This window comes from Perissodus microlepis, chromosome 12 (assembly GCF_051167445.1).
Source record: "Perissodus microlepis isolate ML-2025 ecotype Zambia chromosome 12, ASM5116744v1, whole genome shotgun sequence".
Classification (NCBI taxonomy): Eukaryota; Metazoa; Chordata; class Actinopteri; order Cichliformes; family Cichlidae; genus Perissodus; species Perissodus microlepis.
The window spans coordinates 35536327-35607676 of record NC_140472.1 but is presented as its reverse complement, the minus strand read 5'-3'; the positions used below and the strand labels follow the sequence as shown (position 1 = coordinate 35607676).

At 41.3% G+C, this 71350-nt stretch overlaps 4 protein-coding genes and 1 pseudogene across 19 annotated transcripts in view; 3 read left to right on the top strand and 2 right to left on the bottom strand.

Moving 5' to 3' along the window:
- The first annotated feature begins 1940 nt into the window (after positions 1-1940).
- LOC146376789 (uncharacterized) lies at positions 1941-16856 on the top strand. 15 transcript variants are annotated; one of them, XM_084945389.1, is made up of 8 exons: positions 1941-2044; positions 2635-2693; positions 6772-6799; positions 9540-9590; positions 9774-10412; positions 10507-10569; positions 11040-12191; positions 12279-16856. In XM_084945389.1, the coding sequence occupies exons 3-8, from the start codon at positions 6781-6783 to the stop codon at positions 13928-13930; spliced, it is 3576 nt and encodes a 1191-aa protein (XP_084801515.1). In that variant the 5' UTR covers positions 1941-2044; positions 2635-2693; positions 6772-6780; the 3' UTR covers positions 13931-16856. The 15 variants fall into 15 exon arrangements, with proteins under 15 accessions (XP_084801515.1, XP_084801512.1, XP_084801508.1 ...); XM_084945386.1 differs by having other exon boundaries at positions 6740-6799; XM_084945382.1 differs by having other exon boundaries at positions 4447-6799.
- Positions 16857-21585: 4729 nt separating this feature from the next.
- LOC146376788 (GTPase IMAP family member 8-like) lies at positions 21586-28737 on the bottom strand (annotated as a pseudogene).
- An 8368-nt stretch (positions 28738-37105) lies between these two features.
- LOC146376787 (actin, cytoplasmic) lies at positions 37106-42152 on the top strand. Of its 2 annotated transcripts, XM_084945411.1 has the most exons (9): positions 37106-37214; positions 39204-39328; positions 39401-39529; positions 40077-40187; positions 40360-40444; positions 40653-40814; positions 40939-41130; positions 41261-41442; positions 41693-42152. In XM_084945411.1, the coding sequence occupies exons 2-9, from the start codon at positions 39206-39208 to the stop codon at positions 41834-41836; spliced, it is 1128 nt and encodes a 375-aa protein (XP_084801537.1). In that variant the 5' UTR covers positions 37106-37214; positions 39204-39205; the 3' UTR covers positions 41837-42152. The 2 variants fall into 2 exon arrangements, with proteins under 2 accessions (XP_084801537.1, XP_084801538.1); XM_084945412.1 differs by lacking the exon at positions 37106-37214 and having other exon boundaries at positions 39199-39328.
- A 7543-nt stretch (positions 42153-49695) lies between these two features.
- LOC146376786 (phospholipase A and acyltransferase 4-like) lies at positions 49696-55297 on the top strand. The gene is made up of 6 exons (XM_084945416.1): positions 49696-49785; positions 51441-51531; positions 52558-52610; positions 52748-52856; positions 53026-53273; positions 54755-55297. The coding sequence occupies exons 2-6, from the start codon at positions 51495-51497 to the stop codon at positions 54848-54850; spliced, it is 543 nt and encodes a 180-aa protein (XP_084801542.1). The 5' UTR covers positions 49696-49785; positions 51441-51494; the 3' UTR covers positions 54851-55297.
- Positions 55298-57475: 2178 nt separating this feature from the next.
- The window catches only part of LOC146376785 (GTPase IMAP family member 8-like), a 14506-nt gene continuing 631 nt past the window's right edge, over positions 57476-71350 (bottom strand). Inside the window, exons 2-4 of the mRNA XM_084945409.1 lie at positions 69866-69963; positions 65842-65895; positions 57476-65155 (exon numbers count right to left, since the gene is read on the bottom strand). Of these exons, the coding sequence (XP_084801535.1) occupies positions 63312-65155; positions 65842-65895; positions 69866-69884 (1917 nt within the window). The 5' untranslated portion in view covers positions 69885-69963 and the 3' untranslated portion in view covers positions 57476-63311. The remainder of the gene's footprint in view (positions 65156-65841; positions 65896-69865; positions 69964-71350) is intronic.

Sequence of the window (71350 nt, the reverse complement as noted above, 5' to 3'; positions counted from 1 at the left end):
TGACATAACAGCAGCAGAGACAGATTGGAGCTGTTTTTACAGACTTGGAGCTTTTTATTGTCATTGTGCAGTTTCTTGCACAGCGAAATTGGGTAGCTGGACCAAAAAGGTGCAGAAGTAAAGAAGAGAAAACAATATACAATGAGGGGAAAAAAGCAATATATGTATACAGATATGTGAATGAATTATATACATGGTGTATGTGTAAGAAACATTGAAACAGAAACATTGTGGGTCTGCATACAATGGCAGTTATATAATAAATAAATAAATAAGGGTCGAGGGGCAATGGTCATTTAGGGTGGGGATGGTGATTCCACTGAGACCAAAGTATTGCACATGAGCCAAAAATATTGCACAGAACATGGAAAGACTGAGATATTGCACATAGATGATCAATAGCAGCATCAGGATGGATGTGTTGGAGAAGTCTTTACACACTCTTAGTTTGGATTAACAGTTCTGACAGCCCAGGGGTTCAAGCTGTTCTTTAGTCTGTTGCTTTTGCACCTGATGGATCTGAACCTTTTCCAGAGGGCAGGATGTTGAAGAGGTGGAGGTTAGGATGGAGGTGGTCTTTTATAATTGCTCTGGCTCTGGAGAGACATCGAGAGCTGGCAATGGAGTCCAGGGAGGGGAGTGGACAGCTGGTCACCTTCTCTGCAGTTCTGATGACCCTCTGTAGTCTCTTCTTGCCAGCTGTTGTGCAGCCAGCGTACCACACAGGGATGGCGTGCACCAGCACACTCTCGATTGTGGCTCGATAGAAGGACACTAGGAGGTCAGTCTGCAGCCTGTTCCATCTCAGGACCCTCACGAAATGGAGGCGCTGCTGGGCTTTCTTCACCAGGGCTGATGTGTTTGTAGTCCAGCATAGGTTCTCAGATATGTGGGGCTGACGAACTTAAAGGAGGACACCCTCTCCATATTTCTGTAAAAAAAAAAAGAGAGAAGAAATGTTTCTGATTTTATGACTTGATTGTTTTATTTACCATCATCCAAAGTTGGTATTTTATGAGTCATCACAAAATCAGTTCTTGTGCTGGTAGATGCAAATTGACAACCAATAAAAAAATCACAACAATAAATTGACACGGTGATAAATATCTGATAAATTATTAGAACATGTTAGTTACAAATGTCATCTCAAAAATCTCTTCTATCACAACTAAATATAGATGTTATCTGAAGGTAATGTTTAAATTTCAATCTAACTCTCTTTGAGATCACATCACTCCTCCTCTGTCCTGTACTGTTTGTTTTTTCATTTACCTTATGTTTATAGTTTGCTGTACTAATGTGACCTTGAGGGTCTTCAAAGGTGCATGTAAATAAAATGTATTATTATCATCATCATTATTATTATTATTATTATAATAAACATGCATAAAGACAGTTATGTTTTCAGACAGTAGTCATCTTCTTTAATATTGATTCTAAATTGAAAACGTTTTCATGTACAGCCTTTTCAATTTGTTTTGACTCAAATATTTAATGGGAAATTAATCAACTAATTATTTTATATTTTCATTATTATTTGTCTGCCCATTACAGACAGACGATGTAAGAAAATGGTTTTGATAAAATTTCATGTCCTTTGTAGAGAGCAGCAGATAGAAAAGGCAGAAATTTGTCTCCAGTATATGTTTTATTATTGAATGTGAACATAATGTAAATATTCTCTGTAAACACCACATGGATACAGATTCACTCCGAGATTCAGTGTGCGGGGGGGCTGCTCACCAGGGCAGACCAGTGGCGGTTTTTGGAGCATCAGAGGGAGTGTTCGCCCAGAGCGCCAAACAGGCTAGGACCGCCTCTGGATCAGACTGCGAAGTCTCGACCAGTGATCACACTTAAATTTAATTAGATCACAAATTTAAGTAAAAAAAGTCACACAAGTTTCATTGTGAAATCGAAACTTCCTCATTCACACGGCTACGTCTTGGGGATGGGGGGGGGGGAGTCTCCACCTTTTTTTTTAACATTTTAAACACTTTCGTTTTCATTCGGATGGACGTTTTGCTGCAAAACGGTTAAACCGGTGAGTAACTCAACCGACAATGAAATACTTTAAGATCTTGTAATAATCTGCTGCTGAGCTGCTCATTAAACCAGACGAAGCTTCAGTGTTGATATTACTGACTGATCATCAATCACTAATCTATTCCTGTTAGGTTAGTCAGATTTATATCGACATAATGATATCTCGGCAATTTGTCTGACGACCTGGAAACAGCTTCCTGATCACTCAGACTGCACACACAGCGTCATTTTCAAATAACTCGGTCAAAGTATGTGTAAGTGTCACAGAAATGGCTTATGTATAAAGAAGTTTAATAGATGGTTCCAGCAGTTAAAATGTCCTTGCTTGTACATTTCTGTGGTGAATATTGTAAAGGTGTGTTTATCTTGTCACAAAGAACAAGTTTTGTTACACCGCTATTATCGTGAGGTTTGGGCGTGATAGTATAGGCTGTGAGCCCACGTTTAATAATCACGCTAAGGAGTTCAGCGAGCTATCTGCAAAGGCCTGGTTAGTCTACCAGCTGTACAAGGTATTTGCTATCTGTATTGTAATATTGTGAAAATTTGTAATGTATGGTGTTCTAATTATTTTATGTTTTAATTTAGAATGCGCAAGACTGTAAAGCTATTCTTCTAGGACCTCCGAAGTGGCAGGCGGTCACGAGGTAATTTTTTGTTGTTAAAGCACAAATGTTACTTTTGATAGACTGAAGCGCTTAAAGCCTTTGTGTTTTATGTTTGTAGTTTTCACGGCGTTCAATAAATGCAGCGAAGCGCCCGTCTTGAAGAAGCCGTGCCTGTGTTGTCATTTCGGAGTTACAGTACGAGCGTTTGAAACGGAAATACAGAAAAAAGCCCGAGAACAACGACGCGATTTGTACAGTTTAATGTGGAATTTGATCCTCTGATTGTCAGTTTGTGTTAAAATGAGACCCTCCGGTTTCTTTTCTGCAACACTAAGAAAGTTTTTTTTTTTAATTTCAAATGATCAAAATGCATGCAAATGGTAAATGCAGCGTTTTAGATTTCAAATGTGAAACACAACCAGGAAGAAAAACGTACATAACAGAAAGTTACATTTATATGGTTTTGTCTTATTATCAATAAAGGCCCCAAAATCTTTGTACGTTATACTGTGGATGCATTATAGATCATACATTCTTATATATTTTATTTCAATGAAAAAATTTATTTATCTGACTTGTTGCCATTTAGGCCACAATATATGCTTTAGCAAAAAGGAAAGTTTGAAGCCTAATCTTGAAAGTAGAGATAGTGTCTGTCTCCTGAATCCAAACTGGAAGCTGGTTCCACAGAAGAGGGGCCTGAAAACTGAAGGCTCTGCCTCCCATTCTACTTTTAAATACTCTAGGAACAACAAGTAGGCCTGCAGAGAGAGCGAAGTGCTCTAATAGGCTGATATGGTACTACAAGGTCATTAAGATAAGATGGGGCCTGATTATTGATAATGCATTTAAATAATAACATGTACAGTGAAAGAACTTACAGTAAGAATTTATGCTAAAATTATTATTTAATTTTTTTTTAACTTAGTTAAGGTGTAAAATAGTTAGAAAATGGTTATTAGCAGCCGTACACTCACAGTTACTTACCACCTTTATTTTACTTTCTTAACAGGTACCAACTGAGGTACTAATGTGTTGTTGGCCCATGTGAAACTTAAAGTCTCTACACGGTCTGGTTTATCTGTTGGAACATGTCATAAATGTCCCCATTCTCCTAGACTACCTGAGTAATCCTTGACAACTTCAAAATATTTATTTGTTCTAACTGCACTCAGTTTCTACTTCTGGACATGAGCCAGTCAGACCTGAATATCCGGAACATGCTCAAACAGTTCCTAGTTGCAGATGTTTTTGCAGGTCTGAATAAAACAGTTCCAAGCAGAAACTCTATCTCACTGAGAGATGAAGGTTATAGTCACACCACAGGTCAAAGGTTACTGGAGTGTTAATGTCTTCATAAAGGTACCATAATAAGATTTTACTGGTTGTTTGTATTAAGGTCAAATAGCACTATCTAATTCAATGCATTTTTTAACCTTTCAGCCACTACTTCTTATTGCTTTAAGTTTGAAACTCTTCTTGTCTTTTGTGCAAACAAATCATGTCTGTTTATTAAGCTTCCATATTAATGGTTGAGGTGTGGTTTCTTTCTCAAATTTTAGGTAACTGAACATGTTAAATTATTAGCTCTACAATCACAATAACATAACTACTAAGTTTGTCCTAAACCAGGGCTCATCATTAGCCACTGTTGAGCCCTTCTGACATAAACCAAACTTTTACTGAGAAGAATCAGAATCCCTAATTATGTAGTTACAGTTGTTCCAAGATAATAAGAACAGTAACAGACTGTCCATCCATCTTCTTCCACTTATCTGGGGCTGGATCGCAGGGGCAGCAGCCAAAGCAGGGAAGCCCAGACCTCTCTCTCCCCAGCCACCTCCTCCAGCCTGTCCGGAGGAACACCAAGATGTTCCCAGGCCAGATATAATCTCTCCAGCGTGTCCTGGGTCTGCCCGGGAAACCTCGCCCAGGAAGCGCCCAGGAGTAGTGATGGGATTTTTGGCTCTTTTTAGAGAACCGGCTCTTTCGTCTCCCAACCGGCTCTTCAGGTTGTTTTGTTGCTTTAATTAATTTATTATTAACAATAATATAAAATTATGCACAAAAGGAATTACTAATGTAAAAGAAAAGTGGTTTTATGTATATATGTTTATATATAAATAAATGCGGTGGCCCCTTGAGACAAAACACGTACAAACTCCAAAACACATTTCTAGCATTAACTGAACTTCCAAAACAGAGCTACTAGATCACTTAAATTACACAATTGAAAGCATATGTGTATTGTTGTGTATTTATACACAAGCACTCATATATATTCAAATAATTTAAAAAAAGTTAATTTACCTGTTACTACCACACACCAAATCCGGTCGTTGGTACTTGCTGGCTTGTGTAGCCACTAAGTAAGCTCAACACTGCCCCCTAGCATCCTGGAGCACTTCTGTTGTGTTTTGTACGTGTTTGAGTTTTTACGTGTTTTGGAGTTTGTACGTGCTTTGTCTGTAGGGGCCACCATAAATATACTTTTACTTATTCACTCCACATAAAATATAATTAAAAAAAAATCATATAATACAAAAACCAACTATTCACATTTCAACTTTTAACTATTTAAATTTTCAGCTTTTTCCTTTTAAACAAATTTAAAGTGAAACAACACAAAACACTGCAAACCACAACACAATTAAATATAAATTAAAAAATGAAAACAAAAAGAAGATGCATATTCTCTGTCATATGGACCTGCATGAATAAACTTTCTGAATCCTTTATCATCTGCAACTGAAAATAGTTGTGGATGATTACTATACCTAATGTGACGTTGTTGTCCCTGGCTTTCTCTCTCTCTCTCTCCTGCTCTGTTCCTGTGCTACTGAGTGTAACTACCGCCCCTCCCCCCTCTGCCCAGTGCAAAGCACAAGGCTCGCGTGCGGAGTGAAGCGGGATAAAAAGTGCGAGAGAGAGAGAAAGAAAGGAAAAAAACCCCACGGCTCGCGATAAGGAGCCGGCTTGCGTCGTTCACGTCAAAGAGCCGTTTCGTTCGCGACAGACACATCACTACCCAGCAGGCATCCTTGTCAGATGCCCGAACCACCTCAACTGGCTCCTTTCAATGTGAAGGAGCAGCGGCTCGTCTGAGCCCCTCCTGAATGGCCATATTATTGTAGGGTCCGTGCCTTGGAAGCGTGGTGTTGTTGTGATTGCAGACCTCAGCAGACAGCAGGAGTTTATTTTTCCTGATATGATTGAGGTTAGAAATCCAACCAAGTCTGTTTACACATGTTTTCATGTGTTAGAGCCCTGACTTCAGTTCAGGAGATGAACCTTCAGGTCAGAAGGATGAGGATGAGGTTTTATTAAGATGCTGGTGGCATCTCTTTCCTTTGCATTTTCTGTTCTTTCATGAAGGAGTGATAAAATATAGACATGTTCCTTCATATCTTGAGTCTGAAGGTGCAGATGTGAATGAAAATTTGCTTCTATTGCCCACAAATGAATATAAATTCTTACAGATGTAATAGATATGCAGCTGGTCTCTAGTCGCATAAATGAAACGGAATTAGGCAGAACTGTGTTCTTCTTGGCTACCATATTTAAGACAGCAGTTGCAGAAACTTCCACAAATAACTGCCTGCTGTGTTTTTAATTTATAAATTGTACGATTATCAGTATTGGAAGACTTAATTGCACACTAATCAATATATATTTGTGAGTACAATATTATTTTTCTATCAAATAAACTGAAACATGAATGAATGTACCTTTCAAACTATGGGATAAAAATGACTATAACTTAGATTATGGAGCACGTTTTCATGTGCATTTTATTTTTACTAATTTTATTTATTTATTTATTTTGCAATAATTAAATGTCTTTCGCAGATGTTTACACAGTTGTCTGTTGACCAATTCTCCATTCAGCACTATGCACTAAAAGCACAATAAGTGAAGCATGTTGTAGCCTGCTCCCTAGAACAGTGAATTATCAATTAAAATCATCAGGAAGGCACAGTGATAATATTTTTTCTTCTGTTATTTTCTTTGTTCTACTGTACCAGCTGGTTTGCTACCTATATTATGAACTGGTGCATTATTTTCTCTGATTTTATCTTTTTTAGGTTGTTTGTCTAATAACTCATATTTCCCACAGTGTGACCTCATGGCAACTACAGTAACTGGTGAGTTCAATCAGATTTTATAACTAATGCTAAAAAATGACTGCATCTCCCTTTCTGTAGACAAAAGTGTGTGTTGTTGTAATAGCTTTCTGTTTTTGTGAAAGGAAATAATCTGCAGCATCATAATACGCCACTTATCCCTTTCATGCATGAATTATGACAACCTCAACCCAGAGATTTTTCTGAAATATTTTTATTCATCTTTAGGCAAGACATTTTTGAACTTCAGTTTTTTAAACATGTACTTTTCAAAGAGTTTTTTACATGTCCACTTAGGTGGACAAAACTGGCTGACCAGTGGGTGGCAGGGTATAGAGTGACACATCAATTCAATTCAATTCAATTCAATTCAATTCAATTCAATTCAATTCAATTCAATTCAATTCAATTCAATTCAATTCAATTTTATTTATATAGCGCCAAATCACAACAAAAGTCGCCTCAAGGCGCTTCATGGATACAGAGAAAAACCCAACAATCATATGACCTCCTATGAACAAGCACTTTGGCGACAGTGGGAAGGAAAAACTCCCTTTTAACAGGAAGAAACCTCCAACAGAACCAGGCTCAGGGAGGGGCGGGGCCATCTGCTGCGACCGGTTGGGGTGAGAGAAGGAAGACAGGATAAAAGACATGCTGTGGAAGAGAGACAGAGGTTAATAACAGATATGATTCAATGCAGAGAGGTCTGTTAACACATAGTGAGTGAGTGTTGGAACACTAGAATGGAACATCGGTGTCCATTGTAGTGGTTTATGTGCAAATATACCATCAACACTGACACAAATACAAGAAATCAGCCTTTGAATAGCTGTCCACTGTAGTGACCACTATGCGTGAAAGGGTTAATTTATCTTTTTATAGAATGAAGAGTACAACTTGTTTGTCAGGTAACATGATAGCTGATAGATTTTTTTTAATCTAGTTTATCCATCAATGGATAAAAACTGCATACGGTGTTGAAATTAAGTCTGTCTGTCGGCTTTTGATTTGATTTTTGATTTTTATTGATTAGCATTCAAATATCTCAGTGAAGACAGAACAAAGATTTACCACAAAGCAAGAAAGCATGAGACAAGGCTAATCAAAAGGTATTGGCTGAAGCATTTCTTTCTAGTTTGAGGTTTTCTTTCAGTTCCAGCCTCATTTTTCTGATTGGTGGGGCTCTCAGTGCACTCATTTCACTTCCTCTTCCTGTTGAAGTGCAACCTGGTGCATATTTGTATCTGTACTAGATTTCTAGATATCTTACCATTACCAAATTCCATGTATTTTGTCATGTTCAACTTGACTAATTTATTTATATAAAACTATTTGTTTCTATTTGTTTGATTCATCTCTCAACACAAAGTAATACAACACAGAACTAACTAAATCAAACCATAATGACTACTAAAATCTACAACAAATGAAGAGGCTACACAAAATGGAATGTATAAAAGATCACAAAAGATCAGAGTCTAATAACAAGTCTATACAATTAAGCAAAATAACCTATAAAACACTTGACAGTAACAAAATTTGAAAATGCAGGACACAAGTCAATAACCTATAAACTAAATGATGATTAGCAAAGAAATACAGAAACTCAACTGTAAGGATAACCTAAAAGGTAGGACTTCAATGAATAAGCAAACTCCAGCCTGAAAGGTTATATCTTACATAATAATACATAACAAAAGAGCTGCAAAGGAACAAAACCTGAACTTAAAACGTCTTGATGCATGCTTAATCATCTAGGAAATCCCAAAAAGGTTACAGTAAACCTACGGATACAGATCAGTATTTAAGGTTTGACTCTCATCATCCTCTGGGGTACAAACTGGGTGTCATCAGGATCCTACAACATAGAGCGAACATCATCCCCACAGACACAGCGGCCAGGGAAGCAGAAGAACATCACATCAAGAAGGCCCTGAGTAAATGTGGTTATCCCAGCTGGACTTTTGTCAAAGGCACCTAAGGAAAGCTCCAGCCGATCCAGGAGAGAAGGAAAACTGCTGCCTAAGGGAAAACCTGTAGTGATCCCGTATGTGTCAGGGGTATACATATACATATGTTCACCCTGACTGGGATAGGGTTACCGGGGCCCTGCTTTGGAGCCAGGCCTGGGGAGGGTGGCCAAGGGCGAGCGTCTGGTGGCCGGGCCCTAGTCCATGGGGCCCGGCCGGGCACACCCAGAAGAAGGGACATGGGCCCATCTTCCTGCAGGCCCACCACCCGCAAGAGGCACCATAGGTTAGGTGCATTGTGAGCTGGGCGGTGGCCAGGAGCGGAGGTCCTGGCAGACTGATCCCCGGCTACCAAGACTGACAATTGGGACACGGAATGTCACCTCTCTGGTAGGGAAGGAGCCTGAGTTAGTGCGTGAGGCTGAGAGGTCCCGGCTAGATATAGTCGGGCTCACCTCAACGCAAGGCTTGGGCTGGAGTTTCCCCTCGTGAGAGGTGGTGGGCTGGGGTGGGTATCCTGGTATCCCTGGTATTCTCATAATTGTTAAATTATTTTCATATTTCTTATATCTATTTTCAAATTTTTATTTTGATATCTTGGAAAGTTTCTATACAATCTATTTCCTTTTTACAGGCATTTTACAATCTTTTTTTTACATTCACAACACTTGTTTGGCCGGACAATTTTTGTCATTTTTTAAAAAATACTTAAAGAACTGCATCATGTGCTTTATTAACATTGTTTTTAGTCCTGTTCCAAAAATAATTTCAATCCATCCATTGCACAGAAGATCTGCGTCGCCAGACAGGAAGCAGCTTTGAAGTCCTACCACAAAACAGTGAGTCACACTGAACTGTGTCAGCCTGAACTTAAAATATATGTAAATTTACAATAGTATGTTTGTGCACTCTGTTAGAACTAAAACCTCTGGATTTAAACCTCACTGAAACAAAAGGAGTCAATCTTCAGTATGCTGCATGTCTGTGTTTCGCGGCCTTTTCTAAATCTGTGTTTCCCACAGTGTCTGAGCTGAGGGTTGTTCTGCTGGGGAGCAGCTGGACTGAGAAAAAAGAAGTAGGAAATCTCTTACTGGGACAGACTGTGTTTAGCAGTAAGCCTAAATGCTTTGTGAGAATTGGTGGACCACTGGGGGACAAAAAAATTGTTCTTATCAACACCCCCTACCTGCCTCCTCTCAACACCTCCCACCATGATCTGACAGAGTTTATAAAAGACTGTGCAAAACACTCTGCTCCTGGACCTCATGTGTTCCTGCTGCTTGTACAGCCTGAAAACTTTACAGAAGAGCACAAACTGAGACTCTGCAGAGTCCTTCAAGGTTACAGTGATCGATCATTTGATCATTCACTGATACTGATCTCAGCACCCAGAGAGGAGAGCTCAAGTTCTGTTGAAGACTTCATGAAAAGTCCAGCATTAAATGAAATGATCAAAAAATGTAAATGCAGATACTTGAAGAGGAGCAACGTTGAACTTCCAGAGCTGTTAACATATTTGGGGGAAATTACAAAGGACAACAATGGAGAGCATGTCAGCTATGAAGCTTTTGAGGACACAGAACAGAATTTATCAAAAGATCAACAACCCCCCCCAAAAAAGGAGACGAAGACTCCAATCACTGACGCTGTTAAAGCTGCAGGTAAGATGAGAAACTCTTCTGACAAGGATGAAATACACAGAATATATAACATCTATGATTCAATAATCAGCACAGCAATTTCTTATTTTCACAGGATTGCCCAATAAATTAAAACTAATCAATCCTCAAGTTTCTGGAAAAACACCTTTGACCAACAGTAAGTAAAATTTTCTCAGGGCTCATCCTGTTATCATTCTTTTGTCCTTTTTTGGTCTGAACATCCAACAGTTTTAATTATGCTAGGATAGGCTCCAGTGCCCCTGCGAGGCTGAAAAGGATAAGAAGAAGAAAATGGATGAATTATATATATTAGTAGGCTTGTGCAGAACTTCGGTGAGCTGAGGTTGTTTAAACTTAATAATTTAACATTAAACTTTGACATTAAACAAACAGTTGTGCAAATAGCTTAAATGTTTAACACATTCACACACAATGACGAACTGTGTTGGTGTTTGGATTTTAATCTTTAAGTGTGACTCACATCACATCACATTTGACCAAGTCAATCGATGAGTAATACTAAAGGTTCACTGAGCATACTGAGGACTGAAGAGATCTCCTCGTACAAGCCAAGTGTTGTGATTTTAGATTAATTTGTGTTATTGTGTTCTCTTTGTTGTATCACAGTGTCTGCATTCAGGATTGTGCTGCTGGGCAAAAGTGAAGATAAGAAGACAAAACTTGGTAACTTGATCATTGGGTACCAAGGATTTCACTGCCAAAGACAATCACCCATCATTCACTGTGTGGCCTCCTGTGGAGAGTGGAGAGGAAAACTACTGACAGTAGTCAAAACTCCAGACTTGTTCAGTCTGTCTGAGGAGGACATGAGAAGAGAAGTGAAGAGCTGTGTGAGTCTCTGTCATCCTGGACCAAATGTTCTGCTGCTGTTGGTGAAACCATCAAAATTCAGTGAGGAGAACAGAAAAACTCTGAAGTTCATCCTGAGTCTGTTTGGTCACAATGCCTTTAAACACTCGATAGTCGTCATCACACATGAGAATGAAATGAGTTTCTCTGTGAATGAAGTCCTTATAGAATGTGGAGGAAGGCACTACAACATGTTTGACGATAACTATAGATCGTTAATGGCGATGATTCAGGAAATGACAAATCAATATTATCACAGCATCAAACCATCTTTAAACCTGGTTCTGTTTGGGAGGAGAGCAGCAGAGAAGACTTTAGCAGCCAAGGCCATTTTAGGTCAGACTGAGCTTCATTCAGCCTCCAACTCATCAGAGTGTGTTAAACATCAGGGAGAGGTGTGTGGACGTTGGGTTTCCCTGGTGGAGCTGCCTGCCTTGTATGGAAAACCTCAGCAGGCAGTGATGGAGGAATCACTCAGGTGTATCTCCCTCTGTGATCCTGAGGGTGTCCATGCCTTCATCCTGGTCCTACCTGTGGCTCCCCTCACTGATGAAGACAAGGGAGAGTTAGAGACCATCCAGGACACATTCAGCTCTCGAGTCAATGACTTCACCATGATTCTGTTCACTGTGGACTCAGATCCTACAGATCCAGCTGTTGGTAACTTTGTAAAGAAAAACCAGGACATCCAGGAGCTCTGTGAGAGCTGTGGAGGAAGATATGTTGTTCTCAACATCAAAGACAAACAGCAGATCCCACAGCTGTTGGAAACTGTGGAAAAAATCAGTGTCCACAAAGACAAATCATACTGCTACACAATGTACACATTTGGACAAGCCCAACTAGAGAAGATGTTACAACAAGAGAAATTCATCACCCAACTTGCACAGAACAAAAGCACTGCTGCTTGTAAGTACTTTCTTCTTCTTCTTTTCCCCTCTAACCCATGTTTGATGTAGACTGGTAGACTGTACTGACTGTTGACATTGTATGCAGGTCATGAAGAGATGCAGAGCGTGGGGTGTCTCAGGATTGTGCTGATAGGTAAGACTGGCTGTGGAAAGAGCTCTTCAGGAAACACCATTCTAGGAAGAGCAGATACATTTTTATCTAAACCTTTCCAAAAGTCGGTCACCAAGCGCTGTCAGAAAGAACAGGGTGATGTCACCGGTCGTCCGGTTGTTGTGGTCGACACTCCTGGACTCTTTGACAACAGTTTATCACATGAAGAGATCAATGAGGAGATGGTGAAATGCATCAGCCTCCTGGCTCCAGGACCACATGTCTTCCTGTTGGTGTTACAGATTGGCAGATTCACCCCAGAGGAGAAGGAGACACTGGAACTGATCAGGAAAGGTTTTGGGAAGAATTCAGAAAAGTTCACCATCATTCTTTTAACAAAAGGAGACACACTGAAACATGAAAATGTGTCTATTGAAGAATACATTGAAAACTCTGAAGATTCCTTTAAGAAGCTGATCTCTGACTGTGGAAGAAGGGTGCATGTGTTTGACAACTATGATAAGCAAAACCGCTCACAGGTCAGTGAGTTGATAACAAAGATTGACACCATGGTGAAGGACAATGGAGGACGCTGCTACACCAATGAGATGCTGGAAGAGGCTGAAGCTGCGATACAGAATGAAGTAGAGAGAATCCTGAAGGAGAAGGAAGAAGAGATGAAGAGACAGAGAGAGGAGCTTGAAAGAAAACATGAGGAAGAAATGAAAGCAATGACAAAAAGAATGGAAGAAGAGAAGAAAAAACTTCAGCAGGAAAGAGACCAGAAACTCAAGGAGATGGAGGAAAATATAAAGAAGGAGCGTGAGGAGAGGAAGAAAGAACAGGAAATGAGAGAAGAAGAGAACAGGAAATGGAAAAATGAGGAAGAATTATACAGACAGAATTTGAAAACACAACTTGAAATGTTGGACAAACAAATTCACTCAGAAAAAGAGGAAAAGAAAAGTGTGGATCAAAAGCTGGAAGAGAACAGAGAAGAGATGAGGAGAAAACAAGAAGCCTGGGAGATAGAACGAAGTGAATGGTGGGAGAAACAAAGACAAGAAGATGAACAGAGACAAGAAAAACAGCAAATAAAACTTGAAAACCTTGAAGAAATGTACAAGCAGGAAATAGAAAAACATGAAAAGAAAAGAAAAGAAGAAGATCAAAAGAGGAGAGAAGAGGAGAAGAAAGAACGAAATCAGCTGGAAGAAAACTATAAAATACGTGTGGAAAATCTGAAGAAGATGCATGAAGATGAGGCCAGAAAGAAAGCTGAAGAGTTCAATGATTTCAAAGAGAAACACAACAAAGAGTTCGCAGCTCAGAAGGAGGAGCACGAGAAGAAGGTTAAAGACAAAGATGAGAAGTATGACCTGTTAAAGGCTCTGGCTGAGCACACTGAAAAACAAAAGAGAGAAAAGCATCAAGCAGAAATCAAAGATGTGATAAAATGTCTTTCCAAGAAGAGAGGGAACGTGAAAAAAATCAAAGAGTTGCTGATAAAACACGAGGCTCAAATGAAGATTACAAAAAACCAGGATGAAAAAGAAAACCTGCAGAAAATCCATGAAACAGAAATAAGTGAACTAATACAAAAACTTCTGGATGAAGTTGAAACATCTTCCTGCAGCATTTTATGAGGGGATTTTTTTGTGTTTTTGTGACAGAGCTCCATGAATAAAAGATTTTCTGTACATTTAGTTAAATGTTGAGATGAGAATGCCAGTGTGTGTGCTGATGCTTATAGATCTGAATGTACTTAATCGAGCGCAACAGAATCCAGATTAAACTGCTTATGATTTTCTAACTGATCAGATACAAATTCATAAATTTTATGGTCAATTTGTGAACATTTTACAGATCACAGACAGAATTCTTAATTTATCTTATAAATTCTTACTTTCAGGATTGCGTTCCATTTTGTTTCTTTTGAGAGTCATTGACATGTGCAGTATGAATTGCTGCCATGTAACTCTTCAGGTTATAGCACATTTTGAAGCAGTTTAATTTTTTGGTATATTTTATGTTGATTATTTTCATGTAGTACCATATTAAACAATAGAAGAAGCTTCAGCTGGTTATTAGATTTTTGGACATTTGTTGTAATTTTATAAATATTCAGTAGTAAATATATATGAATATCCTTTATGCTGTTCTTCTTGATGATTAAAAAAACTGTGGAAATTTATTTTTCCATGTGTTCCTGTTGTTTTACCTAGGCAATTGAAAATTATCATCCTTTCTATCCCCATTCATTATAAAAGAAGAAGTATTTGTCAGCCAAGAGAGGACGAGCCTGATGCTGGAGGAATAGAGTCTCATCAAATAAAATGAGCTTTAAAGACTGATAAACACTGAGTGTAATGACATAGTTATCTACCAGTTTGAGGTTGTCACAGCAGAGCATTTGTCTCGACACATGCAATGAAATGAAATGACCAAAAGCAACAAAAGATGTCCACTGTTTCAAATATGATTTAATATTTCTTTCATGTAAACAAACTCAGAGTTGACAAACTCCAAAATGATTCAATCCATAACACAGCAGGTGAAAAATCTTTGGCTCTTTCTCTCTACTGCCAGATTCTGTCTGCTGATGTCACTGATTAAATAAAAGCATAAACACTGGTATCACAGCTCCTACTAGTGGTGGGAGGTTCATGATTTCAAAAGTGCTTGTTCATATTGAATAAAACTCAAATGTGTGGAATGAGCCTTGAATTTTTAGAGTGAACCTTGAAAATATTGAATTAAAGTGTGAGTATACAGAATAAACCCCTTGAATATTAATGCTTAAACACAATCAGAGTGAGAAAGCTGGTTTAAAAAATATGTGATTTGATATGAGACTTGAAAGTGGAGAGTCAGCGTTCTTGGTGTTTGGGAGGGTATTGCATTGGAAGCTGAGCTGTTGAAGGACTTTTCCATAGAAAATGAAACAATTGAGAGTTAGATAGAAGACTTTGATGACTTTGTGAAGAAACTGCTACACAACTGTGGAGAGAGATATCAGGTCTTCAACAGCAAAAATCAGACAGATCGAGGTCAGAGAGCTGCTGACAAAAGCTGATAGCATGGTGAAGGAGAATGGAGGCAGCTGCTTCAACAGGGAGATGTGCCGAGGCCGAGGCAGCCATACAGAAGGTGTCAGGGAGCAGCTGTGTGCAGGCAGGAGTGGGCCCAAAGGCAGGACTAAACACATATGGGGAAAAACTTCGAAGAAGGCTTTATTCATGGAAAGGCAAAGGGGACAGCTTGTACAGCTGCTGTTATTGTGTATATATTTATTTATTTATTTATATTTCTTCATACATTCTTATATAGTTCTATACTGTGTATTGTGTATTTTGTTGTACAGTTATTTTATTTTCAACTTTAATTTATATATTTTATCTTATTCTTTCCCAGTTAAATGTACCCTTCATTCTAATTTGTGTTGTACAGTTATTTCATTTTTAACCTTAATTTATATTTTATTCCTTCCTAGTTAAATTTACCCTTTTTAATTTTTCATATTTATTTCCTATTTTATTCATAGCCTTTTCCTTTTTTTTTTTTTCTTTAGGTCACGAGCAGTTGTCTAAGCATTTCACTGCATATCGTACTGTGTATGACTGTGTACGTGACAAATAAAATTTGAATTTGAATTTGAATTTGGATACAAAAATTAAACTGGAAAAGCTAATCTCACAAAGAGACACAGGGAAAACACGGGGACGAGCACATAACACTGAGGTACGATGCAAATACAGAGAAGGTAATGAGAGAAGTGGACAAGAAGAAGAGATGAAGAGGAAGGAGGAAGAACAAGAAAGCACAAGGAAGAAATGGAAGTAATGAAAAGAAGAATTGAAAGAGAAAAAGAGGAAACTGAACAGGAGAGAAAACAGATTGAAAACACTAAAAAAAGTAAGGAAAACATTAAAAAGAACATAAGCAGAGAAAGAAAGAGCAGAAAATGAGAGAACAAGAAGAAGACAGGAAAAGGAAAAATGAAGGAGAATTCCAACAGCATGAGTGGGAAGAAAAACTGAAATCTCCTGAGAAAAAAAACAGAATCAAAGGAAAAGCAACAGAGAGCTGGAACAGAACAGAGAAGCAACGAGTGGAAATCTCTGATTGTCAGCAAGACCAAGGAGCTGGTGGTGGACTTCAGAAGGAGTCAGCACAGAGACTACAAGCCCATTATCATCAATGGAGCTCCAGTGGAGAGGGTGCAGTCCTTCAAGTATCTCGGTGTCCACATCTCCTCAGACCTGACAGGGTCTGCCCACATTCAGGTCCAGACTAAAAAGGCTAGGCAGCGCCTGTGCTGTCATCAATGAGACAGGACTCATTACCACATTCTCATGTCATCCTTCACTACAGCACAAGACACTTTGCCCAAATATTGCACAGAAAACAAATGGCAGATAGATAGACAGACAGACAGACAGACAGATAGATGGTTAGGATGGAGGTGGTCTTTTATAATTGCCCTGGTTCTGGAGAGACATCGGTGCTGGCAATTAAGTCCAGGGAGGACCAGCGTACCACACAGGGATGGCATGCTCCAGCACACTCTCGATAGTGGCATGATGGAAGGACTAGTGGGTCAGTCTGCAGTCTGTTCCATCTCAGAACCCTCAGAAAATGGAGGCGCTGCTGGGCTTTGATGTGTTTGTAGTCCAGGATAGGTCCTCGGAAATGTGGGTACAGTGATGTACAATGCAAATATAAATAAAATTAATAAAAATGTTAGTTACAGAGTTACAATAAAAATAGGTTTTTAATCTGGACTTAAAACTGGCACTGATGTAGCTTGTCTAATGTGGAGAGGAAGGTTATTCCAAATATGAGCCGCAATAGAGAACGCTCGGTCTCCTCTAAGCTTCAGCTGCGACTTAGGAACTGAAAGAAACAGATGCTCAGCTGACCGAAGCGAACAAATGGGGACATGGGGCTACAAGAAATCAGACAAATAAACAGGTGTCAGACCATTTAGAGATTTAAAAACCAATAAAAGGACCTTAAAACGGATCCTAAATTCAATTGGAAGCCAATTTAGAGAGGCCAAAACCAAAATTTCCTTCTACCAGTTAAAAATCGTGCCGCAGCATTTTGCACTAGTTGCAAGCGTGACAAGGTACTCTGCCCAACCCATATTAAAAGGGAATTGCAATAATCCAAAGGTGAAGTAATAAAGGTGTAAATAACAGTTTCCAAGTCACGCTTGGAAAGAAACAGGTTAACCTTCGATAAATGTCTGAGGTGATAGAATGCTGCTTTTTATTAATATTAATATTGATGTACTGTCTAAGTCGGCTGTCTCTCACCCTTTACCCCCCCCCCCCCCCCCCCCCCCCCCCCCCCCGTTGCTTGTCATGTGTTTCTTTGGTGTATTAAGAGTTTTTCATGTTCCTCATGTTGTGCTTTTCCATGTTATACCTCTCTGACCTGTCTTCCCCATGTGATGTTTGTGTAATGTATGTATGGTCGGAGGGTAAGATGGCGCCGCCATTGCGTGCAATAGGTCGGCAGCCTTAACATGAAATTTCCCCTTGTGGGACTAATAAAGGTATATCAATCAATCAAACCACCTGCGGCTACCATCCCGTCGCCTGCAGCGCCACTGCCAGTGGCATCTACTCTGTCGTCTGCAGTGCCACCACCTGCTCCACCACCTGCGGTTGCCATGCAACCGTCTGGTCCAGCTCCATCACCTGTGGTTGACATACCACTGTCTGGTCCAGCTTCGACCCAGCCAGAGGTCAATGCCATGCCAGGTTACGTCCACGTGCAGAGTACCTGGTGCCTGCCAGATCGCCTCCAGTTCCAGCACTCCCTGCGCCTGCCAGGTGACGTTCGCCGCCAACAAACATTGTTTTTTGTGATGGGTCTGTTCAGTGAGTCTCGTCTGTTATGTGTCCTGTCTGTCTAACTCATGTCACGTCTGCATCATATTTATGGTTTCTCTTTTACTTTGAAGGGTACTTGTGTTCAATGTTCACTGCTTTAGTTTAACTTCCACTGTGGTGTCATTTGGTTCATTCTAGTCAGCTTTTTCCCCATGTTCCCCACTTCCCCTAATCACCTCAAGTGTGTATTTAAGTTCTCTGTCTTCCTGTGTTCAGCGTTGTGTCTTCTGTGCTACTTACCCCACATCAAGTCACAGTATTTCTTGTTATTCTTACAGATCATTTATAGTGTCCTTAGTGTTCATAGTATTCGTAGTTGTCATAAGTCTACAGGGAGTGCAGAATTATTAGGCAAGTTGTATTTTTGAGGAATAATTTTATTATTGAACAACAACCATGTTCTCAATGAACCCAAAAAACTCATTAATATCAAAGCTGAATGTTTTTGGAAGTAGTTTTTAGTTTGTTTTTAGTTTGAGCTATTGAAGAAGGTGTCTTCCAGAAACTGGCAGTAGGACTGGGAGTTGAGCTTGACTCCATCCTCAACCCGAAAAGGCCCCACAAGCTCATCTTTGATGATACCAGCCCAAACCAGTACTCCACCTCCACCTTGCTGGCGTCTGAGTCGGACTGGAGCTCTCTGCCCTTTACCAATCCAGCCACGGGCCCATCCATCTGGCCCATCAAGACTCACTCTCATTTCATCAGTCCATAAAACCTTAGAAAAACCAGTCTTGAGATATTTCTTGGCCCAGTCTTGACGTTTCAGCTTGTGTGTCTTGTTCAGCGGTGGTCGTCTTTCAGCCTTTCTTACCTTGGCCATGTCTCTGAGTATTGCACACCTTGTGCTTTTGGGCACTCCAGTGATGTTGCAGCTCTGAAATATGGCCAAACTGGTGGCAAGTGGCATCTTGGCAGCTGCACGCTTGACTTTTCTCAGTTCATGGGCAGTTATTTTGCGCCTTGGTTTTTCCACACGCTTCTTGCGACCCTGTTGACTATTTTGAATGAAACGCTTGATTGTTCGATGATCACGCTTCAGAAGCTTTGCAATTTTGAGACTGCTGCATCCCTCTGCAAGATATCTCACTATTTTTGACTTTTCTGAGCCTGTCAAGTCCTTCTTTTGACCCATTTTGCCAAAGGAAAGGACGTTGCCTAATAATTATGCACACCTGATATAGGGTGTTGATGTCATTAGACCACACCCCTTCTCATTACAGAGATGCACATCACCTAATATGCTTAATTGGTAGTAGGCTTTCGAGCCTATACAGCTTGGAGTAAGACAACATGCATGAAGAGGATGATGTGGACAAAATACTCATTTGCCTAATAATTCTGCACTCCCTGTAGTCACAGTTCATTCATAGTTTTCTGTTTTACCATAGTCACCTCATTTTAGTGTCCCTAGTTCGTTTCTCCCCTTGGTTTATTTTCATGTGTATCAGTAATCCAGAAAAGGGGTGGTTTAATAAAAACAAGTTCACTGTGTAAAGCTGAAATCTACAACTTTAACATCTGTAATCCCAGCTTACAAGGAAAAAATAATTAAGAAAATAATTTGATTTATATTATTATGATTTATTTAATATACTGTTGAATAAAAAAGCCATACATAATACATAATGTAAAACACGAAAAAGGTCCTGAAATATGAAGACAAATGCACCACAGGCTTATCTCCCAACAAAAAAGTTGTAATAGTAAGTGATAATAAAAAGCAAATAGTTGATGGTTATAACCAATCCCCATAATTGATGAGTTTCAGAAAAATACCTAATATCACAGAACTAACTCTACATATTTCAGAAATGTAATACCACGTTTTCTGTCATGTTTTTATAAAAAATATTTTTGATCATAATGACAGTTGGTTCTTTTCAAATAAAGATAGTAATACAGGACAGAAATCCTCCAATGCAAACAAAATTCTGACATTGAAAAGTTTCCCTAATAAGAACAAGTGTTTAATTAAATATAACTTGATAAGGGAAAATGTGTCCTGGAACTAATACTAATGTAATGTATAACTACTGTGACTAACAATTCAATTCAATTTAATTTAAAACATCACCTCAAGGCGACTGATATTTTGTTGTTGTAATACCAATGCTATTTTACCTTAAAATAGTACATATTGTCAGCAGAAAACACGGTTCACTGAAACATACTGAAAACTTTGTTATTGGGAGAGAAGTCTAATTGTGTGCCGACTAGCTCCTTTTGATTAAGACAAATGTAACCCAGGTCCCACGTAGCTATGGTAAAGCTAGAGTATATAGTACAATGAGACTGGGCCTGGGTTCGTAGTGCTACTAATAATGATACCTGATACCCTCTAATTTAATTAATAAGGACCACCACAACTGGATTTTACACAAATTAAATCCCTCACCTGGTATTTATTTAGACAGCAAAGAAATGAATAAAATAAACAGTTACTTTTATAAAATGAATTGAATTAAAATAAACAAACAAAAATACTGTAAAAGTGACTACATAGGTTTTCAATAAAAGATTGTCAACACAAAATAACTCTTTCTTAGGTGCCAACTGTTATTTCAGTTAAAACAGCTCACACCTTTAAAAGGGATGAATTTCACCCTTTGATAATAACTTTGATTACTGAAATTTGTAACAGTGGGCCCACACACACACACACACTTTAACCTGTCCACACTACACCTGTGGCACAGTGCTTGTTGCAGGCCTGATTCGAAGTTCGGGTGCGGTGAGGCCTAAAAACTGTTGGCCGCTTCACTCAAGCTGAGCAATAAACAAAATACGTGCACTTTAGTTCCAGTTAGTACTCACGAGTCCAATGAGTTTGTTAGTGGGGCAATCAGAAACGGGCAGTTAGCAGTTAGTTCACCAGTAGTGAAGACAGTCAGGGGTGAGAAAACAGCAGGGTCCATCCGGGTAGAAACCTCTCTCTCCCTCTCCTTTCAGAGCGTCCCTCGGCTTCTAAACATATTAAAACACTTGAGCTACAATACCAAATGCTATCACATAACGATTTAGCATTAGCATGCTTTGACTGAAAATCACAGAGCTAAACATGCAGCATGGCATCACAGCACATAACGCGGTAAGCTGCCCTAATTAGCAAGCCGCTAGTTAGCATCACATATCACGCCATTTTACCACTATAACGAATAGTTACAGTACAAATGTCAAGGCACACAGTCTCATTTACCTCTTGCAGATCACAAATAAGTAATATCAGGACCACGGGTAGTCGACCTCAATGATTAGGGATGGGTATCGAAAACCGGTTCTTGTTGAGAACCGGTTCCCACTGTTTCAATTCCTTGGAATCGTTTGCCATTTTTGCAAACGATTCCCTTATCGATTCCAGTCGCCCCGAATGACGTCACCACGTTGCGGAGCGTCATTTACCTGGCAGGAAACACGACGCCTAAGCGGCTTAAACGCTCAAAAGTTTGGTTATACTTTACGAGAACGGATGACAACAGGGCAACTACAAGGTAAATAATCAACTAACAGTGCATATTATGTTAGCGCGATCTGCCTTATTACAAAACCTGCCATTACTGTGCATTTAGGTGACCATGATGAGAGAGACAGACAGAGTCTGGCTCAGATGCTGGCAGTTCTCGCTGCAGTCTACCGGTAGCGTCTCCTTTCAGGCCAGGATAGACGAATGTCACCGAGCAGTGACTCAGTTTGTGGTAAAAGGCTTGCACCCATTTGCCACAGCAGATGATTTTCGGTAAGTGAATGTGTTTAATTGTAGGCAGGGACATTACTGGATATTCTTTTTTAATTGCTACAGAATAATTTATGTTATACTTTGTTATTGCTACAGAAGAATATTTATTTTATTGTTTTACATTTACAATTTTTTCCCCAGGGACCCTGTGACACCCCATTGAAGAGCCGTAGGCTGGATCTCTTAAGATCTCACTGCTGGGTTTGTAAGGCCATGTTACTGCTAAATTTCTATCTTGTTCAAAGAGAAGATATAAAACAAAGTTCTAAGCTAATTGACCTTAGTGTTCTCCTTTTTTAAAAAGAATCGATAAGAGAATCGATAAAGAATCGAATCGTTAAACAGAATCGAAACTGGAATCGGAATCATGAAAATCTTATCAATACCCATCCCTATCAATGATACACTTAGATGCAAAATCCACACCACGTTTGCCTTACAACATCTCTCTCTTCGGACTTAGCTTCTGTGTCCGCTCCCACAGATTCACACAAACCATCTGGATTCTGGACCATTTAGTAGTTTTTAGTATTTTAATTCTGTAATACTTTGTACTAATAGGACTGATCTAAACTTATCTTCCTTCAACAGGACATAATGTGACAGTTGGCTGATGTCTATTATTGTGATGTTACAAAATGGAAAAAAGTTTTATAGGTTTCTTATCTATGGGTTGAGAATAGAAGTAGCAACCACAACAAATTGTGGACAACAGTAAAGATGATTAAAGTTACATTATTAATGTGTGTAGATGAAATATCTCTTTGTGACTTAACAGTTTTGTTCATGAGACAAAGCACGACTTTTCCTCCTCTGAAGTCCATAGTCTCTCTTTCAACTCACTCATCTCTTTAGCATGTTTTTTCTGTATTTCATCTAGTTCTTGCCTGGTACCGTCTTCCACTTGCATTCCAAGTTTCCGTTTCAATTCATTCATTCATTTCTTTTTCATGCTTCTTCTGCAGTTCATCAAGTTTTTCTCTCTCATTTGTTCCACTTTTTTCTAGAAGCTCTTCTTTGAATGCCTTCAGGTTTTGCTCATGTTGTTTTTGTAAGTTATCCAGTTCACCCTTCTGTTTTTGCTGATGTTGGTCTAAAAGTTTATATTTCAAATCTGACATTTCTTGTTCATGTTTGATGGACAGCCTGTTTCTTTCTGCTTTCTGTTCCTCTGTTTTTTTAGATCCTAGTTTCTCCTTTAAGTTTTTCATTTCCTCTTTTTGTTTCTTCTTTAATTTACCAATTTCTTCCTTTTCGTCTTCTTTGTTATCCTTTAAAAGTCTTTTTTCACACCTTTCCACCTTCGATCTATATGATTCCTGCATTGTTTTTATTTCAGTCTTGTTTTCTTTCTTCTGAGTTAGAAGCATGAGGATTAATTCCGTTATTTCTGATTTATGTTTATCCTGCAGTTCATCCATTTCTTTCTTCAGACTACTTTCTTTGTGGTCTGTGTTACGGCCCTAGCAGCTACCAGCTGAACACACTGAGCAGATTAGAGGCTGCAGAGGGACGTAACAGTCTGACAGATCCTCTAATCTTTCGTATTCTCCCTTCTTGTCTTGCATGTCTTTCTCATGTTGCTGCTTCAGTTTCTTTATCTCGTCAATGTGTTTTTGAATCAGTTCTGCAAAACCCTTCTCCTTTTTCTCTCTAAATTCATTGAATTCTTCAGCTTTTTTTCTGGCTTCTTCTTTAAACTTTCCCATGTCTTCCTGCATGTTCTCAGTTTGTTTCTGATAGTTCTCCTTTAACTCTTTCAGCTTCTCTTCCTGTTCTCTTTTTATTCTTTCCTCTTTTTCTTTTCTTTCATGTTCCAACTTTTCTTTTACTTGATTGTATTTTTCTTGAAGCTCCCTGATTTTCTGTTCTTTCTCTTTATCTTCTTGTTTTCGTTTTTCCTCCAATTCCTTTCTTTCCTTCTCCCAAGTCTTTTGCTGCTCTCTTATTCTTTCTCTGTAATGTTCACACTCTTTATCGATTATTCCCCTTGATTCTGACTCTGATCGTAGTTTTTCCTCAAGTTCTTGTATTGTTTGTTCCCATTCTTGTCTTTGAAGTTCTTCCTGTTCTCTCTTCCTCCTGTCTTCTTCTTCTCTGAGTTTTTGTTCTTTCTTCCTCTCTTCGGACTGAATGTGGATGTTGTCCTGAAGTTCTTTAAGTTGTTTCTCTCTCAGATTTCTTTCGTGATCAATTTCTGCTTTCTGTTGTTGCATTCTTTTTTTCATCAACTGGATTTTTTCCTCATATGTTCTTTCAAGCTCCTCCTTCTGTCTCTTCATTTCTTCTTCCTTCTCCTTCAGGATGCTCTGCATTTCTTTCTGTATCGCAGTTTCAGCCTCTTCCAGTATCTCATTGGTGAAGCAGTTTCCTCCATTTTCCTTCACCATGGTGTCAATCTTTGTTATCACCAGTGTTGGGTAAGTTACTTTAAATTAATAACTTAGTTACATCACTAGTTACTTCCATCAAAAGTAACTCAGTTACTTCAAGTTACTCGTTACTTTCAAAGTAACTAGTTACTAGGGAAAGTAACTTTGGTTTTACTCAGACTTCTCTTGTTAATGTGTTGCTAACTGGATACCCAGCAAGAGTGCCAGTCTTCTAGCTTGCTTACTTGCCATAAGTGCACTGTGCCACCTACCAAAGGAAAAAATGTGTATATTTCCACGAGAGAAATCCCACGCCTGGACCGTCGTTGACTACCGCCATAATTCTAGCCTACGTCACAGTGTCATGTGCGCTTTTTACATTCAACACAAAAACTGCAGTCGTGGTGCTTTCGATTGTACTCAGAACTCGGAAATTCTGCTTTCCGAATAGGAAGATGTAGGGAACACCAGACTGCAGATGAGCTGCATACAGGGCTGGACTGGGACAAAAAATCGTCCCGGGCATTTTGACTAGAGACCAGCCCACCATTGTAGCAAAAATCATAAAGCCTTTGAATGAAAACAAACGCTGTTGTGACAGTGATGTACACTGTTCTGATGGTATATATGTATCAATCTATCAATCGTTTGCTGTAAGATTCAGGTAATTATTTATTAAAAGTGAGACATTTTAAATGAGAATAAGAAAGTATTTCTTTGTGCCCCCCTCTCCCTGTTAATGCCCTACCTGCCCCCCTGGCAACACTTTGCTAGACCCGCCCCTGCACAGTTACCAGCTGTCAGCTACGTAGAAAAGGATCCTGGTGTTATTTGTCTCTCAGAAACAGTTCATAACTTCAACTCATTCATGTCACCTAAAAGGTAAACCTGTTTCTCCATCACAGCTCTGATGATTCAGTAAGGACATCTCCTGGTTTCATCTTCATGTTTCCCTCTCACCACATATCCAAACCCACATCATGACCAGCAGCTTTACAGCTGTGGCTCCAGCAAACATCAGCTGATACTAGAAATTAATATTAAATAAATTCTAACAACAGCTGATCAAGCTTAAACGTGCTGCTGTTGTTTAACGCGACATCCGCTGGTTTCCTCTTTCTGGCGCAAAGCGGACGATAAATAAACACAAGAGAAAAGCCGATCAGCTGATCATTGATCAGTTTCATGATTGAAGTAGAAACAGGAGAGGGAGGGGGGAGGATGAGAGGAGAAGAGGCAGCTGTGCAGCGTAAACACAGAATAACTCCAGCTTTGTGTCTTTTTCATTGTAGCTGAAGTCCGGGACAAACTGTTCCTTTTCACCTCAATACGAAACGCGTAATATTTTCTCTGAATACGAGACGATTCCGTTTTTCACGGGACGGTTGGCAACTCTAATAATTAACCTTATGAACAAAATAAAGTTCACTATCAGTAACATCATAGCACCACCCAGCTGTATAGAAACTCCGTCATGCTAGCTAGTACGCAGTACGAAAAAGTCAGCACAACGAAAATAAACTCCACCTAAACTTGGTTCATATCTGACCCAGATAGACTGCAGTCATAACGTCTTACCTGAAGTTCAGTTCACCTGATACTCGGACCGGCGGCTGCTTCGGGTCTCTCCTCTTGCCTCCCTTTTCCTTCATCCACCTGCTGGCCTCCACCACTTGCTAATGTTATTGAATCTGTGGAAGCTCCGCGATAGCCACCACACGAAGTAACGAATAACGAGCCTATTTAAATCCCAGTAACGAGTAACGCGTTCCTGGTTTTGGCATAATAACTAGTTACCGTGCTCGTTACCACAATAATAACGTAGTTACTGTAACGCGTTACTTAATAACGCGTTAGTCCCAACACTGGTTATCAGCTCAGTCACTTGTGTGCAGTTGTGCTTATAGTTATTGAACACATGGTATCTCCCTCCACAGTCGGAGATTAGCTTCTTAACCCTAGAACACTATCGCTATAAATAGTAACACAATCACTAATTCCGGGTGATTTTTACCCGATATAATATAACCAATAAAAAGTAATCAAATATATCAAAATATGACAACACATGACAAATTAGAGTGGTCTTCTTTTACTTTCAACTGTGCCATGTCTAACAAAATGAAAAAAAACCCTCCTAAAACAAAATAATGACTCTGGAAAGCTGGTCTTTGGTCCACCCATTCCTGGGACATTTGAGACTTCTCTGGTGAAGGCACAGGCTAAACAGCTGCAGGAGATAGAAATCATGTAAATGTATTTGCTCAGGTGTAAATCACCCAGTGATAGTGTTCTAGGGTTAAAGGAATCATCAGAGTTTTCAATGTATTCTTCAACAGACACCTTTGCATGTTCCAGTGTATCTCCTTTTGTGAAAAGAACAATGGTGAACTTCTCGGAGTTCTTCCCAAAGACTTTCTTGATCAGTTCCAGTGTCTCCTTCTCCTCTGCTGTGAGTCTGCCAATCTGTAACACCAGCAGGAAGACATGTGGTCCTGGAGCCAGGAGACTGACACATTTCACCATCTCCTCATTGATCTCTTCATGTGATAAACTGTTGTCAAAGAGTCCAGGAGTGTCGACCACAACAACAGGATAACCGTTCACATCGCCCTGTTCTTTTTGACAACATTTGGTGACTGACTTTTGGAAAGGGCTAGATAAAAATATATCTCGTCCTAGAATGGTGTTTCCTGAAGAGCTCTTTCCACAGCCAGTCTTTCCAATGAGCACAATCCTGAGACAGTCTGGGCTCTGCATCTCTTCATTACCTATAAAATGAGTTGGAATGAGTTAAATTGGATACTGACAGTTTGAATATTATTAATTAAAAGGGAAATGTTTACAACATAAACATAATGGCATTTATAAAAATGTGCATTACTTACAGCTGACTGTACCTTTTGTTTTCAGGTCCTTAAGTTCAGCCTGCAATTCAGTGATACATTTCTCTTTTTTTATTATCTTTTCTATTTGTGCAGTTGCAAAGGTTTCAGTTGTGTAGCTGCATAATTTGCTCTCTTTAGATTTTAGAGTAATTTTTTCCAAAATGATGAAAATCTTGAAGACCTCTTGTTTATCCTTGATGTTGACGACAACAGATCTTCCTCCACAGCTCTCACAGAGCTCCTGGATGTTCTTGTTTCCCTTTACAAAGTTACCAACAGCTGGATCTGTAGGATCTGAGTCCACAGTGAACAGAATCATGGTGAAGTCATTGACTCGAGAGCTGAATGTGTCCTGGATGGTCTTTTACTCTCCCTTGTCTTCATCAGTGAGGGGAGCCACAGGTAGGACCAGGATGAAGGCATGGACACCCTCAGGATCACAGAGGGAGATACACCTGAGTGATTCCTCCATCACTGCCTCCTGAGGTTTTCCATACAAGGCAGGCAGCTCCACCAGGGAAACCCAACGTCCACACACCTCTCCCTGATGTTTAACACACTCTGATGAGGTGCTAGGTGGATCAAACCTCTTTTGTCCCAGAATAGCATTAACTGCTGAGGTCTTCCCTGCTCCTCTTCTACCACACAACACCAGGTTCAGAAGAGGTTTTGATCTGTTAAACAGCAGCTTCTCCATTTAAAGTCAAATATCCTTCTTTAGTCTCACTCAGAATTTTTTTAATTTTCTCCATCAATTCTTGCTGGTCTTGTTTGAAATGTTTTTTTAATAATACTAAATCTATGCACCCTTTCTTGGCAGTCCTGGATGAGTTTTTCCACTGAGTTATCCCTTTTCTCATTGTATGTCATAGAAACCATGGAGTGTTTAAAAGCCTCTTGACCAAACAGACTCAAGATGAATTTCAGAATGTTCCTGTCCTCCTCAGTGAAATCAGAAGGTTTCACTAACAGCAGAACATTTGGTCCAGGATGACAGAGCTTCACACACCTCTTCAGCTCTTGTCTCACTCTTTGCACAGACAGATTGAACAAGTCTGGCATTCTCACTACTGTTATTGGGTTCTTGTTCCACTTGCCACTGGCTGCCACACAGTGTTTGGTTGAAGGTTTAAGACTAAAATTGCTCTCTCTTTTTCCAGTGATGATATTTTCCAGTGCTATTTTTTTGTCATCACTCTTTCCAAACAATACGATCCTCAGTGCACATCCTGTAAAAAAAAGATCAAATAAATCATATTGTAAATAAATAAAGATCTTAAATAAATCATTATACTTCCACTGGAATTTACACAACATACAATTTATAAATGTTCTTAAGTTTGGTATGAATCTGTAGTTAAGTCTGCTGGAATTGCTGCTACTAGAAAACATTTACTTTTGTAACTTCTTTTTTCTTCTTCTTTCTGCTCCTCTTTAAACACTTATACCCTCACTATCGCTACTCTTTGCAGCTTCACTGCTACACCTGTCTCCCTCTCATTCACACACATGTAACTAACCTCTTCCTTTGAATTCTTTCCTGTGCTTCCTCATTCTCCCACAAGGTCTCCTTGTCCTCTTTCTTCTGTCCAGAGGTTAAAACAAACATCTTGGCAATTTCCCTCAGCACTAAAGATGTGCTTTCTAAACCCAACAAACTCTAAACTGCTAAAATGGATTTAACTTGGAACTGGCTACAAACTAAAGCGATTCGCACATGACGATTATCGTGGTCAATAGTCATTGACCCAGAATTTTGTATTTGGATATTAAAGTTCTTTTTATTATTAAATATTTTCCTTTTTGATTATTAGTGTGCTTATTGTTTACATTTTACCTTTATTGTTATTGTATTTTGTTAGTATTTGGTTGTCTTCATTATTATCATCTGCATCTTGTTACCAATCCATTTCCACTTCCACCCTTTTGTGTCTCACATTATATAAAGCTTGGTCCACAAATGTTTAGACAGAGATGTTTTTCTAATTTTGGTTCTGTACATCACCACAATTAATTTTAAATGAAACAACTCAGATGCAGTTGAAGTGCAGACCTTCAGCTTTGAGTGGGTTAAACAAAAAGACTGTATAAAATGTGACAAACTAAAACTTTTTTAACACAGGCCCTTCATTTCAGGGGCTCTAAAGTAATTGGGCAATAAAATAAGTGAAAATAAAATGTTCATTTCAAATACATTGTTGAAACTCCTTTGTTGAAATGACAGCCTGAAGTCTTGCACTCATGGACATCACCAGATGCTGGGTTTAGTCCTTTTTAATGCTCTGCCAGACTTTTACTGCAGCAGCTTTCAGTTGCTGTTTGTTTGTGCGCCTTCCTGTCCCAAGTTTAGTCTTGGGGAGCCCCTTTGACTACATGTGTTCTGTACACTGTTCTGGGGCGACCGTGGCTCAGGGGGTTGGGAAGCGTATCTGTAACCGGAAGGTTGCCGGTTCGATCCCCGGGCTCTCTGTCCTGGTCGTTGTGTCCTTGGGCAAGACACTTTATCCTACCGCCCACTGGTGATGGCCAGAGGGGCCGATGGTGCGATATGGCAGCCTCGCTTCTGTCAGTCTGCCCCAGGGCAGCTGTGGCTACAACCGTAGTTTGCCTCCACCAGTGTGTGAATGCGAGAGTGAATGAATAGTGGCATTGTAAAGCGCTTTGGGTGCCTTGAAAAGCGCTATATAAATGCAATCCATTATTATTACACCGGAAAATCTTCCAAATGTAAGTACCACACTTTAAAGCAACTCCAGGCCTTTTATCTAATTGATAATGACATAATGAAAAAATTGCTCACACCTGCCATTAAATATGATCAACCTATCTCTAATAATCAGCTATGTACCACAGGCCTTCAAGCTGGCTGTAGTTAAACCTTTACTCAAAAAGCATCTCTAGACCCAGCAGTCTTAGCTAATTATAGGCCAATCTCCAACCTTCCTTTCATATCAAACATCCTTGAAAGAGTAGTTGTCAAACAGCTAACAGATCATCTGCAGAGGAATGGTTTATTTGAAGAGTTTCAAATAGCAGAAATTGATTTATTGTTTGTACAGTGCTTGTTTTTGTTTTCTGTGTGTTGTCCAGCTGTACTCTAGCCAGATCATCATTGGTCTCGTAGCCGAAAACTAGCTTTACTTTATTGTCTGGGTCAACTTTGCTAGCGAGAGACAGAGAGAGGCGTTGAAAGGCTCCAACGAAACTTATTGTTTCAGAGGAAAACACAAACACAGTGTACAGTCGAGTCTTAATAGCGTACTTACAACTGGGCTACACTGTCCCTGAGGCTACATTCGTCTGCCTATTGCCTTCATATTAAATCATTTTTTGAACAATAATTTTCATTATGCGGGTCGCAAGTAGAGGTGACATGGGCTGTGAGATTGAGACACAGACATTAGAGCCTCTTAATTTGTGTTTTGTTTGGGTTGAAATTGACATGAAATTACCAAAAAGTAGAGAGGGCATAGCCTAACATATGAAACAGGAAAGGACCACCATGTATTTATTTCAACAAAGTAACTGTATTCTGAACATCAGCTTTTTAAACAGTAACTGTAACGGAATAAGTTACTCATATTTTGTATTTTAAATACATAACGCCGGTACATGTAAACTGTTCTCCCCAACACTGTTCACCAGCCAGCATGTAAGAAAGGCTTGGAAATATTCAGTTTTGGGGTTTTTTGCATTTGAGACTTTAAAGGACCCTACATGTTTTTGTAGTGATAGTGAAGAAACTGCTACACGACTGTGGAGAGAGATATCAGCAATAATCAGACAGATCGCACAGAAGTCAGAGAGCTGCTGACAAAGGCTGATAACATGGTGAAGGAGAATGGAGGCTGCTTCAAAAGTGAGATGTTATCCAAGAGCCCAAGGCAGTGATACAGAAGGAAGTGCAGCACATTCTGAAGAAGGAAGAAGAGATGAAGAAGAAGGAGGAAGAACTTCAAAGAAAGTACAAAGAAGAATTGTAAGCAATGAAAAAGAGAATTGAAAGAGAGAGAGGGGAAACTGAACAGGAGATAAAAAAGAGAGCGAAACAACTCGATGAAATGGAGGAAATTATTCAAAAAGAGTGTGAGTGGAGAAAGAAAGAGCATGAAATTAGAGAAGAAGAACACAGGAAAAGGAGAGAACAGGAAGAACATAAGCGACAGCAGTGAGAACGAGAAGGTCTGGAGAAAAAAATCAAGTCAGAATCAAGAGAAAAGAAAATCCAGAACAAGAAAGAAATGAAAGAACAAGAAGAAGCCTGGTAGAAGCGAAAAAAGAAAAGTGGGACAAACACAGGAGTTAAATCCAACAGAAAGAGAAGATAAGATAGATCTTCATCACTGTTACTAAAACAATGAAACACATTTTGGCATCTCTCTTTTGGCAGCATGTAGGTTTTTACATTCAGATTCTGAAAGTAAAAGAGAAGTAAAGCAGCAAAAAATACAACCTGTTGCATGAAACCTCATGAAATAAAGAGAATGAGCTGAAAGACAACACAAGGAGAAAAAAGAAAAACTGCATTCACTGCTGGACTTAAAGAAGAAGAAATAAAGGCTTTAATGGAGAAATCCACAAAGAGATGCTCCATCTGCTGATGACCCGTCCCACTCATGGAACTCCCACAGAAATCTCTCTGTTAGTCCCTCATGAAATTAAAATATCTATTAATAATTGAATAAATTTTCACACATTGAGCTCACACATGCTGCACAGTGTAAATGCTCAGTTAATCCTGAATAACGAAACATTTAAATACTTCCAGTTACGTCCTGTTAAATATTTTTATATCTGAATTTTTTATAATCAGCATTCAGCATAAAACTTTTACGTCAGTTTTATGCTGAATGCTGATTTTTCAGGCTAACATGTGCAAAACTCTGATTTTCACTTTGCTGAGGTAAACGCTGTAAACATGTTTGCAGGTTTCTCTTTGTACTCAGCGTCTCTGATTTCATGGTTTTTTTTATTTGAGAAGAAATCATGAGAATATGTTTTGATGGCTGATGCAAAGACATCTCCTCAGTTTGCAGAAAACTGTGCGTTTGTACTATTTTCCAATATTAAAAACATAAATCAGTGAATATAACGATCTTCTGTACTTATTCACTGACAATGTTTTTAGATGCACTCTTGTCAATACTTGAGACTTAACTGCAATCAGCCTGCAGAGCCTTGAAGTAATAATCTGTGTCAGTCAGCAAGTCTTCGTTTCCTGACGGCTAATTCTTCGATGCACAGGACGGAGCTGCATCTCTGACAGACACACAGACACTGTGTGGAAAGATCTTCAAGTCTCTGCATGCCGAGTTTCATGAAAAGCAGTTTGGCTTCATGAAGAACACGCATGACTCTCAGGGAGACTGCGTTTTCCGACCAGTCCAGGAAGTTTCTGCTGCAGCTTTCAGGCCTTTTTTGGTCTCGGTGTGGTTCCATGTTAATCAGTTTGAGAGGGAGGAGCCTGCCTGGTTTCACAGACGGGCCGACACGCCTCCGTCTCCCTGAACAGGCCCGAACCAGCCGGAGAATGTGGACAATGTCGGCTCTGCCTGACTGCAGGGCGACAAACACAGATCTAAATCAGCGTGCCAAGGCAGACCAGTGCGTCGCCTCCCTGCAGACAGGTCGGTGCTCTGCAGCCAGGCGACACGATCCGAACAGTAACAGGGAGGAAGAACTCAACGTTTCCATTTATTTTAGTGCAACGTGGTTCACTTCCTTTTAGGTCTCCCCAAATCTCGTGCAGTCTCTTGACATTGGGTGATCTGGTTATGGTGTAACATCCACGGTGATAAAAAGAATGTGTTCATTTGATTTAAGTGTGACTGAATCTACAAACTAGCTACAGTCAGAATGATGTGTGTGAATATTTCTGGGCAGTTTGTGTGTGAAACAACAAAAACAGGTATTTCTGATTTTCACCACAGATGATCTTTCTGCTTCACAGGCTGTCAGCTTCACATTGATTTTCTCAGTGAAACTTAAACTCTGTCCCATGTTGCTGCACAGTGACGTACCTGACAGCAGAGTCGGGCTGCTCTGCTGTCAGGTACGTCCATATAAGGAAGCAGCAAACCTCAGAGTTAACAGATGTGTACAAAACGGTTCAATGATCAATAAAGCTTTGAAATCTGCTTCCATCTCTAAATATTTCAATATTTGAATCTCAGGTTCTGAATCTCTGCTGTGAGTCCTGCATGTGTATAATTTAAGTTTCTGCAGCGTTCAGATAAATCTGTGAAAGTATGAAACGCTACATGCTGTAAAACGTCCTCCCTCCTCTCTGCAGTAGGTGTGTCAGCTGGAGGATGCAGCTGTAGTGAAGTCCATACAAGGACAGACTGAGTGACAGATGGGGTGGGTTGGGGGGAGGGTGTCCCTGGGGGAGGACAGACTCTCAGGTATCACCCAGGAATCCTGTAAATCACATCCTGAAATGTAAAACAAGAAGAGTCTCAGAGTTTCTCACGTACATAAATAAATACATGAAGCCTTTTGATTGTTGTATTTTGCGGTTGAACGCACAAACACGTCTGTGCAGGTTCAGGGCGCGTCACAGAAGCAGGAACACGTCTGCGCAGCTAAAACATACAAATGTGCAGCAACTGTGAAGCAGGAAGGTTCATCCTTTGTTTTGACTCCATTAAAAAGGGATACAAGCACAGACGGGTGCTTCCTCACACAGTGAAAGACAATAAATGATCAACACAACACAACAGCAGTTTTACTGTGAAAATGAGTACAACACGAGGAAAACAGAAAAAAATCAAGATTGAAATCAAATGTAAAAAAATAACAGAGGCAAAAAAACAGTAATACGCTGACTTCAGTGGCGATGTTGACCCGTGTGCACCACGAGAGCACAGGTCCAGTACTGTGTGTCGTTCTAATGGACATGTCACTGATTCAGAGGACTGAGAGGAAGAGGATGAAGGCTGAACAAAACGTGTCTGAGAGGCATGAAGTCAACACTGAAACCACAAAAACTTCACCTTTCTGTGAAAAATCATCTGAAATCTGAATTTACAACCAACTAACAACAGCTGACAGTGTTCAGCGTCTCTGATGCAGCTGCAGAGACATTTCACCTCCGTACCAGGAAACTGACAGCGTGTCATATCAGAACAAAGGTTTTCTTCTACAGAAAGTTTGTCTAGTTAAAAAATGCGAGCATGTGAGGCTGTGAACACAGTTAAGGTCTGACTTTGACTCAGTGTGATTCTGCTGCTGGGCATCAGTCACAGATCCACCTTCACAGTTTGACTCATTGTGCTGCTGTGAAACTGGAAGCTGCAAATAAGGACAAATTCATCTGAAAGCTGTATGACTCTGTGTGATAATCAACTCAGTTCAGTGCAGGAAAGATGCACATCCATGCTTGTTTGTTTGATTTTTGAACCAGTGATCTGACTCAGCCGCATCAGCTGCTCTAAAACTGCTTCACTGCACTGTGAGGGTCTGTGAATCTGCACACATTCAAACAGAAAAGGACTCAGCATGATAAACCTGAGCGAGCAAAGCAGCTGAGTTAGTGGGATTTTATAGTCCATCACGTCACACAATCCTAGTGAAGTTTGGATTTCTGTTTCTGACTGAGATGATCTGAAAAAGTCAAACTTCAGTTTTGCACATTTTATTCTGTGATCATAAATCGAGCAAATAAATCTTTAGATTTGGTAACAACAGAAACCAATCAGCTTGTTCTCCATGTAAAAATGTCATGCTGTGGCTGAGAGAGGAAACAGTCAATACTTTGTTTACTAAACAACTTTTTATAATGCAAAGCATTTCAGTTCAGTTTTTGTCAAAATAACTTGACAAATTTTTGATGTTCAGTCAAACATTTTCAAGTGTTCGATCTGTGATAACTTTAAAAAAACACACTGCACCGTTTCATTATATTTACAAAGGGAAAGAAAGCGCAGCAGAAGAGGACGTAGATGACAGCGAGCGTGACTTTGTTCTTGTAAACTCACAGCCGCCTCTCGTTCAGCGGAGCTGCAGACTGAAACTAACGCAAAACCAAAACTCACTTTCTTTTACACCAGATCAGAAACTTTTAGAAATCTGCATCCGTATGAAATTCTCTCTCCACTCATCCTCTCTCACATGATGACTTTACACATGCATCAAAGGCAGAAAACCCCCAATAATCAGCTGCTCTTAATCGAGGCCGTGGTCTCAGGTGGAGAAGGTCCAGGTCCGGAGCTGGAGAGCCACTGTGGGACCACTGGCTCCCCAAGTGGAAGAGTTTCTCCAGTGTCTCGAGCTCGTCCTCATGATTGAGGGGAGGAGTGGATGCTGCACAGGTGTGTTGTGGTGAAGACAGAGCTGACCCTGAAGCTGTTCAGTTGTAGGTCAACCCCACAGGTTTACTCTCACCTGTGGTTATGACCTCTGTGGAGTGAATTATGGATACAAACAACAGATATGAGCTTCTTGTGTCCCGTGTCCGTCTCTTCCTTAGAGACAGGGTGGAGGAGCCGCTGAGGTGGGTCAGGCAGGAGCAGGACGCCCTCAGGAGTTTATTTACATTATGAATATGTAATTTTTTTTACATAGTCAATAACAAATGATGCTTTGAGAAGAAATACAGATTGTTGTGGTTTTTAATTTGCTGTTATGTTTGCTTACTGCAGTAAATGATTCTTGTAGTCTGCAGGGACCCCGGCCGGTCGCTCCACGGTAGGATGGACTTTCAGCATGAACGGCTTTTATCCGCGCAAAACAACGTCAAAGAAGCACGATTACAGAAACGTGCCGCCGCAGTGATTCATAGCCAGCATGGAGTGACACCAACTGCTGTGTGATAAAAATCTGCATGTCCTGGAGTCATCTGATAGAGTCCAGAGTGCAGCAGAAAACACTGAGCTGGAAACAGCTTATTTGTATCATCCAATATAGATTTCATATAGATTTCAAATATAAACCTTAGATGCTGCACAGCCGACATCCCAGAACAGCCACTGATCGTTAGTTTAGAGTCAGATTAATTCCTCACCCACAGTGATCTGACTCAGCTCACAGGCTTGTGAAACTCTGTTTTTTTCCCATGAATGTTAAAATACTAACCTTGAGTTTGGAAAGACCTTCTGTGTGTTAGAAGAGGAAAACTACATTCAGACCATGACCTGAGTGTTTCAGCCTGTTTCTCTCTGTGTCAGTCCGGCTCACAGAGGCAGGAACAGGACGCCAACACTTATTCTTGCCTCAGGTGGAGCGTTTATCTGTACCTGCACAGACCTGTGGATCATCAGGCTGATAGCAGCTCTGCAGAGCCACAAAGTCACACCGAGTTCCTCGACAGTTCCCTGGAGTTTTGGGAATCTGAGGTGTTTGTTTCATGAGCAGCTACAACTACTAAAACGTTTCCTTTCACGTTTCTGTCTCAGAGAGGAGAATGATGAAGGGATGTTTGCTTTCACCCCTCATGCTCTCGCTTCACTCCAGTCACAGTTTTCCAAGTCAGTGGTTCCTGATTGCAATCATGTGACCAAACATTTGAACTTGAATAAATAAATAAAGTTTTTTTGTATTATTATTTCCTCCTGTTTGACCTTCTGGGTGATTTGTGTGATGTATACTCAGCTATTTTTGGTTTACTGGGGCTTCTTTAATATTCATCAGCGCAGAGAATAAACTACATTTAATCCAGAGCGTACTTCCGGTGCTCCTGGCCAATCAGCGTCCTCGTTCTCAGGTGGACTCCATATTAGATTAAAACCTTTGCAGGATTTTTGTGGCAGAGGAGAAATCAGGATTCCGTCTCTGGTGCTGGCCCCTCCCCTTTGACGGATGCCTCCTACAGCCAATCAGCGCGCCAGCTGAGAGCACCTGCGAGGTCCTGGTCACCTGGACCAATTAGAGCGCGGCTGTCAGAACGTTACCTTTTATGGGAAACGCCAGCTGTCCCGCGAGCGCGGATAAAACCGGTTCGCTCGCGCTTATGTTGCTGCAGTAACCGCACAGCTGGGCCAGAGAAGCATCCGCGAGACTTCACCACAGACGCGCCTGACTCACCTGCACAGGTAACACTCAGAGTACAGTTTCTCATGTAGTTCGGAGGTCAAAGTGGAACAATTAGGCTGAAGCTCGGTTTAGTTAAAGAGCTCAGATTTAAAGTTAAAGCTGTCGCAGCTGAAACACGATGTTACTCTGAGCTGCGGTTTCATTAAAGAGGCGCTAAAGAACAAACCGGTTCTCAAACCGCTAACTCTGATCTGACTGAGCTCACAGAGGCCGGAGGAGACCCTCTGTGAGGCCGGAGGAGACCCTCTGTGAGGCCGGAGGAGACCCTCTGTGAGGCCGGAGGATGCTGGTTTAAACCAGCCTGCACGATAAAAGCTGAATTGATGCTGAGATCTTTAAGTAAAACTGGAGGAAAATATACAACAAACTGAGTGATGTTAAAGAGAAAAAATGCCAAAGTCAGCTAACATCTCACTGTTTTGTAAAATGTGCAGGTCATGTTTCTTCTGAAACTTAAAGTGAAAAATGTGATGATTTCTTTAATGTTCATGACTGCATGAGATTTATTCAAGTTTAAAAACTGTGTCAAAATCCATCTTCAGTGAATGAGTGATGACCCGAGGGAAGGGCTGCTCCTCTGTGCTTCCTGTTTCTAACTCTTACATAATCAGACCTCCTGAATCTCACTCAGACCTCCTGCTGTAGTTTTCTGTTCAGCCAACTTAAAAAGATGCGTGACTGTTAGTGTGACCTGGACACGTGCATAGAAACTACAAACCTTGTTCATAATGGACTGAGCCAGATGAGAATCTGGGTTTGCAGAGCAGAAGAGTTTGTTCTGTCTGAACTTGTTGAAATGTTCTCGATTGAAAAAGGTGACAAAACAACTCAGTTTAGCCAGAAGCCACACCCACCATCAATGTTCCCTCTAATGTTTCACGTGTCTGAGCGAACACACAAGCTCCCTGAGCATCCCTTGGATCACTGTGAGCAACAGCAGACGTGTGCACTGTGGTCACGCCGGCGTCGAATCCATCCAAGTCACATGGTTTATTAAAATAATCAAATTACAGCATTTATGTTAGACTACTTTAATTAACTGCTTCAGCCCACTTACAATGAAAATTTTAAAAAATCTCGTTCATGACCTGTGCAGTATGTTAACACTATTGGAAGTAAAAATAACTTTAACTCCAATTTTGAAAACAACTTATTTATATTTTGCTCTGACTTGAATTATGACAATGAGTCATAAGTAGAGTCCTGTAACTGAAATACAGTAAATAATGACCAATGTTGGGCAATTAATTATTTAGTTCTTCAAAAAAGTAACTTAGTTTTGCAAACAAAGTTTTTTTGCAGCTGTTTACCTAAAAATGCAGCCAAGGTGTTTTTGTTTGTTTTTGTTTTTTTTAATAAACATTTCAAACTATTTACAGAACAATCAGCTGTTCTGCATCAAATTTGATACAACACAAATGTTGTGCCACAACAATAAATGCCATGTTCCCATATAATTTTTTTTTTGATTGGTCCCCATAGTACATTTTCCCACCAATAGGAAAGGCTGGGGGCGGGTTTGCTCACAGGCAGAGAGCGCTTTCCTTATAAAACGCTGTTTTTAGTTTCTTCCTGCAGTAATATAAACGACGACAGTATTCAGGAAGAAAACCAAACATCGCAGATATTTTTATCAAACTTTTATAAAAACTGGTATAAAGTCCACACTTTCTCCGTCTGTCCTGCTCACATCTCCAATGGTTGTACACGTTGTCATTAACGTGGCTTCACTCCACATCAGCCGCTTTGCTCGCTAAAACACCGGTGTCGGCACATAAGGACGCTGTCATAGCCTGTCAACCACGTTGATTGGCTGCGTATATACGAATGTGAATCGCATCATTGGCTGGACTATGGGATAAGGTGGCATCGTTCTGATCCCATACGGGAGCAGCCAGTCACTGACTGACTAACACTGCAAAACGGGATTAACGTATTTACTTTAAGAGATTTACACTCTGATTATGTGAATGACTGTGTTCTTTCAGACATGGATGAAGAAATCTCTGCCCTCGTTGTTGATAATGGCTCCGGTATGTGCAAAGCGGGTTTCGCTGGAGACGACGCCCCCCGAGCTGTCTTCCCCTCTATCGTCGGTCGCCCGAGGCACCAGGTACGAACATCACTCTCAGGAATTTGACTGCAACCCTGTGCATAAGCCTGACGCGTGTAACTGTGTCTGCAGGGTGTGATGGTGGGAATGGGACAGAAGGACAGCTACGTGGGAGACGAGGCTCAGAGCAAGAGAGGCATCCTGACCCTGAAGTACCCTATCGAGCACGGCATCGTCACAAACTGGGACGACATGGAGAAGGTGAAGGACTTTATCAAAGCTGACATCTCTCACTACAGGTTTTCTTTAACCTCCTAGGACCTGGTGTCCATATGTGGACATCACATTTTGGGTTATTTAGACCAAAATACTCAATTGTGGCCTGATATCCAGTTATGAGGACATTATACTGCTACTGTTCTATCAAAATGTTTCCTCAGATGTGGCTCATTTTTCTTAGAAACAACAATTATTTGTTTTCACATTCATCGGGCCCCAATATGTCCAAATATCAAAGAAATTAAAAATGCATGTGGTGGAAGAGTTTGGGTCTTAGGAGGATAAACCCCTGAATGAAATCTGACCAGTTTCAACAGAAAACCACAACAAGCTAAACTGGTTTTATTTTATTTTTATTTTATTTTTTTTTGGGGGGGGGGTGTATTTGTTTGGTTTGCTCTTGTCTTGCTGCTGAAAGATGCCATTTTCAACTTTGATTTCATCACCTGAGAAGAATCAGAGTTCAGACTGAAAACCTTCTGATTTAATCGCACTTGTACTTAACTTGCAAGCTGCCTTTGTCGTGCAGATCTGGCATCACACCTTCTACAATGAGCTCCGTGTTGCTCCTGAGGAGCATCCAGTGCTGCTGACTGAGGCTCCTCTCAACCCCAAAGCCAACAGGGAGAAGATGACACAGGTGTGTGAAGGACCATCTCTGATTAAAGCAGCTGATGCGCTGAACCTGTTGATCCTGTACCTGTGAAGGTTTTCTAGCCTAGATGCATTTTGCACTTGTAGAAAAAAGTTAATTTCCAGGCTAATGGTGTAATTATAGTACTTGTACATTAAATAGTCTTTCTCTGGTGCAGATCATGTTCGAGACCTTCAACACTCCTGCCATGTACGTGGCCATCCAGGCCGTGCTGTCGCTGTATGCTTCTGGTCGTACCACAGGTGGGTTTCCAGCATTTCAGGATCTTGCTGTGCAGAGTTCTGCTTCAGATAAACTTCCTTGTTTAGCTTGGGGCTTGTTTCTTCAGTTGGGGGTTAGAGCAGCAGGCTCTGAGTATTCTCTGGCCCTGCTCAGAGCAGCAGCTAGTGACCATTAGAGGAAGCACAAAGCTCAGTGGTTCCAGAGTGACCTGAGTGTTCTGTCCTGCAGGTATTGTGATGGACTCGGGTGATGGTGTCAGCCACACTGTGCCCATCTACGAGGGCTACGCTCTGCCTCACGCCATCCTCCGTCTGGATCTGGCTGGCAGAGATCTAACAGACTACCTGATGAAGATCCTGACGGAGCGAGGCTACAGCTTCACCACCACTGGTCTGTGTGCAGTTTTACCTTCAAGCATGCTGACGTAAAGCCATAATCTGCAGCTACTGCATTTACAAACCATGAAGCGCACGTCCGTCTAAGTGTCCATTTAACTGTCAACTCTGACCTCCAGCCGAGCGTGAGATCGTGCGTGACATCAAGGAGAAGCTCTGTTACGTGGCTCTGGACTTTGAGCAGGAGATGCAGACAGCAGCTTCCTCTTCCTCCCTGGAAAAGAGCTACGAGCTTCCTGATGGACAAGTCATCACCATCGGCAATGAGCGGTTCCGCTGTCCCGAGGCGCTCTTCCAGCCTTCGTTCATTGGTTTGTAAATCATCAGTTACCCTCCAGAGACGCCTGTTGGAGTTTGAATTTTTCTGAAAAGGGCTGAAGCCTTGGTGCATCGAGTCTCTTGACGTCAGATCTCTCACTTCTGCACTAAAACTTCATTCAGGTATGGAGTCGGCTGGTATCCACGAGACGACCTACAACAGCATCATGAAGTGTGACGTGGACATCCGTAAGGACCTGTACGCCAACACTGTGCTGTCCGGTGGCACCACCATGTACCCCGGCATCGCCGACCGCATGCAGAAAGAGATCACTGCCCTGGCCCCGCCCACCATGAAAATTAAGGTTTGTTACTTGGATCTCTTAAACTGTAAACTTGTGCAGTGTTGCACTTTAACGGTGCCATTTACACCTGGTTATTTACACCCTCCTCCTCTGGCATTTGGCACCACTATATAAATCTATCTGAAGCTAGTTTTGCTGCCCTCTAGTGTACACCTTTTCAAACTTAACTACCTGCTGCTGTGCATCTCTAGACTGGCCTACAGATGTTAGGTACTTACCTGCCTCGTGTCTAATCTGTTCTCGTCTCCAGATTATCGCTCCCCCCGAGAGGAAGTACTCCGTCTGGATCGGTGGCTCCATCCTGGCCTCTCTCTCGACTTTCCAGCAGATGTGGATCAGCAAGCAGGAGTACGATGAGTCCGGCCCCGCCATTGTTCACCGCAAGTGCTTCTAAAATGCTTCCGTGCTCCTCCCCCTCCGCCCTTGCAGGAATCGCCGTACTTCCGCTGTCCCAGCTAGACGTGCATCTGGTTTGTCTTGCATGGACACGCCTGAAGATGCTGTGAATACGACGGATCAGGTTTAAGTTTTAGTGTTACAGTAAAAGTTTCACTTCAACCACATTTAAAACACACTTAGCAATTCTAGTCCAGTTTGAGCTGTTGCAAACTGTCAGACAAGAATTTCCACTGCATCTCTCTGGTCATACAACCTGTCATGAAACTCTACAAACTGTTAGTCTTTCAATAAAATATCATTTATTTACTTAATCACGGAGTGGTCGTTTGAGTTTATTGCTTTAAGCCTCAACTTTCCACCTCGTCTGAGTAATTTACACAAATCAACATTAAGTTCAAAGTTTATTCGCCACATGCAGTGGCAGGTTGCCCTGCAGTGGAATGAACCCGCCCCCCAACCTTACACATACAACACAGACATCACATGGGGATACAAGTCAGAACGGTTGCATTACAGAAAAAAACACTGAAATATACACTACAATGGGAAAAGTACAAGAGGAAAAAAAGAGACCTCTACTCACGCTGGGCTATAGGAGGACAGCATGAGAACAGGAAACAAAAAAAAACTCCCCTGCACAGAAAAGCACATAAATGTCCACAGTACAACATTATAGAACACGTGACCAGCAACAGGGTTGGGTAGGGGATAAGGAGTTCACCCAGGCAACACAGCAGCCATCCTGCCACCCAGACCCGCCTCGTGTTCCCAGGAGGCAACAAGCATCGAAGGCGTTGAACATGTACATTTCACAATATGGTCAATATTACGATCTGCTGACATGGGAACGGGATTGGGAATCCGTTTCATGGTGTACTGCAGAGCGTCTGATGCTGAGAGCTACTTTAGTCTCAGAAGAGGAAGGACATGTCTTCACCTCCCGTGCCCCCGTGTCCTCACAGGGTGACATTTAGGATTTCCTGCACTTTGTGCTTCAGGAAAGTGTTTTAAACTTTGTTAAACGACAGCAGCTTTATTGTTGCAGTGTTTGTTTCCTGCAAGCTGATCTCATAGATGGGAGAAATTAAAAAGGCCACAGACGAGTGCGCTGATGTCTGGACATTTGTCTAAAATTAGAAAAAAAATCACAAAATGATGACGTCTCACCACTGAAGCACAGACGTAACATTGGACAGTTAAAGGCTCACATTCAGTGGGAAGGTCACCTTCATGGCGATGCACCTGCATCCAAGCTGTCACTGACTCGTCACCTTTTGATTTTGTTTCTTCACCTCCTAAATACACTTGTTTCATTTTTATGCAAATACACCTGCATGTTTTAATACTTCACGTGTGTTTTTTGTTTCCTATGGTCTTTGCATCAGTGTTACATAAAAATAAAAGCAATAACAGCAGCACATTAATCCATGAATAGATGCAGTGTTTCATCCAGTGATGAGAGCAGATGTCTACTGCACAGTGCAAACACTGATGTTTGAGAAGAGGTTTGATTGTTATTTGACAGGTTGTCCAGGTTTACTTAGTGGCTTTCCAGTAAGTTATAACTGTATACATATAACGGTGAAATGTTGTTTTAGTTCCATTAATTCAAAAAGACAAAATCCTAACTTTTGTTCAGGAAAGAGATGAAGCTGGTGTTGGACACGTTTTGTGGACAGTGTCTTGTGTAACAGCTCTGTGTGTGCTGTGTGTTTCCAGTGAGAAACCTGGGTGTCACAGTGAAGGTGGTGCAGTTATTGGCACTGACTCGACATTTCCAAATGAAACCTTTATATTATTTACTAACTACAGAGCATGCTCAAAGTTTTAACAGCACTTCACTTCCACATTTTGTCATGTTACAGCTTTTTTTCCACAATTTATTAAAATCATTTTTCTACTCAAAATTCAACACAATGATCCATAATGACAATGTGAAAAACAGCTTGAAATTCCTGCAAATGTATTAAAATAAAAAATCTTGCAACCAATTTGAATATTCTTGTAAACGTAACCATAGAGCACAAAGTTAACAGGAGCTCCAGCTCTGTTTGGATGACAGATCACATGCCTCCCATCATTACGCTCTACACTTAGATCCATTTTTGTCTGCAACTCCTGAACTTGAAGAATTTCTGTCTCTGAGACTGAAATCTGATCAAGACCTGTAAAGGTCTCTACATCAGCTCTGGGTGTTGATGTCAGGACCAGTGAATGGTCAAAAGAATAATCACTGAAGATGTTCAGAATTTCACAGAGCCTCAGTTTGTGTTGCTGTGTCAAGTCCTCAGACTGTATGACCAGCAGGAACACATGAGAGCCAGGATCAGAGAGTCTCACACAGGTTTCCACGAGTCCTCTTAGTTTGTCTTCAGAGATGCTGGAATGAAGCAGATCTGGTGTGTTGATGAGAACTGTTTCTTTGCTTTGAATGAGTCCACTTTTCGTCCACTCTGTTAAATTTGTCTCTCCCAGTAAGAAGTTTCCCACTCAGACCAGCTGCTCCCCAGCAGAACAGCCCTCGTCTCAGACACTGAAATGGTAACAAAAATGTTAAACGTTAGCACAGAATCTACAAATGTAATCTTTTATTGCAACATGTGTTTTTAAATAATACATTTTTTATAATACAAAAACAACACAATGTCATAAATTTTGTTTGTGCATCAGGACAGTTTCCACATTTAGAAATGAAAAATTTAATGTTTATTCTTAAAACTGTGTTCATTTGCATAATTGGGGAGTAAAACAGGGGGCTGTGTGTAAAGGTGGCAGTAGTTTTTTTTTTCATGGTTAATGCAGTGTTTTAGATTATCAGATGGCGCCGATGAGGATGGCTGCCATCACTCGCCATCACTCGCCATCATACTCAATTTCGAGTTTTCCTCGTGTTCACTTGCAGATTCTGCAACAGTCTGTGTCTAAATATTCAATCTGCACAAACACTGGACACATTTTTATGGACTGTCTCTTAGCACACATTGACCCAAGCTCTTCTTGTTTAAACAGATTAGTCATTTTTTATTTTCTTATTGTATTATTATTTCTCTTTTAAATTGTATTGCATGATTGTTGTGCATTTTACTTATTTTAGTTGCATTTTAGTGTGTACAGTACTTTGTGCAGCATGAGCTGTTGGAAACGTGCTGTTTAAATGGCACAGATCACCTTCGACCACACAAATGCACTTGAGCAGAAACTACGCTGGAGGAAAGAAGCCGGGGTCATGGCCCAGCTGATGAACAGACAGCACCATTCCTCACTTCCCACCATTGTTCTAGCTAACATCCTAACTTTGGAAAACAAGCTGGATGAACTGCTGGCAGGATGACTTTCCATCAGGATACTATACGGAGAAATGGCTGAATTCCTCAGTTCCCGGCTTGGCTGGTGTTCCTGTGAGAACAAAAGTACCTCGTTCACATGTGCCTGCCCCCGACCAGCCTTCAGCAAATCAGATCTCTCCTTGGTCGTCCTGCTACCAGCTTATAAGCAGAAGCTGAGGCGTGAGCAGCCAATCATGTGCTTGGTTCAATGCTGGACCGCCATCGTCTTGCGTCACTGCTTCCGCACTGCTGAGAGGTAAGTTTTTTCAAGCTGTTGCCAACAATAGTGTGAATGATTGCACAGAATACATCAGTAAATACACTCATGACATCATACCACGGGTTACTGTACAGACTCACTCTAAGCAGAAGCCATGGGTTAAAAAGCCCAACTGTCACCTGGTTAAATATGCTGACGACACAGTTCTGTCACTGCTGTCAGGCCCTCACAGCACCACGGGCCCGCTCTGCAGGAGTTTGTAGAGTGGTGGGACAGCTCCAAACTTGACCTGAACGTGAGCAAAACCAAAGAGATGGTGGTGACCCCTCTCACGTTGTTCACCCTGCATTTCAATGGCTCCCCTCTGGGCGGCGCCTCTGCTGCATTTGCTGCAGGACTGAGAGGAGGAGCGCCACCTTTGTCCCCAAAGCCACTCTGCTTTTTAACTCCACCCGATAAGACCATTTCCACACCAGAAACATGAACTACTCTACAATCTTTTTATACTGCCGACACTTTGTTCACTTTTAGTCACTTACAGTTACACACACTGAAACACACAGACCAGATAACATCCCAGTCGTGCTCTCAAACTGGCAGCTTTCTTCACAGACACCTTTAATTTTTTTTGCCTGAGGATCCTCTGTGACCACAGCCACACACTCGTCATGTGGCACAGAAGCATCCACACTCATACCAGTCAATTCAGTATGTGTTACTCGTGTGCAATATTGAGGGTCTCTGAGCCTAAGAATTTAACTGCTGGTAGTAATATGCCATTGTTACCTGTAAAAATAAAAACTTGAACTTGTTGAACTATTTTTTGCTCGTACTCATGCTGCCCCGACATCAGCCAGCGCATATTAGGAATGTCGTAGGCACCGATGGGTTTTCTATCGCCCATTTGCTGGGAGTAAGGGCGGCCTCCGTTTGCGAGGTGCGCCTGCTGCTTGCGGCACAGGGAGGAGAGGGCGGGGCGGCGGGGGATTCTCTGGCTGGCTGGAGCAGCATCTAATAACCAACCAAAATAAAACTAAATACAAAACAAACCAACAAACACGAAAACACCAGACATCATGATACAGACTGATAATCTGCACCGATGTTTTTTCGAAATTCTGTACACGAAAACTGAGCGCGAGAGCCCTCGGTGCGCGTGCTCGCTGCTGAAGTCAAAGTAAACTTTATTGTCATCTCCGCTACATACAGTCCAGTATATAGAGACGAGACGACGAGGCTCCAGTTACAGCAGTGCAAGTAAACACACAATAAATATAAGAAGAGCAAGAAAATAAATATACACTTTAGGACTCGGGGTAAAGGGATCAATAACAATTTAAAATTAATAATTTACAGTTTGATGATTTAAAGTCTCACACAACCTGTCGAAAGGGGGCCGGCTGCCTCCAAATAGAGCACATTTCATTTATAATGTTGTAAATCCAAGCCCATCATGTATTCATGATTTGAATCCTGGGTTGTGTGAAATCTCAGAAATAAACCTTAGACAAAGCGAATCTGTGAACTAAGGTGTAGGTCTATTAGGTTATGTTGTGGTGATCCTTGAGTTGGGGGATTTGTGTTCATACTGAAGAGCAAAATTAAAACCAATGTAAGATGGACAAGAAAAGTTCAAAGCCATCAGGTGCTCAGTTTAGAAAAAAAGAGAAAACGAGGAGAAACGAGCAAAAGATGCAGGTAAGCAGATGTGTGATTGGATAATGGCAGGTCATCCTGAAACAATCAGAGTCAGAATCAGAATACTTTATTAATCCCTAAGGAAATAATGTGGATTACAGTTGCTCCAAAAAGAAATGGTAAAAATAGCAACAGTAACAGACTAAACTCCAAACAATACATTATGTTACAGATTTTAATATTAATTAGTCATTGTTAATTGTTGATTTGTCCTGTTCTCATTGTATGATGAATTATGATGGCTGTTTGGTAGCTGTTTGCATACTATGCATACTCTCTCTCTCTTCATATGTGTGTGTGTGTGTTTCTCTGGCGAAATTCAGTGTGGTTCCGCCAACAGTTTTATGTTAATGTATAATCCTTAATATGTTTTATGTGTGTGTGTGTGTGTGGGGTGTGGGGTGTGGGGGGGGCGCGCCAGAGGGAGTGTTCGCCCGGGGCACCAAACAGGCTAGGATCGCCACTGCTCTCACCTGTGTGTATGCTAATATATTTGATCATGTTCAGCAGCAGAGGACAGCCTGATGTTAAGATAATTAATTTGCCACAGAAGCTGAAGGTGTTTTCTATTCTTTATTTAACATTTAGAAAAATACACCTAAGTGTTATTCGATTTTGCACAAATGTTATTTCACAGATGAGTCACTACATCCTCTCCATTATCTGAGAGATCAGCTCAAGTTTCAAGTTGTTGTTTGTCATAAACAGGCAACAATGGCACATCACTGCCAGCAATGAAATACTCAGCCTCCTCAATATTGCCCACAGAAAAATGCACATAAGTAACACTTAGATAAAAAATAAGATAAACTATATAAATAAAGATAACATATATGAATAAAGAATAAGAATAAATAAATACAGATTCCTAAAAAATACGGTAGCAGAGGTAGTGGTACATACATACAGTGTGTACAGTGATTGTGTAAACCAGGGGTGGGGGCCTCCAGGCCTCGAGGGCCGGTGTCCTGCAGGTTTTAGATGATCCTTGATCCATCACAGCTGATTTAAACGGCTAAATTACCTCCTCAACATGTCTTGAAGTTCTCCAGAGGCCTGGTAATGAACTGATCATTTGATTCAGGTGTGTTGATCCAGGGTGAGATCTAAGACCTGCAGGACACCGGCCCTCGAGGCCTGGAGGCCCCCACCCCTGGTGTAAACAGTCCAATATTTCAGCAGCTCAGTGATGGCTTGTGGCTAGAAATTCTTCCTCCATCTGCTGCTGTTGATGCTTCTGTGAAGTGTACGGCTGTGGTGGATGGAACCAGAGAGGATCTTCAGGCCTGTCTACCTGTAGAGGTCCTGGATGGCTGGCAGAACCACAGACAGACTGAATATTCTCGATGGTGCATCGATAGAATGTGCTGTCTTTGAGGGTGACATGAATAAATAAAGTTTGGGCCTTTGTGTTTTGAAGATTGAAGACTTTGGGGTTCTCTTTGGACCACAGCCAATAAGGTCTTGGCAAGATGGCCAATCACTTATACCAACAACAGAAATACTGGCACTGATGCACAGGGATGAGTCTCCTGCTACAGCTGAGAATGGGAAGTGCAAAGGAATCTAATCTTATCTGTGTTTCACGTAGTTTCATGCTCTATTTTGTTAGTGGGGAACACTGAGGCCTCAAACTGTGTAAAATAAACACATTAACCAGATTTAAAGGGTTAAAGGCTGAGACGGTGTTATGACTGCACTTGTCCAACTCCACAATGAAGCCACGTGAGATTTCTGCATGTTCAGCATCATCTCGTCAGATTTCAGCAGATGTGTTGTTCAGAGGAAACTGCTCAGATCTATCATTCAATCATAGATGTGTTATATAGAGACGTGACTCTTAGAAACATGGATGCAGGAGAGCAAAACCGTGCCGCACACAAGACGACAGAGACACACCTCAGGGGTAAAAACACAGATGCAGTGAGTGGCTGAAGTGAAGAAGAGGAAGTGTCTCGGTGTCTTTAACCGTCTGCATGGACATAAACCATGTGGACACAGCTGTTCCCACACCTGCCTGCTGTTTCTGTCATCTCCTCCAGTTTGTGTAAATGATTCTTTAACGTTAGAAAGAAAAGTAATAAAAGCTGAGTTTCACTTTAAGTTTCACAGTCAGTCTGTGTCCTCTGGATCTGCTCCACAGAAACCCCCTCTGTGCTGTCAGTAACAGTCTGAGTTTGACTTTTGTACAATAAAAATGATCAAACCTGAAAGCTGAGGGATTTAACTCTGAGTACAACAGCGTGTTTCATACATGCGCCTCAGATATGAAATATTTATTTGTCTTAAACATTTTGGTCTTTTAAATGTGTCAAAGCCTTAAACACAAGATTTTTAATGAAGGTGTTTGAACCAGGAGCACGAGCTGCCTCCAAGTCCACGGAGACAGTCACTGGTGAAATGCGTGACATCACGTGGATGGAGACACGGAGCCTGCGGTGTTTCAGCTCGAATGTTTCACCGTTTTTTTGCAGATTAAACTAGAAAAAAATCCCGAGTGACAGAAAAAGAGACACTGAAACATTGTTTGCATGGATGAATGTTTTGTGTTTGTGTAGGTCTGTTTTACATATTATAGCGTGGCACAGTTATTGCTCTTTACACGGACACGCGCGCTTTCCTACAGACTTCCGGTACTGCCTCATCCTCATCTCCTCGAAACGTTACTCTGACTCTCGGTTTCAACTGCAGCATCAACAGGTCAGTGAATTAAACTTTACTCTTTATTGTTTTTTCAGTTCCTATTATTATCATTTAAAACGGGCACGTGATTGACTTCAAATTGACAATAATCATTAATCATTAGATCAGCTGTACGAGGTCTGACCGGCGTATAGAAATATAAGATATTTCCAAAATCAAACTCGAGTTTGAATTCATGTTTGCATCTTGCACCGAGGTGAGGTTTGCGTGAGTGAAAGTTTTATTGTTAATATTTTTGTCAGTGAGAAGAAAATAAAACAAAAAAATTAAAGAAATAAAAAAAAAACTCAGTTATGGAAAAACGAAGAAGCTCATAAAACAGAAGCTCTGCAGACTTTTATGTTTGTTTCCAGCCCGAGTTTATCATGAAACACTCAGTGAGACAGGATTTAAACCTGGAGCGCGAGAATGACGTGGGCGTGTTCATGTTCCGTAAACGAGTGGCCGGTAACGTGTGCGCGCGGAGGAACAGTGACTCCTCTGATATGAGACGGGTCCTCTTTACTGACCCGGTGCTGAGCAGCAAACACAGCAGCGCCGACATCATAACCACAGGAGCGAAGCTCCAATAAAGGAAGAGAAAATAATGTGACAGCTTTCCTTCTTTGTCATCTAACTGTCACCTGGAGGAACCATCAGATTTGTTCTTTATTAAACTGTGTGGTATCAGGTACATTTCTGAATCTCTCACTCTGATCTGGTCAGTGATCCTGAAAGAGCTCAGAGGTGTTTGACACGAACACTGCCGCTGGTGTCAAACACACTACAGGGTGTCTCCGACTCAGCCAAAGAGCAGAGCAGCTGCCACCAAAACAAGGGTGCAGGTTTGATTCCTGTGACCTCAACAACAATCCTTTTCATCAGAGATGGAGTTTGTCTGCAGTCCCCGTGTCTGTGATTGGTGGAGAGCTCAGTGCTGTTAAAGAAAGGCTGAAGTCTCAGCTTCAGAAAAGCTCAGGACAGAATTCAAGGAGAGGACAAAGAAATGCTAGTAGTTTGTTTGTTTTTTAATATTTTTATTTATTTTACTTTTCCATATTAGATCATATTGATTAATACTTTTACCATGTGCCTTTGGCCTGGCATGCTAAATTATACTGTGATTTAAGCCAACGGCCTCCATGCTGCTAAAATTCCCCAACATTTCCTGACATACGGAGAACGTGACCTTCGTACAGCAGCTGCGTGTTTTTAAGACACGTTTCATAACCACAGAGGAAACAGACACAGTTCACGCTGGGTCACACAAAACTGAAAGTAACCCGAGACAGTAAAGACATGCAGGTCTACTCGGTTTATACACTGTATATAACCAAACTAAGGATATTTCTCTAAAGATGAGTTTAGTTTTATTTAAATAATTTATTCTGGTTTATTTTAACCCGTCAGCTTTGATCTTTACCTTCATTGGTGTTTAAAGTAAAAAGCACTGTAAAGATGTCATTTCTTATCTTGTGTCACTGTTGACGTCACATAATTTACTGACTCACCTAATTTAACATTGCAGCAGAGGTTTCTTATATAAGTCTGAGGACATTCACAGTTTAACCTTTCCTGAAATGTAAATTCAGCTTCATTGGTCATAAAATCCTGCTGTAAACAGAGTCATTAATAAAGTTTGTGTTTGTGTAACTGAATTTTAATTCTTCCAGAAAGCCCAGCAGTTCCTCTCATCTGTAGTTCACGTTGCTCAAGTTCAGTTGGTGATGGGAAGCACAGCATCAACATCGACATCAGCATCTCGTGAGTCCTTCACACTTTAACCCTGAAACTCTGCTGGGTGCAGAGGGGAGGAGCTCTGACCCATGACTGATTCTTATTGGTCAGTCTGATTACAAACAGAGTCAAACTGTCCAGTCAAATGGCAGATTGCTAAAACATGAAGCAGATTTCCAAAATAAGAGATGCCAATGTCTTCTTCATCTATGAGGGTGTAATTATGTTTTTTAATAAAGGATGTTAAATATTTATAACAGCCATATGAAAGGCTGATTTTAGCTTTCTGTGTAAAAAGTGAAGCAACTGTAGAAATATCGTGACACATCACGTTGTGTTAAGACTTACAGTTGCATTAAAGTGTAGGAGAAAAAGGCCTCAGCTCCTTTGATGTTGACTTCAATAAACACATTTGTGACGGGTTTATGTAAATTATAATAATTTTAGAGGATTGTAATGGATAAAAAACCAGGTAGCTGTTGTTTGACTACAAGCCATCACCCAAAAATCAGGTTCACAGTCAGATCCACCCCATGTTCTTCATACCTGGTTATGAAACACACAGATCAAACAGTAAAATCACTCCAGGCTTCAAAACAAGAGCCAACGAGTGACATCAGTGGCTACATCCATCTTTTATGCTGCATGTAAAGTGCACCACAAATTCAAAATGTTTAATTTTGAGTTAAAATATTCTGCTAACACTGATCTTTGATGTCCACATATCAGTGATAAAGCTAAATACCAGAAACACCTGTTTGATTCAGTTTTAACAAAAGGTGAACATTAAAGCTCTGAAGAAAGATGCCACATATAACAAGACTGCTGTTTTATTATCATCATCATTTTTAAGGATGCTCGATTAACCTTCAGCCAAGTCAGTGTTGACATATTATATCTCAGTGATTTCACCCACATGTGAGGACAGTAACCCCAAACATCATCACTGACTGTAAATACACAGAGAAGGTTGATCGTGTTAACACTGTGTGTGTTATTAGGTTGATACTGTCTGTGGATGGATTTGGTTTATAAAATGATCTTTTCCTGCAGGTTCTGAATATCAAAGCAGCTCGAGGTCTGTGGACGAAGTACCCACTGACATGGTAAGAAAACCGTTTGCTTCTGTTGTCTGTGGCTGTGCTTTGATTGATTGATTTGTTTAATTTGAAGTCTCTCATCAATGTGCTGCAGTTACTGAGCACAGTCAGCTTCAAACATTTTCTCTGTCTGTAAATCACAGAATGGTCGGAGGCCACAGCGCGGGGACTTGATAGAGATCTTCCGTGGCAGCTATCGGCACTGGGCTGTGTATGTTGGTGATGGCTCTGTGGTTCACTTGGTCGTGCCCAGTAAGTCCTGCACACACCTGTCACAACACCTCCCACAGCTTAACTCCTCCCAGTCTGGAAGAAGAAGCTTAAATGACATCACACATTAAACTGATTCATAGCTCACTCTAAAAGATGAAATCATGAAGCCTTTACTTCTGATCCCAGTTTATCCTTCATGTGTTTGCAGGTTTCAACAGCATCACTGTCATAACTCAGAGGGGGGATGTGAGGGAGGAGAATCTGAGGGATGTGGTGGGAAATGACCAGTGGCGAATCAACAACAGCCTGGACTCCACCCATAATCCCCGCCCAGCTGACGTCATTGTTACAGAGGCCAGGAGCTGGGTGGGCAGAGAGATAACGTACCACAGCATCAGGAGGAACTGTGAGCACTTTGCCACAGAGCAACGATATGGTGTGTCTGCGTCGCAGCAGGTGGGTGGAACCATGTAGACCCTTCAGTGATTTTCTAAACAGAAAATACAGAATCTGTTTGCAAAGAACAAGATCTGTGCTGCTGGAAGCTCATTTCCTGTTTGACCCTTTATTTGAATTCTACTGATGAATCCCATTTCAGCAGGTTTTGACTGGATTCAGATTAACAGAGAATGCATTTGCAGAAACATAATGTAAAAACATCATCTATCTCCTACTGACTAAACTTTAGCTTTAAAAAATATTCAGCACTGTGAATGTAAACAGGAGATCTGCATGTGGATGTTGTGTCTCCTGCCCTTTCACTCCCCTCATGGTGGCAGATGGCCCCGCCCCTCCCTCAGCCTGGTTCTGTTGGAGGTTTCTTCCTGTTAAAGAGGAGTTTTTAAATGAACAGGTCACATTTAAAGTGTTTTGAAAATTGAATCAAAAACTCATTATAAAAACCTCTTTTAATCAGATATGCATGTAAAAAAAAAAGCTCAAGCTTTCAAGCTTTTCCAGCACATTACCAAAAAAAGAATGCATGTTTCACTTCACATCACCTCAGTAAGAACAAGTCGGATCATCCAAGGTTGAGTTAAACACCTTTGTTCCCTTTTTGTAAAAACAGAGAAAAATGCATCACACAAAGGAAAAGGGTGCCTTATATGCATATAGTGGATAAAGCACATTTCACTTCAAAATTAAGATGTACAAACGTGAACAAAACAACATGTTAGAGTTCCCCATCTCCTGTTGAAAAACCCCGCAAAACAAGAAAACTGCACCAAACACCACCAAATAAAACACATTAAGGCCAAGTTAATACATCTGCTCATCAGATATTGATGCTTCTTTCCTATGTGACAGATGTTTGTTTTTTTAAGTTAAGATCTTAAAGGTAAGATTTTTAAATGCATTGCCATCTGTATTATTGCCGAAGGCCTAGATTGTCACCTTTAAAGTGTTTGTGCTGATGAGACAGGCATGAAGAACGGCACTGACTGGGTGTGAACAGATGACAAACTCGGTTCAGGTCAACATATCCCTCTACTGCATGACTTTTTAATCTTTGGGGAAAAAAATATTTCTCCCTATTTGGGGGGAGTTTTAGGGTCCCTATATATCAATCATAAAATTTATATCAATCAAAAAAACTTACATACACATACTCGAAAAATTATTTACTATTTACTCACCTATCGTGTAACTCGAGAGAGCACAAACTCTGCCATTGTCATTTTCCATCAAACACTCATTAAAACATCAGCCTGCAGGCATGTTAGTGCACTCATCCTCGACTGTCCGGGGAGGGGCGGGGTCACACGCTGAAACAGATATGCAGAGGTGCACGGCAGCCCAGGCGGAGGAATTTTGCTTTTACACTCATTTTATTTCTCTATCTGATAAGAAACTAGGTCTGAATGGAGTTTTGAATCACGGCAGTCTTCTGTTCATCAGGATGTCTGCTCACTTCCTGTGATGTTTTCTCCCTGCAGGTGCCTCAAGGAGTGGAAAACTTTGTCAGAGCGTGGGATACAGTTACTGATCCTGCTACAGTTACTCGTGCTTTAGGCCTGGCACGACTTTGGTAGGCCTAAAGCAAACTTTGTGTGAGACGCTAAAACATTCCTGTCATTACCATAAAATCACACAGTTCTGATCACTGAATCCACACACCTACATTAGTGTCCACAAAGAGATGGACAGACGGACAGACATCAGGAAACCTCTGACTTTATTTTAAAATACAGTAAGTGGAAGATAAATGTGGTTCCTCTGTAACTGCTGCAATGCCAGAGCTACGATTAGATTACTCCACAGTGCTTTTAATCATGATGTGCTTCCTTACATCACTTCATCCACTGGCCCACAGTATATAAATACTGCATCTTCACAGAGTCTATTGTAATTCTTACATTTTATGACAAACAAATAATAAAAAAAAATTTCCCCAAAAGTTGATTCTGTTCATCTGGACATTTTTTGAAGGAAAAAAACTTCGTCACTCATCTTCAGTCTCAGCTGACTGCAGGTCAGGTCTTATAACCAGGACATTTGCATAATGACTGAAACTATACAAAAAAACAGTTTCGTGGTGAGATGCATTGACTGTGCTGTCATTGTGTCATCGAGCAAAAATTAAAGGGAAACTTTCAAACTTTCTTTGATTCATGCAGAATATGGACAAAACTCATTTTGAGGTCTATTTTCAAACAAGTGATATTAGGCACGGACTCTAAAACGTCTTTTCCTCATGTGTTTATACTCATACTGACACGTTTTCAGTCACAGAATTGACAGAATAGTGTCATCAATCAGTTCATTCAATCGTTTTAATTAGCAGTAATCAGCCCCACAGAGAGGAGCTGCTATTTAACTGATGACATGTGAAACGGGTCAATCAGCTGTTTGCTTAATTTGAATTTCTCTGAAGTCTTTGAAAAAATACAAGATTCATCAGAAATTCAATGATGTCAGATAATTTGAAAATAAAAACAAAAAAACTTTGAGGCCAAAATTTATCTGAATATAAAACTTATAAAAAGAAAAATCTGCAGCTGACAGATTTTGTAAAAGTACTACTTTAGTAACACTACAACAACAAATTGTTTTCATTCAGGTTTCTGAAAAACAGGAGAAACTTTCAGGGGAAGGAAGACAAAAACGATTTCTCTCCACAAATTTCGACTTTTGTTGCAGGATCTTTAAAACAAAATGAAAAACAGTTCTGATACTTTCCTGCAAAACAACAAAGCACATCAGTTCCACTTTCACTGGTTCCACTCGTCATTTTTGTAATGATGTAATAATGATAATCGTCTCTTCTACAACAAGTGAGAAATGTATTCCTTTGGTTCTCTTTAGTAAACCTGAATTATTGAGATTTTTATAAAGTGTTTCAATGAAGTAAAACGAGGGCCGTCTGCATGACTGTGGCAGATTCAGCTCAGTTCACTTACTCAAAAAGACTTAATACATCCATTAGTTCTCCAGTGTCTCAGTGTTCATGTTCAATTTAAAGGGTTGAAGACGACTTTCATCAGAAACTTTGAATTGTTCGGACATCTTGGTTAAAGCAGGTTCCTCAGTCTCAAATCTGTCACAGCTCACATGTTCTCCATTGTTCTCCTTTACAATCTGACACGAGTGCTTTAACATCTCTGCGTGATCAAGTTTCATCTTCCACGAGTATCTGTCTCTGCACAGTCTGATCACAGCTTCTAAGGGTGGATGCTTGGTGCAGTCCTCAGATGAGCCCTCCTCTTTGGGATTTGATATCACAATGACTTAATGGACAAGAATTTCACTTGAGTCAAAACTTGTTTCACAGGTTTTTCTGAAGCTGATGTATTTTTGTGCACAGCAGTGAGAAATGTACTTTGCAAACGTGCGCATCATTCAGCCGATGATGTTTCACAGACTTCATTTTTCCAGGTAACAACAAAGAAAAAACGGCTCTTATCTCAGATTAATGTGTACTGTAACCAACTATTTAAAATGACCTACACTGTGCTTTGTGTCTCATTTCTTCTAAAATACTCTTAATACCTGATTACTTGATAAAAACCTACAGTGTGACTTGTTTCTTCATGCCTGTAACAATTTAAATTCTTACTCCTTCATTCTGATGGAAGTGCTGGTGGGTAATTTTAGGTCATTAAAATTACAGGTGATGTGACATGTTGTATTATAATGTTATATGAAAAATAAACTGCTATAATCCGACCTGACTCTGCTTTTTTCTTTTCCAGTAGAGCCTCAGATTGGGTTTGAAGGCCTGAACATCTGTGTGATGTGTGCCCACTGGGAGAGGACAGGATGTATCAGAGTAATAAAGACTCACCAGCTGCTGCACTGGCCATAATATCACTGCTGAAATCATCAGACACATTCACCTGAAAAAAGAGACTTTTGTGAACTACAGAAGAACGAGCAGGTGTCAGCTATAATTATTTTACCTTTATAGTTTGAATGTTGACTGAAAACTTTAAAGAGCAACAATCTAGACCTGACCTGATATGACCTTCACACTGTGGTGAGCTCAGATGGGAGGAAGAAACTTCAGCCAGAGATCAGAGACTGTGTTTGAAATTCAGATGTTGCTTAAACGCTGCATCCTGTGAATGCAGCAACTGACCACCTCAGACAAGTGAGGAAGCAGCACAACACAACAGCAGTAACTTTATAACACTGGAACTTTTTATGACCAACACATTAAATGCTCATGAAGCTGGACTCAAACACACTTTGCTGTCCTCTGCTGCTCTGCTTTGTTGTGACCACAGAATCTGTAACAGAGGAATCACTGTTACGTCATCAGTCTGAAATAAAACTATGAAAAATTTCAACTTAAATATTTGGTGACGTTTTCCAGCTGAAACCAGTCTGAATGAAAATCCACTGACTGTCTTTGCTTAATAAATAAATCAATAAATACAGAATCAGCTGATGAGCTGCTTCGAATTCCTCCTCAAATGATCTGAATTTCATCCGTAATAAAACTCAGTGTGTAGTTCTTTAAAGCTGACGCTCAGTTTTTGTTTAAAGTGAACAGAAACCTGGATCCAGCTTCGTCTGTGAAGTGTCACCAAAATAATTACGAAACACAGACACTCACCTCATGATCAGTTTTATCTGTGATGCATGCGATCAATCACTACTTCTCCTGATCAGTCTGCTGATTGATCATGGACACACTGTTTCTAACGGTTTGTTGGATCTGACTCGTGAGCTGAACTTGTTGCTGTGAGAGAAGTGTGGAATGAAAGAGGAGGTGTGCAGAGTGCTGCGCAAGTCTATATTTCACGTTTTCCACTGAAAGCTCTTCGGGAGTCACCTTAATGGTTCAAAATGTTCTGTGTTTTTGTGACAAGCTGCTCGTAACAAAGTGTTGAAACACCACAGATAAACTTGTCTGTGATGTGGAGACAAAACACTGGTTCATCTCTTCAGCCTTTTTTGTACTTCAGTGATTCCAAGATCAGTGTTGACTTACAAACAGGTCACTCTTTCGAGGATGCCAATGTTAACATTTTGGACAGATGGTTTGAGCAGAGGGCGGGGCTTATGACACCAACTGTCTGCCATCTACAACCCAGTTTTGAGATCCCTTCCCAGACGCCTTAACACCCACTCACATCTCTTGTCAGTCAATCTCAATAAGTCACATGACAGGATGAGGCAAGGTCTCTCAATGGTTTCACCCGAAACCTCTGCTGATAGTGACTCACGCCCGTTTTTACACCTTGGCTCATGTGACGAGGCACATGATCAATAGTGGGTCAACGACCCTCTTAGGGCCTAAAATCTGGGACTCTCCATGTATTGATCTTAGAACTGAAGAAGCTTCTCAGATCAGAGGTGAAACTACAGCTATTACAACAGTTGGAGAAGAGTGCAGGAGCTGAATTGGCCTGCCTGGAGTCCAGATGTTTCACCTATAGAGAACATTTGGTGCATCATTAAATGAAAAACATGCTAAAGACATGTTAAACTCTTCAGCAGCTTGATACCTATATCAGGCATGAATGGGGCCAAATCCCAACACCAAAACTCCAGATATCTCCAAAAGTTGACAGTACAGTGTAAACTAATGTTGTGTTTATAAGATTGGGGAAACCTGCAGTCAGCTGAGACTGAAGAAGTCACTTGGATGATGACTACACGTTTCTCCCACAAAACGCTACGTCCAGATGAACAGAATCAACCTTTGGAGATTTATTTTCCTGGATGATTGAGGATGCATCAAGACAAAAACTCCAGATACTTGTAACCTCGATACCCAGATGTCTTCAAACTGTTTTGAAAAGAAAAGGAGGAGCTACACCGTGGTAAACATGCCCGTTTACCAACTATTCAGAGACTTGTAGCAAGCATCACATTTGATATGAGCCCATTTTGGGCGTGAAATTGTAAAATTTCTCAGTTTAAACATTTGTCATGTTATTTATGTTCTGATGTTATTTGAAAGTCTTTTATTTTTCATTTTGTTAAAATAAAAATAAAAACATCTCAACTTTTCTGTTATTCAGATTGTAGGTGTAGATCATCATGAAGACCCTGGAAAGGCTCATCCTGGACCAGCTGCGACCCATAGTAAGACCACATCTGGATCCCCTTCAGTTCGCTTATCAGCCTCGTCTTGGAACTGAGGACGCCATCATCTACCTGCTCAATCGTGTCTACACCCATCTGGACCAGCCGGCGAGCACTGTGAGGGTCATGTTTTTTGACTTTTCTAGTGCTTTCAACACCATCAGGCCGACCCTCCTGGGTGATAAGTTAGCAGCGATGCAGGTGGATGCTTCTCTGGTGTCCTGGATTGTTGATTACCTGACAGGAAGACCACAATATGTACGTCTCCCACAGTGTGTGTCTGACAAGGTGATCAGCAACACAGGGGCACCACAGGGGACTGTCCTCTCCCCCTTCCTCTTCACCCTCTACACCACAGACTTCAGCCACTGCACAGAGACCTCCATCTTCAGAAGTTTCCTGATGACTCTGCGGTGGTTGGATGCATCAGCAGGGATGATGAGACAGAGCACCGGGCTGTGGTCGACTCCTTTGTCACGTGGTGTGAGCAGAATCATCTGCAGCTCAACGTGGCAAAGACCAAGGAACTGATCGTGGACTTCAGGAAGACCAGGAAACACTTGACCCCTGTTTCAATCCAGGGGGTCAGTGTTGACATTGTGGAGGACTATAAATACCTTGGAGTTCACATTGACAATAAACTGGACTGGGCTAAAAACACCACAGCACTTTACAGGAAGGGCCAGAGTCGTCTCTATTTTTTGAGGCGACTGAGGTCCTTCAACATCTGCCAGAAAATGCTCAGGATTTTCTGTGAGTCTGTTGTGGCCAGTGCGATCCTCTATGCTGTTGCATGCTGGGGGAGCAGGCTGAGGGTCGCAGATGCCAACAGACTTAATAAACTAATCCGTAAGGCCAGTAATGTTGTGGGGATGGAGCTGGACTCCCTCAAGGTGGTGTCGGAGAGGCGGATGCTGTCCAAGATAAAGACAATGTTGGATAACACCTCCCACCCACTCCATGACATGCTGGTCAGTCACAGGAGCTCGTTCAGTGAGAGACTGAGATTACCCATGATGCACCACTGAACGACACAGGAAATCTTTCCTGCCTGTGGCTCCCTGTACAACGCATCCACTTAACACACTGGTTACTGCTACAGCTACACGTTTCTTTTCCAGCTATTTATTTATGAGTGACTTATGTATGTATATATATGTATATATTGTACTATTCTTAGTTAGCGTATTGTCTGTTTTGTCTTAATGTTGGTTTATAATGGAGCACTGTAACAAAAAATAATTTCCCCCAGGGATTAATAAAGTATTCTGATTCTGATTAGCCACAGCAGATCATCTGTCTCCATGTCACCCCAGTATCTGTCACACCAACTCTACTGCATGTCTTTCTTTACTACATTCAACAACGTCATCCAAAATGTTCCTCTTTTCCTCCTGCCTGTCAGCTCCATATCCATCATTCTTTGTCCAATATATCCACTGTACCTTCTCTGAACGTGTACAATCTCAGCCAATGCTCTTAACTTTATCTCCAAATCACCAAGCTTGAGCCGTCCCTCTGATGTCCATCTCTTTTACTCGCACATGGCAAACACAGCTGTGAAATAGAGGCACACTACAGTTTCTAATGAGTTCAACGGTACGTGGACCTTCCAGCAACAATAGCCAACTGCAACCACAAGATGGCAGTAATGTAAAGCATGGGTCCAAACAGCTGAGTGGCTTCTTGGTTTCTGAGATGAAAGAACAGAAACTGCTTTACTTTAATACTTTTTAACCCTTGTATGGTGTTCGGGTCTGTGAGACCCGTTTTCAGTTTTTTTCTAAAGAAAAATTAAACAATTAATTATTTTTTCCACCTGAAATTCATTGGCTTTGGCTTATTTTCTGTGAAGAACATAAATCCAAACTCATTTTCAATGACCTCATACTGTACCTCCCCCCACACATTTACATTACATACAAGGTGTTCGGGTCCACTGGACCCAGGTCTAATAAAAGTGTTGAAAGTGTAGGTCCTGTGTTCCCACACTCTGTCCTCCTCCTTTCTGGTGCTGCTGATAGTGTTTTCTTCCCCTCCTGCTCCGCACAAAGTTGCAACATTGTTGAAAATTCGACTATCGACACCGTCTGCTCTTACATTCCCGCACATTTTACCCTCTTTCTTGAGGGATCCAAATTTTATTTTCTCATACCCTGTCCCACCTGCAAATTAGGGGCATAATACTATAAATAAGACTTTGCCAGTGTGGTTCTTTATCACAACTGATCAAGATGGCAAAAGATTATCTGCTGCGAGGGCCATCCAATTGATTTTGGAAGAGAGAGGAGCTTCGGATGATGATGTTGACAAAGAGGGTTCAGAATATTTCACATTTCTGAAAATTCAGAGTCTGACAGTGACTTTGAAGAAGAGGACGAGGCTGAGCACCATTTAGTAACAAAACGAAGACGAGTACCCCATCTGTAGCCAGCTCCAGGACCAGAACAAGCCCACCAGACAGCAAGTGAAGAAATATGGATGTCAATAACTGGTGACATTGAATGGTCTTTTTGCCCAAGAAATGAGCCACCCTGCAGAGCTGTTGCTGTGATAAGCCAGGGCCAACACAGCTGACAGTTACTCATGTGCATCAAGTCTTCATTTGAGCTTTTCATCCCAGATTCCATCCAGAAAATTATTCTGGTTTGCAGTAATCTAGAAGGAAGGTGTGTTTTTGGAGAGAGGTGGAAGGAGATGGACCAAATTCATCTAAGAACCCCAAAGGCCTACTTTGGGGTTCTTATCCTTGCAGGAGTTTTCAGGTCCAAAGGGGAATCCACAGAATCCCTGTGGGATGCAGAAACCGGCAAGAACCTTTCCGTGCATCGATGTCTCTGGAAAACTTCCACAAAATTTCCAGGATTATCCGTTTTGATAACCGAGACGACAGACCAGCTCGACGGCAGAGAGACAAGCTAGCTGCCATCAGGACAGTGTGGGATAAGTGGGTGCACCGCCTCCCCCTGTTTTACAACCCTGGGCCTAATGCCACCATTGATGAGCAGCTGATCCATTTAGTTGTGAAACATATTGCTTCACGTGTAAATGTGTTGTGTCTTTCCACTCACTCCACTTGATTATAACTGATTTATTTTTTTTTATAACATTTTATAAAAAAAACCCCAAAAAAAACCAAGAAGCACATTAATTCATAAATGTGATCTAACAAAGGTAAAGGGAAAAATTAACCATGTTTGCTGTTCATATGGCTTGTAATTGGGATGAAGTAAACATCTGTTGAGTAATTTAACATAAACTTGTTTGATAGTGTTAATTTGGAAAGCCAAAACTCTAGCAGGCAAAAACAATGCAACAGCACCATCTAGTGACTGCTCAGGTTAACAGCACAATAAAGCGATCACATTCAAAAAGTCCTCCAACCTACACAATGACACAAACTCACTGGCCACTTCTTTAGGTACACCTGTTCCACTTCTCACTCAAGTCATCAGCCAATCACATGGCAGCAACTCAAAGCATTCATGCAACTGAACATAAGATGACTCTGCTGTTATTGTCAGACATTGTTAGACACGAGTTTGACCACAGTGAAACAGGGACAGTCTACACAGATACACCTCCTGAAAGCTCTCATTACTGCTGTATATTAACAACTGTTCACATTTACTGTGCGCTATTTTAGGAGCAACCTGTGTAACTAAGCAGTCATACTTACAGTAAGACACCCACATGAACCCTGGCAGGTGTCCTGCTGATGACACTGAACACAAACCAAGACTTTTGTTTGTTCTGCACATTCCTGTAAAAAGTGAGACGCTCACTTTTTGTAATTACAGCTTGATGTTTGTTGTTTCGTTGAGTGGCAGCAGGATGTGACTTTTTCACTATAGTTCATGATTCCATTTGAAGTGTAAATGAGTAATTTCACTCTTATTTAAAGTAGCTTGAACAAACTCCATCAGGGTAGTTTACATCTTAGCAAACGCTACAAGCTCACAGACCCTTCTCTGCCTTTGCGCTCTCTGTAGTGTTTGTGGTAAATACATAATATAATAAAATTATTATTAATGACAATAAGGCAGCAACCCATGAATATGTCCACTTCTTCCTCTTCCACTGATACTCTTCCTGCAGCTTTCTGTGGTTTGCTTTCACCTCCTCCAGGTTCTGTTTTTGCTCCTGATGAAATCGCTCCCAGATCTCCTTTCTTTCTTTATCCCAAGCCTCTCTCTCTTTCTTCATCTCTCTCCTGTGCTGCTCCAGCTTCCTCTCAGCTGCTTCCTTTTGTTCTCTTTCTGACTGAACTCTCACTTCTTCTTGTTTTTTCTGTCTCCTCGTCTCCTCCTCTCGTTCTCTCTTTCTCTCTCTGCGCTCCTTGTTGATGGATTCGTCTTTATCCTTCAGCTGCTTTGCTCTCAGTTTTCTCTCCTCTTCAATCTGTCCTGTCTGCTCACTGATTTTCATGCGCAGAGCTTTCAACTCTTCCTCGTGTTTTTTCTTGAGGTCCTCGTCTCTCCTCTTCATCTCTTCATCCTTCTCTTTCAAAACTCTCTCCACGTCTGTCTGTGGGACTTCCTTTGTGTCGTCACTCATCTCGCTGATTTTACGTTCTCTCGCTCTGCTCTGTTTTCCATCAGCACCTCCCACCTCACTCCTCTGTTCAGCTGGAAGCTTCCTCACCATCTCAGTCAGACCCTTGATGACTGTGTCCTTGGAGAAGCACCCGAACTCTTTAACTATCATCTTTTCCACAGTCTCCAACAGTTCTGGGAGCTGCAGTTGCTCTTTGATGTTGAGAACAACAGATCTTCCTCCACAGCTCTCACGGAGCTCCTGGATGTCCTGGTTTTCATTTACAAAGTTACCAACAGCTGGATCTGTAGGATCTGAGTCCACAGTGAACAGAATCATGGTGAAGTCATTGACTCGAGAGCTGAATGTGTCCTGGATGGTCTCTAACTCTCCCTTGTCTTCATCAGTGAGGGAATCCACAGGTAGGACCAGGATGAAGGCATGGACACCCTCAGGATCACAGAGGGAGATACACCTGAGTGATTCCTCCATCACTGCCTGCTGAGGTTTTCCATACAAGGCAGGCAGCTCCACCAGGGAAACCCAACGTCCACACACCTCTCCCTGACGTTTAACACACTCTGATGAGTTGGAGACAGAATGAAGCTCAGTCTGACCTAAAATGGCCTTGGCTGCTGACGTCTTCACTGCTCCTCTCCTCCCACACAGAACCAGGTTTAAAACACACTTTGGTCTCATGAATAATCCGCCATCCTCATCCTCAAATACATCACAGCTCAGACGATCTTCATTTATCTCCTTTGCTGTTTGAACCAAACGTGTTAACAGTTCTGAACGTTCAAAGCTCTTCTGCCACAGGTATCTGTAGCTGCACATTCTGATCATTTCTTTTAGCGGTGGATGAGTCATACAGTTTTCAAATGAACTCTCTTCTCTGGATGTTGACATGAAAATTAGTGAATGGTCAAATGATCGATCACTGAACAGTTGAAGGACTCTACAGAGTCTCTGTTTTTGCTCCTCAGTGAAGTCTTCAGGCTGTAGAACCAGCAGGAACACATGAGGTCCAGGATCAGAGAGCCTCACACAGGTTTCTACATGTTCCTTCAATTTGTCCTGAGAGATGTTTGGAAGCAGCAGATCTGGAGTGTTGATGAGAACTAGGTTCTTCTCCTTCAGTGGTCTACTTGTCTCACAGCAGTCTGGCTTCTCGGTGCTGAACTCAGTCTCTCCCAGTATGAAGTTCCCCACGTCTCTCCTCAAAGACCAGCTGTTCCCCAGCAGGACAACCCTCAGCTCAGACACTGAAAAGATAAAAACTAAATTAGATCTACACATCAGGCATTCACAGAAATTAAATTGTTGACATGCAGTGAGGAAAACAGAGGTTTTTATGCTTTCTCCTGTGAGGATGGGGACACTTAACTTCAGTCTACATCTAAACTAATGCATGGCCTGAGTCAGGTGTTCCTCCTTTCCTTTCGTAATGCTATGATTCCTGTTTAATGAAGCTGACGTTTCATGAGGTGTTTCTCTGAGTGGGTTGTGTGCTAGTGCAGAGGCTAAAGACAAAGTGAATTTTCTACAGAATGTGTCAGGCATTATCGATGTCATGAGTTACAGTTACATGGTAACTCTAAAATTTATGAGACTACGTAGAGTCCACTGATTATGTTGGAACATGATACGAAAAAGCTGCAACAATGCAGCAACAGATTCAGAAAAAGGTTCAAATGGAAAAAGCTGGAACACAAAGACTAAAGGCTAAAGCTACACTGACACCTGACTGTGGGGGTCAGCCAGGCAGATACAGGACTGTGTGAGGAACATGATTTGGACAGATGAAGATCAGATGATGGAGAAAGTTTGGAAAATTCTACAGATCTAACAGAGCAGGGGGCACGGATAGAAAGAAGTCAATGTCAGAGTCTGAACTTTGCATCCTGAATGGTAAAATAACTGTAAACACCATAACTGCAGCTTAACTCACTGGAAGGTTTTATGTTGGGATTGCTGCTGCTGTGTCTGAGGGGCTGAAGGTTTCCTGTAATAAAACAAAACAATGATGATGTCACACACAGACACACTGGTTCATAAATAACTACCATCGTCTTTCTAGTGAAGCTTTTCTTTGTGTCACTATTTGATCCTGTGTTTGATGCCTTGACTCATATGTGTTGGCTTTTTTTCTTTCTCAGTATTAGATGTTAGCAGTGCTCTGTAAATCTGTTACATTTGGTCTCAAACATTTAGGCTTTCTCCAGCTAAAAACACATTCTAATTATCAAGGCAATATGAATGAACACATTTAAACTTTCCCAACATGTTATCAGGGTCCCTCGGTTGTTGATCCAGAGTTTTGAGTTTTTGTGGAATCATAGTTCTTGTGGATTTGACAATGTTATTTTCATCCATCCATCCATCCATCCATCTTCTTCCGCTTTATCCGGGGCTGGGTTGCGGGGGCAGCAGCCTAAGCGGAGAAACCAAGACCTCCCTCTCCCCAGCCACCTCCTCCAGCTTATCCGGGGGAACACCAAGGCGTTCCCAGGCCAGCCGAGAGATATAATCTCTCCAGCATGTCTTGGGTCTGCCCCGGGGCCTCCTCCCAGTGGGACATGCCCAGAACACCTCACCCAGGAGGCGCCCAGGAGGCATCCTTGTCAGATGCCCGAACCACCTCAACTGGCTCCTTTTGATGTGGAGGAGCAGCAGCTCTACTCTGAGCCCATCCCGGATGGCTGAACTTCTCACCCTATCTCTATGGGAGAGGCCAGCCACCCTTTGGAGGAAGCTCATTTCTGCTGCTTGTATCTGTGATCTCGTTCTTTCGGTCACTACCCACAGCTTGTGAGCATAGGTGAGGGTAGGGACGTAGATTGACCAGGAACTCGAAAGCTTCACTTTTACTCTCAATTCTCTTTTCACCATGATGGACCGGTGCAGCGTCCGCATCACTGCATCCGCAGCACCAATACGTCTGTCGATCTCCCGCTCCCTTCTCCCATCACTCGTGAACAAGACCCCGAGATACTTGAACTCCTCCACTTGGGGCAGGAACTCATCCCCGACCCAGACTGGGCACTCCACCCTTTTCCGGCTGAGAACCATGGCCTCAGATTTGAAGGTGCTGATTCTCATTCCTGCTGCTTCACATTTGGCTGCAAACCATTCCAGTGCGAGCTGGAGGCCCTCACCCGATGAAGCCAACAGAACCACATTATCTGCAGATGATGAGGCTACCCCTAGGAATTCTGTCCATAAAAATTATGAACAGAATCGATGACAAAGGGCAGCCCTGGCGGAGCCCATCACCCACCGAAAATGAGTCTGACTTATTGCTGGCTATGTGGACCAAGCTCTTGCAATGGTTGTATAAGGATCGAGTGTCCCGTAGCAATGGGCCAGACACCCCATACTCCCGAAAAACCTCACACAGGACACTCCGAGGGACACGGTCAAATGCCTTCTCCGGGTCCACAAAACACATTTAGACTGGTTGGGAAAACTCCCATGCACCCTCGAGTATTCTCGATCCAGTGTTCCACCATCAGGACAAAAACTGCATTGTTCCTCCTGTATCCAAGGTTCAACTAACAGACAAATTCTCCTTTAAAGCACCCTGGCATAGACTTTCAGAATACTTTATTGATCCCCAGGTTCCCGGGGATGCTGAGGAGTGTGATTCCCCCTATAGTTGGAACACACCATCTGTTCCCCTTCTAAAAGATGGGAACCACCACCCTCACTATAAATGTATAGTGAGGGTCCGCCAGTTCTGTCCAGCATCTTCCCCCGCCACCTGATCCGACTCACCACCAGGTGGTGATCAGTTGACAGCTCAGCCCATCTCTTTACCCGAGTGTCCAGAACATATGGCCACAGGTCTGGTGATACAATTACAAAATCGTTCATCGACCTGTGACCTAGGGCATCCTGGTGCCACATGCTTATTGACACCCTTATGTTCGTACATGGTGTTAAATATGGACAAAATGTGATTTGCACAGAATTCCAACAACAAAAAACCACTCGGGTTCAGATCCGGGAGGCCGTTCCTCCCAATCAGGGCCCTCCAGGTTTCACTGTTGTTGCCCACGTGAGCGTTAAAGTCTCCCAGTAAGACAACAGAGTCCCCAGATGGAGCACCCTCAAGCACTCTGCCCAAGCAACTCTGATCCGTCGCATAAGCGCAGACGACAGTCAGGACACGTTCCCTGACCCGAAGGCGCAGGGAACAAACCCTCTCATCCACTGGGATGTACAGGCAGCAAGCCGAGGGGATACTAGAATACCCACCACAGCCTGCCGCCTCTCACCAGGGGCAACTCGAGACTGAGACAAAGTCCAACCCCTCTCCAGGAGACTGGTTCCAGAGCCCAAGCCGTGCGTTGAGGTGAGCCCGACTATATTTAGACGGTACCTCTCAACCTCACGCAGTAACTCAGGCTCCTTTCCCACCAGGGAGGTGACATTCCATGTCCCAATTGCTAGTTGTGGTAGCCGGGGATCGGTCTTCCAGTTCCTCCGTTCCTGGCTGATGCCCGACACACATTGCACCCAACCACTATGGCGCCCCCTGCAGGTGGTGAGCCTACAGGAGAATGGGCCCAAGTCCCTTTTTCAGGCTGTGCCTGGCCGAGCCCCTGGACTAAGGCCCGGCTACCAGATGCTGGCCCTCGGGCATTTTATTTTCCTAAAATGGTTAATTTCTTAAAATAGTAAATCGTGCTTCCCTGTGTTCTTGACTTTTATTATTATTATTATTATAGCATGCTCCTCTAATATTGGTTTTCTATGGCCTAGTATTGGTGTCTTTAATCTTTAGTTACTGATGACCTTGGTTTGATAGACTTCCTAGTGTTTCCTTTCTGTGCCCTCAGTCTTCATGGTTTTCCTTCTGTCAAGTTCATATGCTGAGTCCTTGCTTCAATATTTATTTCCTGTTTTATTTTGGTAATTCCTGCTTCATGTGTTCAGTGTCCAGTTTTATTTCCCTCAGTCTTGTTCTCCTTTGAGTTTTAGTTGTGCTCACTTGGCTTGTCTAACCTCCCTAATTACTCTCAGTGTGTTTATAGCCCTTATCTCTCCTTAACCCTTGGTCACATCAAACTGTTTGCCTGCTGCCATGATCTTAGTCCCTTGTGTTCCATGAATTTTTTACACCTTTAATGAAAGGTTGTTTTAAGCTTCAAGTCTGCCTGTTAGTCTGCACTGGGGTCATAGTTCTTCCCAGCTACAACACTTGTGACTGTTGTTAACTTTATTAAGATCCAGAGTTCTGGGGACTTGGATTTTCGTGTTCACTTAACTACAATATTGACATTAACAATAAAATTGTTGCCTCAGAGGCACGCTTTCAAAAATAAAGCGTTTATTTGGCATTTTCAGACTTTTCAATTTAATTCAATTTAAATAGCACCAAATCACAACAACAGTCACCTCAAGACGCTCTATAGTGTAAGGTAAAGATCCTATAATAATACAAACTGGAGACCTTTCATGTGTTAGGCAATCTTACAACCCTACGCTATGGAAAAAAAAATTAAACTTTGTCTTTACAAAGCAAGTATCAAAGGAATGCTGGATAAATAAAAAGAAGAGGACACAGCTCAAGGTTAGCTGAGGTTTAGCATGCACACCTTACAAAAGGTCCCAGTTCCAACAAGGAGGCAACACAATCCCAACCTTGTGCAGTGCACAAGCTAGTACGCTGCCCCTGTTGCTCCAAAGTCTGGTTGCACAGGTAGGTTTCATCTGATGCAAAAATCGATGCCAAATCAAATATGCAGTTCCTTCATTTTGAAATACATGCCACTGAAGCTGAGAGCTGGAGAAAGCCAAGATGTATTTATTATAGAGTAACAGAACACTTTCCTACTGAGAAACAAAGCCTACACATGTGATTAGAGGTAACAAACACAACATCAGACACTGATGCGGTGAATATACGCACAGTGAGAAACATTACATCATCCAGGCTGACTCTGGATGGGTCTGCATCACTCACTCACCTGTTTCTGCAGTTGCCATTTTGCCGCTCTGCTGGAAACAGACGAGATGAGCAGATATTTATTAACTCATCTGGAGACAAACTGTTGGGTTTAAGAACCTGAAGAGAGAAAAGTTCAAAATGTTAATTTGTTAATGTGTCGAACTCACAAACACAACACCTCATGTTGTATCTTCAGAAACCAGTCGAGCTGCAGGTGACTTCCACCTCTGTATCATATGGAGTGAAAACTTGAAGTAATTTATTCACAAGGTATAAAGTCTATTTACATCTGAGCTGTAAAAGTGAATCTGAACACCAGGTTGTAGAAATCACAGCAGATGATGCTTCAAATATAGATGCTGCTGCACACAAGCAGCCTTCACACAAACACAGCATCATTGTTAAGGACAGACCCTGAAGCATCAGGCCTGAACCCTACTGACAGACTTTTACACTATAAGTAAAATGACTCCATACAGTTAAGTAATGAAAACATTAAGTTATCAGAATAAGCTCTTGATTCTTCAGTAAACTGCAGTTTAATGCATCTGCAGCTTGTCTGTCAGCATCACTGAGGAGGAAACCGCGATGCTGAGTGTCCTCCTCGGTGATCTGTGACTTTGGGAAATACTCCTCTAATGTTTCTGAGGAACTAAAAAAGCTCATCTGTCAGCTCTGAAGTATGATCTCACTCCACAATAACAATAACAGGTATTCTACGCTCACAACTGTCCCAGTGAGACAGAGTCCAACAATCTACATCTGCACCTTAACAAAGTGTTTTCTTCACTGTGCCATGAAAAAGATATTTATGCAAATTTATAACTGTTGTTCTGTGAGAGTAGTGTGAGCTTATTGTTGTGTAATTATGCATATCGCTTCATGATGTGTTTTAAAGCAGATTGTTTTTACTTGGACTTTTATATCATGTTATCAGGTGGCCAAGTGTACATACAGGTTATAATTATACAGGACTGCTTCTCACAGTATTCTTTTATATGAACATTTATTTTTTTATTTTTTCTCTGAAACTTTATTTATAACCTGTGTGTGAGCCCTGCCTGATGTGATTCCTGTGGGGAGGCATCAGACAACCCCACGATCTGCAAAGTCAAACACGTGGAGCGACCCTGTGGTGACCCCACTGAGCCAAAAGCAGCTGTTTACAGTCAGAGCTTCATCAGTCTGTTTATTTTATTCAGTAGTCACATTTGAAAAATATATTAACAGACAAAAGTAAAACAGAACTTAGTTATATAGAAAAAATAAATAATAAATTGATTATCGCAGGTAAAAAATGGACAATAATGTTTACGTATACATGTTAATAAAGTTCAAGAAAAAAAAACCTTGGCTCCTCCTACTCTAATATCGAAAATGGTGTCGGAGGCCAAGTTAACAGAGATATTTATCTCAGTTTAATCCTTGAGTCGCATCATTTCAGAGAGATTATACAGCAGATTATACAGAGAGAGCAGATTAAGGTCCATGAATCATATCAGGA

Coding starts and splice junctions, on each gene's coding strand:
- LOC146376789 (XM_084945389.1), top strand. Junction 9,591..9,773: donor TGAAGTCCTACCACAAAACA/GTGAGTCACACT, acceptor TGTTTCCCACAG/TGTCTGAGCTGAGGGTTGTT. Junction 10,570..11,039: donor AAAAACACCTTTGACCAACA/GTAAGTAAAATT, acceptor GTTGTATCACAG/TGTCTGCATTCAGGATTGTG.
- LOC146376786 (XM_084945416.1), top strand. CDS start 51,495: ATGGGAAGCACAGCATCAACATCGACATCAGCATCTC. Junction 52,611..52,747: donor ACGAAGTACCCACTGACATG/GTAAGAAAACCG, acceptor TGTAAATCACAG/AATGGTCGGAGGCCACAGCG. Junction 52,857..53,025: donor GGTTCACTTGGTCGTGCCCA/GTAAGTCCTGCA, acceptor ATGTGTTTGCAG/GTTTCAACAGCATCACTGTC.
- LOC146376787 (XM_084945411.1), top strand. CDS start 39,206: ATGGATGAAGAAATCTCTGCCCTCGTTGTTGATAATGGCTCCGGTATG. Junction 39,329..39,400: donor TCGGTCGCCCGAGGCACCAG/GTACGAACATCA, acceptor CTGTGTCTGCAG/GGTGTGATGGTGGGAATGGG. Junction 41,131..41,260: donor CTTCCAGCCTTCGTTCATTG/GTTTGTAAATCA, acceptor AACTTCATTCAG/GTATGGAGTCGGCTGGTATC.